This window comes from Homo sapiens, chromosome 12, assembly GCF_000001405.40.
Source record: "Homo sapiens chromosome 12, GRCh38.p14 Primary Assembly".
NCBI classification, from domain to species: Eukaryota; Metazoa; Chordata; class Mammalia; order Primates; family Hominidae; genus Homo; species Homo sapiens.
Window position 1 is genome coordinate 52,423,730 of NC_000012.12, and position 52,122 is coordinate 52,475,851.

General features: G+C 45.2%; 3 protein-coding genes across 3 annotated transcripts, besides 2 other annotated features; all 3 read right to left on the minus strand.

Moving 5' to 3' along the window:
• Nucleotides 341-10,642, minus strand: KRT75 (keratin 75). The gene is made up of 9 exons (NM_004693.3): nt 10,078-10,642; nt 9,309-9,523; nt 8,277-8,337; nt 7,814-7,909; nt 6,812-6,976; nt 4,889-5,014; nt 4,527-4,747; nt 3,088-3,122; nt 341-1,026 (listed from the first exon to the last, which is right to left on the minus strand). The coding sequence occupies exons 1-9, from the start codon at nt 10,573-10,575 to the stop codon at nt 788-790; spliced, it is 1,656 nt and encodes a 551-aa protein (NP_004684.2). The 5' UTR covers nt 10,576-10,642; the 3' UTR covers nt 341-787.
• Nucleotides 13,497-13,999: an enhancer, noted in NCBI's record as "H3K4me1 hESC enhancer chr12:52831010-52831512 (GRCh37/hg19 assembly coordinates)". NCBI's record gives its function as "activates a minimal SCP1, AML or CMV promoter by ChIP-STARR-seq in naive H9 embryonic stem cells {active_cell/tissue: H9 hESC(naive)}" and the evidence as "EXISTENCE:reporter gene assay evidence [ECO:0000049][PMID:30033119]".
• Nucleotides 18,383-19,582: an enhancer, noted in NCBI's record as "CDK7 strongly-dependent group 2 enhancer chr12:52835896-52837095 (GRCh37/hg19 assembly coordinates)". NCBI's record gives its function as "activates an origin of replication core promoter dependent on BRD2, BRD4, P300/CBP, MED14 and CDK7 cofactors, with strong dependence on CDK7, by STARR-seq in HCT116 cells {active_cell/tissue: HCT116}" and the evidence as "EXISTENCE:reporter gene assay evidence [ECO:0000049][PMID:35650434]".
• KRT6B (keratin 6B) lies at nt 22,922-28,417 on the minus strand. Its single transcript, NM_005555.4, has 9 exons — nt 27,810-28,417; nt 26,677-26,891; nt 26,283-26,343; nt 26,029-26,124; nt 25,740-25,904; nt 25,113-25,238; nt 24,049-24,269; nt 23,810-23,844; nt 22,922-23,696 (listed from the first exon to the last, which is right to left on the minus strand). The coding sequence occupies exons 1-9, from the start codon at nt 28,347-28,349 to the stop codon at nt 23,461-23,463; spliced, it is 1,695 nt and encodes a 564-aa protein (NP_005546.2). The 5' UTR covers nt 28,350-28,417; the 3' UTR covers nt 22,922-23,460.
• KRT6C (keratin 6C) lies at nt 44,787-50,076 on the minus strand. The gene is made up of 9 exons (NM_173086.5): nt 49,469-50,076; nt 48,337-48,551; nt 47,943-48,003; nt 47,692-47,787; nt 47,403-47,567; nt 46,776-46,901; nt 45,941-46,161; nt 45,682-45,716; nt 44,787-45,568 (listed from the first exon to the last, which is right to left on the minus strand). Exons 1-9 carry the CDS (start codon nt 50,006-50,008, stop codon nt 45,333-45,335), a joined length of 1,695 nt encoding a protein of 564 aa, NP_775109.2. The 5' UTR covers nt 50,009-50,076; the 3' UTR covers nt 44,787-45,332.

Below are 52,122 nucleotides of genomic sequence, written 5' to 3' on the forward strand. Positions count from 1 at the left end.
GGGCCGCCCACCCGGCGTCAGTATTCTGGAACACTGGTTTGGAATGGGGACGGCACTAACAGAGCAGGGAGGCCGGTCTGGGCTTCTCCCAACAGCTCCGGCTTCCCAAACAAGGCATGCCAAGGAGAGGGAAAAGGAAGTCTGGCCAGCCCTGCACTCCCTGCACCTCTGCAGCCCGCCCTCCCTTCCTCCCAGCCAGCTTTCTTAGCTCAGAGGGAAGGGGCAAGGGCTGATGCCTCTGAGCACTGGTTGTGTGATCCCCATGCTGGGAGCAGGCCTGGGAGAGGAGGAGAATTGCTTTGGGTCAGTCACCATTCCAAACAGAGGGCCAGACACCAAACAGGTGACACATGCATTTAATAGACACATTCCAGGGAGGGAACAGAGGGAGCACTCACTCCCAGCAGGCCACTTATAAACACTATGAGACAGGTGGGTGACAACCTGGCATTGAGAGACTCCCCAGCCTCTGCATCTGGAGGGAGGGAGGGAGGTGGAGCTGGAGGAGGACTTTCCAGCTGCCCGGGCCTCGCAAGATAGGCTGAATGAGAGCCTTAGGAGAGAGCAGGCTTTGGTTTCACATGTGTAACAGACGGGTGCTGCTGGCAGTCTGGGCACTGTCAGGAGGGAGAGGCTGGCTTAGGCCTGGGAATGGGTATAGCCAGTACTCCAGGCTCCCAGCAGCACAGGTGCACCTTACAAGGAGAGAGGAAGGAGGAGGACCCTGGTGTCCAGGTGTGACTGCAAACAGGCCTCAAGGCAGGGTAGAGGGAGCCATGGGGCTCTCTTAGTGCGTGTAGCTCTTCTGGCTGGAGGATGTGGTGGAGACAAACTTGACGCTAGAACCACTGCCCCCTAAGCCCCGGTTGCTGGTGGCACTGAATCCAGAACCTCCCAGGCCTGCACCCAGGCTATGCCCACCACTGGTGGTGAAGGAGTAGCCGCTGCCCCCACCGAGGCCCAGGTTTCCACCTCCAATGCTGCTGCCGCTTCCATAGCCACTGGAAAGAGTAGAGGTGACCACAGCTGCCGGGAAGAGAGGAGGTGTGGTCAGATCAAGTGCAAGCGAGAAGACAGCTGGGAGTGTGAGGGCCTGTGCCCTGGAGTCCTTGGGTGGGGAGGGGGTGGTCTCGTCAGCCAGCAGTTTGCCTCCTTCCAATGTCCCCTGCTTAGTGAGATCACTGCCTGTGTTCCTGAGCTGCAGCTCCAGGCAGCCTCTTAGGCTGGAATGGCTTCCTCCTCCCCTTCCAGAACCTACTGGAGCCCTCTCCTCCTGGAAGCAGCTCCAGTCCACCTGCTTTCCCTTTGATCCTCCTGCTGTGCCGTCTGGGTCTGTCTCCCTGTCTGAGCCTGACTCCAGAGTTTCTCTTCCTTCTGGATGCTTATGGGGGGAGGGGCACACTCCTCTTCCCTCAGCGTCTCCCAGCCCCACACTCAGAATCCCAGGGTGGAGGCTGGAATATTCTTGATGGATCAAGTGACAGATTAACCTGTTGGCCAGTGAACTCTGCCCCCGTTCTCCTCCCAACCTATTCTTCTCCTAATTTATAACTCATCCCCTTACACATTCTAGCACCCTACTTTGGGTCCTGCCGAAGGAAAATCAAATTTTAAAAAAATAGACTCCGTTATAGGATGAATTGTGTCCTTCAAAAACCTATGGTGAAGTGTTAACACCAGTATCCGTGAATGCAACCTTATTTGGAAATGGGATCGTTGCAGGTATAACCAAGTTAAGATAAAGTCTGTAGGGTGGGCCCTGATCTAACATGACTGGTGTCCATACAGAAAGAAGGAAGACATTCATCTGAAGCCACAGACACACAGGGACACGGTCATACAATCACAGAAACAGAGAGTGGAGGGATGCAGCCACAAGCCAAGGAACACCGAGGATGGATGGCCACCGCCAGAGCTAGGAGGAGGCTGGAGGGGGGCTGGGCTGCCCATGCTGCCTCCGTGTTCCAGAACACTATCTGGTTTGGAGAGGGGATAGTGCCACCCTGCATGATATACAGAGCAGGAGGCTGGTCCAGGCTCCAAGTTTCAGAGGGACCAGGGCCCTGCTAACCCTTAATTTCAGCCTCCGGAACTGTGAGACAAGACATTTCTGTTGCTTTAAACCACCTGACTGGTGGTACTTTTTGCAACAGCCCTGGAAAACTAATACAGACAATTAGGTGTTTTCAAGAGAAAAGGAGCTTCAAGGTTATGCTTGAAGGCCTGTCCCCAAAATTAGCTTTGAGGGTCTCTGGCACCACTAGACAAAGACATCAGGGAGGAAGGACACCTGGGTGGTTCAGAGGGCTCTGCCTTCTAGAATCATTGGCTAATATAATGAATTGCCCTTATGAATGCCCATCAAGAAAACCAAACTCAAACTCACTTGTAGAGGGTGAGTTGTAAGAGTCATTTCTGTTGCCCTTGTGATGCCAGCACTGAGCTCTGCGAATGACCACTTCTTCTCTCACCAGCACAGGGCCATGCCAGCTTGTTAATACCTCTCCTGTTTTAGAGCTACTGTAGCCAACTGCCATATTTTATGCTGCCCTTACTGCCTTGAAAACCCTTGGCATCCTTCTGCAGTTATACTCGGCAGAGTTGAGCCAAGCAGTGGAGCTTCTTCTCAAACTGTTTAGGAGAGAAGCTGCCTAGTTGGCAATGCTCTTGTCCACAGCATGAAGGCTCCCTTCAAAGGTCCAAGCCAGACCAGGAATTTTCATAAATCCCGTCTACATCAAGTGCTCACCTCTGTGCTAGGCTTGCAGCCCCAACAAAAAGGCAGGGAATTCTGGGAGGTAGGAGATGTGGCCAGGATCTTTTAAACCCACTCAGAACAATGACATCAAACCTCTCATCACCCCTTCTGTGACACCCTCACTCTCAAAGAGGAAAGAACTGTGACATTAAAGACTCCTAATATGGCTTGCTTTTTAAGGGACCCAAAACCTCAAACCTTCTCCAAATGAACGCTGTCTGTGAGATCCCGTCTAACCCGTCATATCTTCACCCTCTGGCAAGCCCACCACATCCCCATCCCCTCTACCACACACACTCCAAATGGCCCAAGAAGTATGTCATACTCACAAATGTTAACTGGAGAAACTCCCTCTCCACTCAACCTGATTGGGAAGAGCAGGGAGAAGGAAGGTTACCAATGTGGCCAGCAGCTTAAGGGCCTTTGCAATGACACTTTTGTAATTGTTGACAAAGCATTTAAACATACTTTATTATTTTTATTGCAGAAGTAATGCAGGTTGAAATTATTTGAGAACTAGTAGTATTAAAGATAATATTAATAATCTAATGAATAAAATAAGGTGGAGTTTGAGGTTCACAGGAGCAAAATCTATAATCTCAGAAATACAATTTTTGGTTTAAACTAGTTAGATGCCTTAAGGAAATTAAAAGTAATCATATACTGGCATCAACTGGAAAGAAGGGCCTGTCCTATAATAAGATTTGTCTCTCAACAAGGGACCATTGTCATGCACTGAGCCAGGGCTGAGCTTATTGTATATAGGTGTGGAGAGGCGTCTGAGTCATAAAAATAACAATAGTAATATCAGTTTATTATTATCTTAGCAACCAAGTAACTTTGCTTTAGCATCTTCAGGACAGAACTGGCATTCATTCATAAACACATACTGAGAAACTTAACAAGAGGTAACAGCTGTTGATTACCTGTTACTTATATCACACCACTTAGTTCTCTCAACAACCCCATGAGGTAGGTATTATTTGCTCACTTTTATAGAGGGAGAAATGGAAGCTCAGACAAGTTAACTAACTTGCCCATAGTCGCAAAGCTGGACTTGAAGACAGATTCATCTGACACCAAAGCCTATGTCTTTGGCCATGAAACTGAATGATAGCTAACATTTATCGAACACGCTGTGTACCATGCATTGTTCTAAGAGCTTTGTGTGTATTCCCTTATTTTAACCCTTTTAATAATGTGAGAGTTTAGAACTATTGTTATTCACATTTTATTGGATGAGAACACTGAGAGGTGGAGAGGTTAAGTATCTGCTCTTGGCTACACAGCTCCTAACTGGCAGAGCACAAAGCTCCCATGAAGCTTTGCGGATCATGTAATCTGACCTTTTCATTTTATCATTGAAGAAATTGAGGGCCAGAGAAGGGAGACTGACTTTCCCAAGGTTATGTAGCTACTTAGTGTTAGATCTGTAAGCCCAAATCCTAGGACTGTTTGTTCTCAGCCCATGGCCTTTTAGACCACATTTCGAGAGCTGCCATGTAACCAAATGTCTCCTTTGGTAGAATTCAGTTACTTAGACCTGATCAGGTTTTAGGTTTCTATGGGGATGCTAACTGTAGTTGCACCTCAAATGATTTACTAGCCTGGAAGGAAATTAAAATTATTTTTTTGCCATAGCCCAATTCTGAACTGCATTTTCTTCCAGGAGAAGAAGGGGCTGCAACAGCCCGAGCCCCTAGGAATGCCCAGGAAGCTGAGGTGAGCTCAACTTGCTTTGAGGATGAAGTTGGTGCATCTGCCTCACCTGCACTCCTCGCCTTCCAGCAGCTTGCGGTAGGTGGCGATCTCCACGTCCAGGGCCAGCTTGATGTTCATCAGCTCCTGGTACTCACGCAGGAGCCGAGCCATGTCCTGCTTGGCCTTCTGCAGGGCCTCCTCAAGGTCCACCAGCTTGGCCCGTGCATCCTTGAGAGCCAGTTCTCCCCGCTGCTCTGCATCAGCAATGGCCGTTTGCAAGCTGGAACACTGTAAGGACAGGAGGAAGCCATGAGTCCTGCTGACAGCCCATGGAGGTGTGGTGCTTCTTGGGGAGGAGTTCTTAAAGATGGCAGAAAGGCCCAGAAGAAATGAGCATTTGAGGAGCTCTTGGCCCTGCCAAATCTTTACCTGCTTCTTGACGCTGTCAATCTCAGCTCTCAGCCTCTGGATCATGCGGTTCATTTCAGAGATCTCTTGTTTGGTGTTTCGAAGGTCATCCCCATGTCTGCCTGCGGTGACCTGCAGCTCCTCGTACTGAGAGAACCAGAGCAAACCCAGTCACTGAGTCAAATGCCTGGCCCAGGCACTCGCTGTGCACACAGACCCACCCTGGGTGCCACAAGCAGGCTCATTCATTCCTGGTCATTCACTCATTCCCCCTGAAGCTTACAGTTTATTGGGGGACATAGACATTAACTGAATTAGCATATTATCAAATGTATAGTTCCACACTAAGATAAGTGCCCTTAGGAAATGAACAGGGTCCTGGGAGAGTGTAATGAAGGAATCTGACCTAGATTTGGAAGTGGGAAGTGGTGGTCAGAGAAGTCTCTCCAGAGATGGAGATGCTTGAACTGTGGTCTGAAGGATGAGAAGGAGGGACCTAAGTGACCAGTTGTGGGGGAGAACATTCCAGACAAAGGAAACAGCCTGCATGAAGACTCTGGGTCAGGGAAGGAACATGGTGAGTTCTAGGAGTGAGACGGTGATTTGATCAAGGTCCCTGGGTAGTTCCTGGTCACAGAGCGTGCATCCAGACCAACTGTGCCCATGAATTTTGGTAGCCCTCCAAACACCAGTGCTGGGGAAACAGGGAGGAGATATGGGGGAATGGTGTGGGATGGTGCAGAGGCTGTGGAAGGCACAATTTTGAAGACTTTGTAAAAGTATTCCCAATCTCAGGTAGTTCTCAATCTAATGGTGCATATCCAGGACATGTGAATTTAAGAGCAATAATTACACCCTGTCTCCTCCAGCAGACTGAAGTGAAACCTACACCTTTCCCTGACAAAAGGAGATCCCCTGCCAGAGTCAAGATCTGTGGGGTTCTTGAAAGTGCTGAATAGCTCAGGTTCCCGCTTCTAGGTATACATGATTAAATGGAGCAACAACCCAACAACATGAGGAATCGTTTGCTATCGATTTCAACCACTTCACCTTGGGGTTAAGTGCATCATGTTTCCTTTCACCGTCAAGGCGCTGCCTCTGCCCTGTGGAACCCTGGTCCCTGCTACCCACCTTCCTTTCCACCACACTCCTGACCAGAAGGGATGAGGCAACGTATGGAGCAGGGAAAGAGTTGGAACCTGCTCGTAGGTGAGAAGCTGCCCCAAGAGGGGTCTGGATTTGACAGGGAGCTGGTATCATGGGTCAATTGTACCCCGCAAAGCCAAACTTCTTTGCGGCTGTCTGAGCTCTGGGCAGTAGCTGTTTGTGTTTATCCCAGCCTTCCTCTTCCTGACATAAACTCCCTTGCTTGTTCTTGCCTGCCAGCTCCTTGTTCAGCCTTAAACCTCTCCCCACTCCTCAGCAATCTTTTGTCCCTCATGGCTTCCCAACTGTACAAAGCCCCCATGTCTTCCTGGAAGCTTTTTATTCATGCTATCTTTTCCCTTCCATGATTGTCCATTCACTTCATGGCCTCCCAGAGCTTGGGTTCTCTGTTTGCAGTTTATTTATTTGCAACCCTGTAACCCTGATTGGCATACAGCAGGAGCTCAGAAAATATATAGAGAATAAATAAGCCTTTTAGAAACTGCTTCATGACTGTGTCTCGGTTGTCCTGGTGTCTCACCCTGCTCCCACCCAGATCTTGAGGAATGTGGGGCCAGTGGATGTCCTGAGCTCCCAGCATTGGGCTGACCATGTATTAGTGTGTCTGGTTCGGTTTCCACATGCATTTCAAGCTAAGTTGTCATAGCATCAAAGACATGCCTGCTAAGTTGAAATAAACGAATGTGCTCACACGTTTCCTGAGGCTGAGTTAAGTGATAATGTGGAGCCTCAGAGAACACTAACCCTGGAACCTCTCATGGAGGTGTCCATGCTCACCTTGGTCTGGTACCAGGACTCAGCCTCGGCCCGGCTGCGGTTGGCAATGTCCTCGTATTGTGCTTTGACCTCGGCGATGATACTATCCAGGTCCAGGTTGCGGTTGTTGTCCATGGACAGCACCACGGATGTGTCACCGACCTGGGTCTGCAACTGGGACAGCTCCTGCAGGGCAGTAAACTCAGCATCACCAAGGCATAAGATGAAGAATCTTAAATCTTCGTGGTTAACTACCCATCTAGGTCAGGAATCCTTTCCTTGGTATTCCTGGCAGATTCTCCCAGCTATTCCCTAGGTATTCCCATTCATCCCAAAAGATCAGTGTGGTGAAAATCTTTCCCAGCCTTACTTCTCAAGGCTCCCATCTGTGTGCTTTCCCCAGGCATGAGGGTGGGTAAGCATCCTCTGAATTGGAATTACATAGATTTGAATGTGACACGTGTCTGTTCAGTATGCCAACATAAACGGCTTCTTTAAGAGCATTGGGGACATCTGGGACACTGCTTCCCCCTGCACAGTGTGACTCCATCACTTTCTACCTCTCTCTCCCTTTCCACAGACCCAGGTCTCTGCCTTTGGAGGGGTAGCGCCCAGAATGAGGCATCTTCAAAGGGTAGGAAGCCCCCTGACCAATGAGCTGAGGGACAGCTTGCCTTTTTTTTTTTTTAATACTTTTCAGGGAAGGGGAAGGGAGCAGGTATGTGTTGATTCCTTGGGAAATTACCCAGTGTCCTAGAATTTGGGAATCAGTACTCTCTCCTTGTTAGATGTTGTCCTGCCATGGGATAAGGGAGTTCGGGGGAGAAGCATCAGAGCTGGGGTAGTTTAGTATGACAAGGCTCCAAGTGGTTCTCCCTGGTCCCCCTACCACCCAAGCCCCAGCTTGAAGTATCCAAGCAAGATGCTGGGCAGAGGCACTGAATGAATGAATGGCACAATGCATCATCCTTTTCTTTCCAGGCTCCAGACCTAGGAGAGACAGAAATACTTGCAGACTCTTACTGCATCAAAGACTGAGTGGATGAAGTTGATCTCCTCGGGCAGAGATTTGACCTTGGCTTCCAGCTCCACCTTGTTCATATAGGCAGCATCTACGTCCTGGAATGACAGCGCAGGATGCTCCTTTGAGTCTGCAGCCCCAAGTATCTAGTCCAAAAGAAGCTGAGCAGATTTCTCCCCAGCCCATCTAGTTTGGATTTTAGAAAACTCTGGGTCTGGGTGATTTGGGGTTGGGGATGGGTAATTACGGAGAACTGGGGGCTTGAATTCCCTGAGCTCACAGAAACCCAAGTAGGGCTAATGGGGCCATCAACGTAGAGGGAACATGTTGGGAGGTTTGAACTCTGCAGATATTCTCAAGGTTGATGTGACATTTCTTGGGTGGCCCAAGGGTCAGAGGTCAGGTTACCCCACACTCCAGATTCCATTTTAAACCTTCTCCTTTGAGAGAAACATCCCCACTCACCTTTTTCAGGGCTACAAATTCATTCTCAGCAGCTGTGCGCTTGTTAATTTCATCTTCGTACCTATAAGGACAGAGCGGGGGGTGTGCTGTTGAGCAAGTCTGCATTGAACTCTTTCCAGGCTGGTGTAGCAAGAGTTAAGAGCCCTCAAATCATTTCCAGCTCTTCTGCTGACCTGGGCATGACTTTGGGTGATTCATTTAACCTCTATTTCTCCCTCCATAAAAGGGGGATAATTTCTTCTGCTAGTTTTTAATAAACTTTTCTAAGAGTAGAAGGTGAGCATGGAACTTAAAGGAATACAAAAATATACTTATGCAACTCCATCTTTTGATAGATATGCAATGCTAATCTAAAATGTTTTTCCACCTCAAGTGTCTACCGAAATCGTGGAGTAAACTTTATCTGTTCAGCAGGCTGTTTCGGGTAGATTTTGATATATTTTCACTGAACCTCAGGGTGGCCCCTGAGAAATATGCTTTTTGTAACTAGGGGTAGCTCAAGCTTAGAAATAAGGGCAAGCTGGCTAATGGGTTAGTCTGGACCAAATCCCTTTCCACTGGATACCTCACCTACTGCAGCCTGGATGATGTGCAGTCAAAAGTTTCCCCCCACAAGAAAAGTCAGATTGCCCTCCTTTAAACTCTTCCTTGTTACCTCTCTTCACTCTACAGTGAATGCCATCCTGGAAATGCAAACCATCTCAATAATTGAGCCCATGTCCAATGGAATTAAACAATATGCTGACTGTGAAATTACATTATGATTTCTAGAGTGAGTAGCAATATTTTGTCGGATGATGTTGATATCCCTTTGCAGTCATGTGAACAAATAGGAATAGGATCTTCATAGCAATACACAAGATGAAGGTCCTTGTGCTACCCCACACAGTGCTGTCTCCACCTTGCAGGATAAAGGCTGCAGTTCCAAAGCTCCCGGCTGATATCGGCATTTGCTCCTTTGCACCTCTCTGGTCCTCACACAAAGGAGCCTTCAGATGGCTGTGTGTGGCCAGAAGCCAGTCTCCCACTTACCTGACTTTGAAATCTTCCACAACATCCTGCATGTTCCTCAGTTCAGCTTCAAGCCTGCCCCTCTCGGTGGTGATGCTTTCCAGCTGCCGTCGGAGCTCACTGGTATAGGAATCAAAGAGGGGCTCTAGGTTCTGCCTCACAGTCCTGGAGCCCTGCTCCTGCAGGAGGGCCCACTTGGTCTCCAGGACCTTGTTCTGCTGCTCCAAGAACCTCACCTGGAGGGAAGAAGAGAGAATGAAACCTTGAGAAGTTGGAGAGGCAGAGTTAGACACTCCTATTAATAAGGGAGAGAAGAAAAAGATATTTTTTTCACTTGGCACCCATTGACAATAATGTAACTGACAACTCCAACCCAAAAGGAGGCAGTCCATGGAGCTACCGCAAAGTTCCCTAGGGCTTGCATAGGATTCGGGTGGTGGGGCCTAGAGGCTTCTGTTGGGGAGCTGCTCTTGGGTTAAGTTTCTCAACACCACCTACTCTGGGTTAGGGTAGTTTGCTGAGCAGCAACTCTCCTGTAGAGAATCAACAAAACTCTTCCCTTGGTGTTGACTGAACCAGCCCATGTGGCTCCGAAAGAGAGGAAATTTCTACCAGGTCCTGTGGGGCAAGCTGGCCTGACTTGGAAGGGTCTCAGCCCCTGGGAGCCCGTGCTGAACAGTGCTCATTCCCACAGTGGGGTCATTGCATTATTGCTCTCCCCCCATGGGATGGCCCTTCCAAGAGTTTATTTGATCCCAAACCCAAGGGGGTGGATGAAGCCCCTGCTTACCTTGTCGATGAAGGAGGCGAACTTATTGTTGAGGGTCTTGATCTGCTCGCGCTCCTCGGCCCGCACCCGCTGGATGGTGGGGTCGATTTGCAGGTGAAGAGGAGTCAGGAGACTCTGGTTGACAGTGACCTCTTGGATGCCTCCAGGGGGACACACGGGGAAGCTGGGGCCACTGAAGCCTCCTCCAACTCCACCCCCATAGCCAAATCCACTGTTGACTCCAAACCTGTTGCTGGCCCTGCCACCAAAGCCACTTCGGCAGCTGCTGCCACACCCATTGATGGAGACCCGCTTGGCACCCCCCAGGTTGTAGAGGCTGCGGCTTCCAAAGCTGGCCCCAGCACTGCTGATCCTTCCCAGGCCCCCACTCCCTGCTGCAGAGCGGGCCACAGAGACAGAGCTGAAGCGGGAGCGGCCAGCTGCCGGGGTGATGGCCGAGGTGGTGCTGAAGCCCCTGCGGCTGCCAGACTGGAAGGTGATGGAGGACTGCCGAGACATGGTGGGTGAGGAAGGCCGGCGAGAAGGCACCTGAGGTGGGCTGGTACAGGCAGTGGAGAAGACAGGTGGCTGGAGAGCCCTGGTCTCGTGGCTTTTATGAGCATCCTGTGGGGGCGGGGCACTGCTAGTGGAGAGGGCCTTCTGATGGCATTCCCTGGGCATCCGCCAACCCTGAGCTCACACTCGGCATCCCTCGGGAAATGGTGTAAGGGCCACTGGCTGGTTCCCTGGCACCCCCTCCCCACAACGTGCAAACTCCTTTCCAGTTGCAACTTGATCAGCATATGAGTAAGAAGCAAGTTAATTGCTTTCCGTCATGTGCTAATGATGCATCTTGTAAAGGACTCAGCAAACACTGCCTCATTTCTAAACCGCTTTCTTAGGCCTGGGACCAACTCCGTCCTGTCCAAACATCTTGTGTTAATACAAGCCACTACACTTCACTGTTTCCTTGGGGTGCTTCCTATTCCCTAAGCATTTTCTCAGCACCTACTGCCTGGTTCCCCAAGCCCCATCAAGCTGTCTTTCCAAACCTTGAAGGTCGCGCTCTGTAATCATCTTCCTTAGGAATCCACCCCATTTTGATTGCCCCTTTATTCTGCTCTTAAGCTTCCGTGTCTATTGTGTAGGTCACACATGGTTTTCTGGAGTGTATGTGTGCCTGTGCCCTGCCCACTGCAATATAATGTGACTCTCAAGGCCAGCCAGTGCTCTGTCTCCTGGGAAGAGAGGTTGTGAGAGGAGAAAGACTCGGGTTTGAATCTCAGACCTGCTCATAGTTGTGGGACCTTGAGCAAGCCATGAAACTTTTCTGTGCCTCAACTTTCATGTCTGTAAAATGGGGTTTGTAATGAATATTCACATGTGAAAACTTTCGCAATGCCCGGTATATGTAAGTGCTGAGTAAATGTCTATTGAGGCTCCCCTCTTTCTGATACAATCAAGTAATATTAAGGAAGTGCCAACCATGTCCATCCTGTGACTAGTCCTGTGGGAATTCAAAAGAAACACAATGCACATTATTTATCTTCAACAAGCTCATGGTCCTGTTGGGAAGATAAAACTGTACAAGATGGTGTACCATGAATCATCACCTCCAAGCTGCATTTGAGGCTGCCTATCCCAGAAGTCTCCCAGGCAGTTTCCTCCTCCTCCTGAGGACCAAGAATTCCTAGCTCTCCAGTCCTTCATCAAAAGAGCTCCAACAGCTGCACCTAGCAGAGGATTCGTTCCTTCCCTGTTTCTCCTGTTAACCTTGTAGACTGTGCCCTACATTCTATATTAGTCTACAAACCGCAAAGAAGACTTCAAGGCACCTCATCTCTCTGTTCTGCAACTCATTGCCCCATCTCTACCATGGGAAGAGTCAAACCAAAACATTGCTGAATCTTCTTTTTTTTTCTGCCTTGAGACAGGGTCTCACTCTGTCACCCAGGCTGGAGTGCAGCAGCTCAATCTCGGCTCACTGCAACCGCCACCTCCTGGGCTCAGGTGATCATCCCACCTCAGCTTCCTGAGTAGCTGGGACTACAGGCATGCTCCACCATGCCTCTCTAATTTTTTTACTATTTTGTAAAAACTGGGTGTCGACATTTTGCTCAGGCTAGTCTTGAACTCTTGAGCTCAAGTCATCCATCCTCTTTGGCCTCCCAAAGTACTGAGATTACGGGCTTAAGCCACCGCGCCTGGCCTGAATCTTCTTTTATCTTGCTGCCTGCTTTCTTCTTGCTGTGGTTTTGAAGCCTGGGAGAGTAAGAGAGGAATTAATCAGCATTCAGTCTCCATTTCGTGGATGAGGGCATTGAGCCCAGAATGGTTAACTAGTCAGACAGACCCACAAGAAGCAGAGCCAGATTCCATGGTCTTTCCACACAGGTGTCCTTTTAGGGGCACACTGGTAACCGACCATTTGGCAGATGTTCTCACCTGCCTGGAATGGCAGCTTGGCACTTGGAGCGGTAGTTCTTTGTTCTCTAAACTGTTTCCTCCTTGGGACTGAGGCCCGGGGGTAAGCCTCTCCCCCATCTAGAGATTATTTGGGAGTCTCAGTTTCCACAGGAAAGATATGAATCATAGCTTGTGTTGATACAGGCCAGGAAGAGCAGAGGAGTTCCTTCACCTGGTTCCGTTGCCAACCCCAGCCAGGGTGGTGCATGGTTCTCAAGTGGAAAGAATAATTATGTTTGTTTTCTGTACTCTTCATTGCATGATAATCTGGCCCCCAGAAGAAAGGACACTTGTTTCCTGAGCCATACTGAGCAAACGCTTGCAGAGCTTTCCACAAAACAAAGGTCTTGGAGGGTCCAGGCGTGGTGAGTGGCTGGGCCAGCATGCCCACGGGAAGGGAGGTCCCCAGCCTTCTCTCACCATGCTTCCCACGTGGGAAGCAGGCTCCAGGCTGCCTTCCCTCCCAGCCATTCCTTTCTTTCCCATGTCCCCTGCTGGAGCCCTCTTCCCAGGCACTTCATCTCATTCTGTTTCCATTCTGGTTTTTCTCAGCCATCACCTCTTGCCTGGGGCTGCTCATTTATTCTTTTCCTCCTTCCCCTCTAGTTTTTCCAGGACTGTTGTTTCTGAAGCTAGACGGTCTTACTCACAGGCTTTGCCGAGTTAGATTGAAATAGAAAGATCGTTCACCTCCCTTCCTCCTCCACTCCCTCTTCTGTGACCTTTGACCTGCACAGTGACCTTTATCCTGGTGGTCAATATCTAGAAGAGTGCCTGGGACACCTGGCTTCCCTGACAACTTGTGTCACCACCCTTTTAAAAATCTCAAAACTCAAGGATTGTTAACAACTTCTTCGCTTTCTGACATTTTTGTTTTGTTTTTAACCTCTTTGTAATTCTGCTTACAACTTATCCCTAAGAAGTCATCGAAGGTGAACTGGGCCCAGCACTACCCCTTAACGCTGTTTGCCTGGAATGCCTGTGTCTGGCATGCCCTTTGATGTCTTCGTTTTCTGGTGGTACGAGTGTTGGTCCACTTCTGAGGGTTGGGCGTTTTCCTCCCAGCTCTGACTAGCCTCCTAGCCACCCCAGATAGAATTGTGGCAGAAGTCTGTGTGATTCAGGCTGTCTAATTTAAAGAAGAACTACACATTCCTTTCTGTTCTCCAGTCTTTCTGCAGCCCTCTCCATCTCTGTGTTATTGGGTCTATCTGAGAGGAGTTTTCTTGAGTTTGGAGAAGTGCTGGATTCAGGGGCCATGGTTTGTGCTCTGGTGCGTGAGGCTGGGAGAGGAAAACTCTTCAATTTCCCTGTTCTCCGCCCATCCTGCTCAGGGTGATCTCTGTTATCCTGGGAGGAACACTAACGTCCTTCGCAGGTGGTGGATCCCAGGACATGGGGCCAGGTGGCGATCAGGGCTGTGGAGGAGGAGAGGAAGTGGGTGGGGGATGCCTCTTCCACAGATGAGGAGTGGGGAATGCCCCAGGGAGCTTTGGCTTCCAGCCAGGCCAGGGCCAGGGCGGGGCCACCAGGGCTAAAGACCATGGGGCAGCAGGGGTTACCTCCCTAGAGCAGGCTGGCCTGAATCATAGAACCAGGGGCCTGGGCGCAGCATCTGAGGACTTAGGCCACAGCCACCTGCCCCCGATTCCTCGACTGCTAGACTTCCCAGACTTCTCCTACTCTCTGTGGAGTCCTGGCTTTAGTGAGTAACTATTTATTAGCATCTATAATATGCCAGGCACTCGCTGTTCTAGCACAGGAGATACAGCAGTGAAGAAAGCAGCCACAACTCCCTTCCCTCCTGGAGTTTATATGGAAAGAGGAGGGGAGCAGAGGTGATTTGGAGGGGCAGACACAATCCGGGTCTCCCAGCTGACACTCCCAGGGGCCGAGTGTGGAGAAGGTAATTCTGTTGTGGACACTCCAGGGGCCGAGTGTGGAGAAGGTAATTCTGTTGTGGACACTCCAGGGGCCGAGTGTGGAGAAGGTAATTCTGTTGTGGACACTCCAGGGGCCGAGTGTGGAGAAGGTAATTCTGTTGTGATGGCACCTGAGACATGCTGGCCAGAAATGCTTTGCCGTCTTCACTATTTGTGCTGGGGTGGCCGCACTTCCTCAATGTTTGGTGTGTCTAATAGGCACTGCCCAGCCTGCCTCAGATCTTCCACCTTACAGCCCCCTTTGTGCCTGTAGTCAGAAGCAATAATTGCTCCCCAAAGGGCACTACAGGTGCCAGCTGATCTGAACAAACTGCCAAGGTGCAGGACTTTGGACATCTGCTTGCAAATGGCCACACTCACCTGATCCGCTCCTGCCCACTGCCAACTCAACAGCCACTTCACATGGGCCCAAATTTGATGGGCAGACGTAGAGCCTGTGCAGGTAGGCAGACAACCTCCCCTCTCAGTCCATTTCAGCAGGAAAGTGGTGTGCTGTTTTTATTCAAACTCAGGCTTAAGAAAGTGTGATGAAACTGTCCTGTCCCTCCGTAATCCAGCCCTTCAGACACACCCAACAGGTGTGCATGTACAAGGTAGACACACAGACACATATGTCTTCAGAACATTCACAAAACAGCAATCTGCAAGAGTGTGGTGCTGCCTGGGTGTGTCAGGATACAGAAGTGAAGGAGCAGAATTAGTCTTTAAAGCCTGGAGGAGCCCTAGAGATGAGGAAACTGGGGTCAGAGAGGAGAGAAGAACTGTCGAAGGCCACACAGCTGTTTGGTAGCTGGGCCAGAACTCCTGATCCCTTCTGCTGCCCCACATTAGCCCTGAGGCTTCTCCATGTTAGAGAGCACAGCAAGAAACCTCCCTGTTGCCTGAGAGGCACAGGTGGGGCCCTCCTCGAAGGAGGGTGTTGGTGAGATGCCAGCCTCTCAGGGGCCCTCCCAGGGCACCCTGACAGGAGACTGAAGAATTCCAGGTGTATCTTGGCCATTCATCTCCAACCTTTTTGTTTGTTTGTTTTTTGCTTTTTGTTCTTGTTTTTGAGACAGGGTCTGGAGTGCTGTGGCACAATTACGGCTCACTGCAGCCTCAACCTCCCGGGCTCAAGCTATCCTCCTACCTTGGCTTCCCAAAGTACTGGGACTACAAGTGTGAGCCACTGTGTTTGGCTTCTTCAGCCACTTTAATGGCCTCGTTTGTTCCCAGGGTTAGGATGCTTCCTCCACAAAGTCTCTCTGTGGCTTGTGCTGGGGAGAAGCTGCCACACAGGGAAACTGCAGGGAGGGAAAGTGGGAAGAAATGGGATGCTGCTCCAGCTCTTCCTCGGGGTAGGGACCCAGAGGCCCTCTCTGAACTGAGGAGCGCAGGACCTAGAAACCAGCCTGGTGAACACTGGCATGGAGTTCCAGCCTGTGGGTGCAGGCTCAGGGGCTGGTGATCCTGGCACGCCGCGGGATGCTGCTGAAACCTCCCCAGTGTCACAGGGTCTGGTGGTTGCTGTGGAGGCTTGGGGGTGTTTGTCACCTGATGGGAAGTCCGAGCTGAAAGCGGCAGCCTCACCCTCGTGCTGGGCTTGGCACTGCCTCAGTGTCTCTTGCACACTGAAAACTTGGACATTCTGAAAAGTCTTCCCTCTTTCTTGCTTGCCAGCCCCCTTTCCTCTCCCAGTTACATCTGAGAGACATAGCTGACCTGAGCCTTCAAACAAGCTGCCTTTGCTCAGCATTTATTCTTTCAAGAAGTATTGGCTGGGGACCTATGGCACGTGAAGCACTGGGATACAGCAGTGAGGGAGGCACAGTCCCAGCATGGTGACAAGGAAGTGAGTCATTAAGAGAGGTTGTCACTTTAGGGGTAGGTGCAGGGTGTGCACGGGGAGCTCATGATACCTGGGAGGCCATCACCCCATTGGTGGCCAGGCTGTGGCCATGCAGCCTGGTGGCCAGGCCTTTGCTGTTCACTGCAACTCCAAAAGAGCTCAGAAAGCACACATCATACAGATCCCATATTTCATGGATGAGGAGTGTGAGGCCCAGAGCCTGAGAGGAACCTTAGAGTAAAACTGCAATAGGACAGTTGTCTCCTGTCCCCCAGAACAGTGTTTGCCCCGTGCCACACTGATCTGTGTGCTGGAGCAGATGGTTAAGTGTTCTCCATGAGTTCCGCCCACTAGGGGCTTGGGCTGTGGGGAAGATAGAACCGACACATGTGAAGCAGACATCATGTAAAATGGTATATAACAGAATTTAAAAATATACGCCGGGCACAATGGCTCACGCTTGTAATTCTGGCACTTTGGGAGGCCGAGGTGGGCAGATCGATTGAGCCCGGGAGTTTGAGACCAACCTGGGCAACATGGCAAAACCCCATCTCTACAAAAAATACAAAAATTAGCTGGGCATGGTGGTGTGCGCCTGTAGTCCCAGCTACACAGGAGGCTGAAGTGGGAGGATGGCTTGAGCCCTGGGAGGTTGAAGCTGCAGTGAGTTGTGATTGTGCTACTGCACTCCGTCCTGGGTGATAGAGTGAAACCCTGTCTCAAAAATAAAAAAAAACAATGAAATTCAGACTGTGAGTGATGCAGTCTCTGGATGGGCCTTGAGGGCTTCAGAGGATCCTTGCTCTCCTGCTGGCTCCAGATGCCCCATCTCGGGCACACACAGTAGCATGGCGGGAAGCAGCGCTAAGCACAGGAGGTGAGGCTGAGGTAGCTGGTTGGGTCTAAACATTTCCCAGGGATAAATCAGAGTGGATCCACCCACAGACACTTCAGATGGGATCACTGAATGCATTCCTGCCTTGTCTCTGTAAAGCTGTGTCTGACATGAGGCATCCGGGTGATGCATTGTTTGCTTGTGTGTTTCCGTGAATGAGAACTTCTGTAGCCATGGAGCTGTGTTTTCCATGATCTTGAGAGGACAGGTCCCTTTGGCACCCAGTCTTGGCCTAGGAATTCTTGCCTCATTCTGAGGTGCATGGCTCCCAGCTGACCTGTAAGCACTAAATCAGCACACACTGATGATGAGGATGGTGACAATGACAATGAGGTCAGGAGAGCCATTATGCTAGGAGTGACTGACTCAGTGTAAATGGAGAACAGAAACCTCTTCCTGCTCTGCTTTAAGAGGTGTAGATATTTGAAAGCCCCGACGCAGGGGAATGAAAAATTAGGGCCCATGACTCATTCTTGACAAAGAATTAATCTCTTTGAAGGAAGACTCAGCAGAGGGCTCTTCTAATCAGCCAGCTCTCTTTGTGTGTGTTCAAAGTGCAATTGATTGGCATGTCTCTTGGAGGAGGGTTTCCAGAGTGTAAAACCAGATATATGACCGGCATGTCATGAGTAAGATAGTTTCCACTGAACAGACCAGGGCTGTGTCTGTGATGCAGGTTACATCCGAGCAGCCAGGACGCCACTTTCCTCCCTTCCCAGAAAAGGGTAAAATGGCTTAGAAGGCCCACAGGCAGACGCCAGGATGACCTCTGCATGATCCTACCTGTGGATATTCCGGCTGTTCTCCCATCTGGCCGTGAGGGAGAGGAATTCCCTTTAAAGGAAATGCCTGAAAGTGCTTTTCATTCACCCCTCAGCACTGGTTTATTAAGCAAGAGTTAGTCAACCTGGGGTGAGCCCAGAGACTAATGAAAATGACCAATGAATTGGGAAACAGAGGTGGGAACAAAGGGGGAAGGAGCTATGACGGGAGACCAATGTCTTCCTTTGTCGTTGCTGCTCTTACCATCAGGGAGTAAACTTAATTGGCAAGAAGGATTCCATTGAGGACTTCTATGTTCTAATGGTGAACAGAAAAATATGCTTCTAAGGGAAGTTGTAGAGATTTCTGTAGATTCTTCCTGGAATGATTTAGGGGGTGTGATTCTGCAATAAATGGAAGTTTAAAAAAAATCTTTAAGATAAGCACCTATACTCTCTACCCTGATAATGCTCTTTAGGCATCATGGTATTTTACAGATTTAGGATGGAAATAGGGTTTCCCTGCACCTTTCAAAATTTCCCCCGGAAGGGACATGCCCACAGAGCCCCTCTGAAGTTGGACCTGCCATTGTTCATGTTCCTTCATTCTTTGCATCCATTGCCCTTGCCTCTTGGTTTATGTGGAGTGTGCTTACGTGTTCATGGGTATATTTCTGGCTCTGCCAGGTGAGAGGGATTTTTCAAAGGTAAGCACATAATTCAGTTGAATTCAACATGCATCTAATAATGTACCTACCCTCTTTTAATTTGTTCTGAAGTATTCAGGACCCTGCTATGCCACAGGTAATCTTAAACTGTATTGCTGAGTGACTTTGCGGGGTTGCTGAGTGATATAGGGCACCTCTGAACAAATAATGAACTTTTGAAGACATTTTCCAAGGCATAGGTAACACAGGCTAAAGACAGTCACAGTTCACTCATCACTTTCTCATCACCGAGGAATGAACAAGAAGTCAAAGTAGGGGAAATAAAGCTTCAGAGACTAGCATAGGCTCCCAGGGTAAGGAAAGACAAAAGCAAAGATTGGAGGGAGTCCAGAGCTGGGGGAGGAGAGAACAGTCGGCTGAGCCACCTTGGGGGAAAAGCAGGCATTCCTCTTTTTCCCAATGTGGGCTGGAATTTCCAGGCTAAAGGGCGAGCATTGCACTGGCTGATGTCACCGTCCAGTAGATGCCTAGTTTAGGCGAGGAGCCAGCTCTGGTGTCTGCTGTTAGCACCCAGAGCAGTAGCTCCTTCACTAGAGGGCAAGCAAAGCAAGGAAAGACTGGAGTGGTGGGGAATGCGGTCAGTCTCATCTTGTTCATGCTGGCAGCACTCTCCCTCCCTCCTGGGGCCAGAGTGGGAGCTGATGGAGTCAGATTCCCTGAGTAAGACCACACCTCCCTAGCAATGCAGAAGAGCAGAGTTCCTAAGATGAGGCAGGTTGTTCCTTGGATCCTGGCTCTGCCTCTTACCCACCAAGTTAGTTAACTTTTCTGAGGCTTGGTTTCCTCATCTTTAAAATGAAGATAAAGTTTAGCAAGGCAGTTGGGTACAAGACCAAGGTACAGAAATCAATCATTTTCATGCATTACCTTTCAGTAATTAGAAAACGTGATGGAGAGAAAGGAGAAAGGAGTTCTAACTCATAACACAAAAACTCTGAGATGCCTAGGGATACCTAACAACAACAACAACAATAACAACACAACAAAATGCACAAGAATAACCAGAAAACATTGAAGACAAACAATGAGTAGGACTTGCTGTATAAGAAACCAACATGTAAATAACAGAGTGAATGTCACCAAGATGGCAGAATACAAGGTAACCTGTTCATATCCCCCCACAAGATATTCTGCACCCAACCACAGTCCAAAATCTCTCTGCAGGTTCAGACATCATTGCACATCCTTGAGCATCGAGGATGTTCATGGAAAAGACCTCACCAAATGGACAAAATAAGGCACCAGAGACTGACCCTAAAGTAATAGAGAAAGCAGCATGTAATATAAAGATCTAGTAATCACAGTGGTGTGATCAGACAAAGAGATCAATGACACAGAAGATAAAGTGTATGAATTCAGCATGTAATAAAAATGGCATTTCAATGGTGGAAAAAGTAGGATGTTGATCTTTATGTAGCAGAAAAGTATGAAAATGAAAATAGCAATTACCCAAATTCATACTCCTCAGAATTAATCACTATTAGTATTTTGTCCTGGCAAGATGGCGAACCAGCTGGGGCTGTTATCTTCCTCCCACAGGATGAATCCTGAGAAACTGTAGAAACACATGAAAGGCACGGATACTAGGACGTATGAATTTTTGTTGTTTATCTGTAGTTCAACTTTAACTGAGGTTTCAGTGCAGTGGTTCATGCCTATAATTCCAGCACTTTGGGAGGTTGAGGTGGAAGGATCACTTGAGCCCAGGAGTTTGAAACCAGCCTGGACAAATAGTGAGACCCTAACTCTACAAAAATTACAAAAAAGAAGAAATTATCTAGGCATGGTGGTGCATGCCTGTGGTCACAGGTACTCAAGAGGCTGAGGCAAGAGGATCACTTCAGCCTGCGAAGTCCAGTCAGCAGGGAGCCATGATTGCACTACTCTACTCTAGCTTGGGTGACAGAATGAGACTATGTCTAAAAAAAAAACACAACAAATTTAACTGGGCTTCCTCTATTTTGTCTGGACAACCCTATTCACAGGAGACTGGGATGCCTGCTCCAAGTCTCAAGCCAGCTGGCATCTAGCTGGCCTCTCAGAGAGGGTAAGCATCTGGATTTCACTTGAGGGTAGTGAGGGACCCTGCCAGTAGCCTGCTGTCCTCGAGCTTTTTACCTGAGGGGGGAGAATGACTTTGCCTGGCACACTGGGAAGTTGTCCTAACAGCTTTTGGGACTTGAACAACGTGGCAGTTCCTACGCTCTGCTTCCACCATGCCTTTGACTTCAAACTCTAGACTGCAATGATAGAAAGGGAGGGGGTCACTAATTCCCCAAAGTCTCCTCCCGCTCCAAAGCTTCTGCTAATGACCTACTCAGTGGCAAGACGTTTGCTCACCCACAGACAACCATGGGAAGAAGGCCAGACCTCAACTACAGTAGTGACGCATGGGAAAGAGTCTCTGCTGTGGCATCAAATGGGCAAAATATGACCATAACTGAAAGAGTTATTGTTGTTCTTCAGGAATTTTCTTTCACTTTGTATTCTTCTGCTCACGGATAAGACCTGATTAGCCAGTTTCTAGAATAAGCTTGTGTAAACATGGCCTAAAAGATAGAGAGTCTGTTTCCGTCTAAAAGTGAAAATTACAACCCTGATGTTGATATCTGGTCAATTTGAATGAACGTCCAACCATCAATTTTTGCTTGTCAAAATTATCATGAAAGTTTACAGTTAAAATGTGCATGGTTTTTTGTTTTGTTTTGTTTTGTTTTTGCATCCTATCATCAAATGAGGAACTCCCTTAACCTTCATCATCCAGGCTGGAGTGCAGTGTTGCAATCATAACTCACTGCCACTTCAGACACCTTGGCTCAAGTGATCCTCCTGCTTCGGCTTCCTAAGTAGCTAAAACTACAGGTGTGCACCACCATGCCCAACTAATTTTTTAGTTTTTTTGTACAGACAGGGTCTGGCTATGTTGCCCAGGCTGGTGTCACACTCCTAAGCTCAAGTGATTCCTGCCTTGGCCTCCCAAAGTGTTGGGATTACAGTCATGAGCCGCTGTGCTCAGTCCCCATGTTGATCTGAGTGTCGTCTGTCAGCGTGGACCATGTTGTCTCATGGACCATGTCATCTTTGCCAGCAGCACCTCAAAACAAACTCTCTAATTTTATAAAGAAATTTTATGAATTTATTTTATCTTTTTTTACAACTTCACTTTTTCTAAGGGTTGTTGAGGTATAATGTACAGACAGTCAAAGTCACTGTTTTTAGGTGTACAGTCATAAACATTCTAACCAGCCTTTCCCAAGATAAGTTCTTTTTTTCTTTTTTTTTTTAGATGGAGTTCTTGCTCTGTTGCCCAGGCTGGAGTGCAGTGGCATTATCTTGGCTCACTGCAACCTCCACCTCCCAGACTCAAGTGATTCTTGTGCCTCAGCCTCCTGAGTAGCTGGAATTACAGGTGCATAACACCATGCCCAGCTAATTTTTGTATTTTTAGTAAAGACGGGGTTTCTTCTTGTTGACCAGGCTGGTCTCAAACACCTGGCCTTAAGTGATCCACCTGCCTCGACCTCCCAAAGTGCTGGGATTAACAGGTGTGAGCCACCAAGTCCGGCCCCAGGATAAGTTCTTAAGTTCAGCCCATGTATCTTTGAGTTGTGTCAAAACCATTCCAAAACATATGGCACTGCATGGCTTTAAATCCATACACTGAGATTTGAGGATGCTCCTTTACTGTATCTATTAGTTTGAATGATGGATTTTAGAAGTTTATATCAGAGCAAGCATTGGTGGCAAAAGTCTTAATAATCATAGAGTCAGGGCAAGCACCTGCTTCTTACCAAGTGTTTCTGATCTGCAGGGTCAGTGCAATATTTCCCTGGTGGTGGGGAGCCGGGGAGAGAGGGAGTCTCAGAGATCAGTGTGGGGTCAAGCCACCAAATGATGGGGCTGAAAAATAAAAAATATAAATGAATCTTAGTTATCAGATTATGCTGATCCAGATTCCAGGAATTAGCTTCCCTTTTTGTTCTGATGCTTTATAAAAGACTCCATTTGTGGAAAAATTCCCAAGTGGTGAGGGCTGAGTAGTTGGTGATTGTCCACCGGAGTGTCCGACAGAATCACATAATGTTGACTGATGGAGTAGGCTGTGGAGGGGGAGCTCCCGACTCATCCTCCATGATGACTGGTCAGTGGGGAGAGCAGCAGTTCCCCAAAGATAAGAAACCATTTGTGGGGTGCGAATGTTTCTAAACCAGGAAGTGGTCAGCAATACAATCTAACACAACATGTTCACATTCTCAATATGCTTTATTCAACAGAACAAAAGAAGGCAAAGAGAGCAGAGAAAGCAGTGCAGGAATGCAGACTGCATCAGAAGGTACATCACTTGCCATTCAGGGACACTGCAAGAGAAGATCAGGACAACTGACTTGTCAGATGAGAACTCCTGAGTGTAGCTATAATGGGCAGGATGGTTAGCAATTAAAGAGAGGACTCCTCATCTGCAGCTGGACCTAGACTGAGTTTCAGTTCTTATGGGGATATAGGTCATTTTCTTCTCAGAATTATGGCAGACTCAGATACCTGTAATAATACGGGAACTAAAAAGGACATTCGCATGTCTGAGTGCTGATAACTGTTGACTTGATGGTAAGCAACAGGAGCTCAGTGGAACAGGTATTGATGAGAAGAAAAGTGAGGGCATCCCAGCTCTACCCGGGAGGGCAGGGGAGACTGGAGGCCAGGGGAGGACAAGCAACCTGAGGAGAGGGCTCTGCTGCCAGAGAGGGGCCTGAGAGCTGTGGGACTGAGAGCTGGCGGCAGCACTTCAGTGCTTGTAGCTCTTCCTGCTGGAGGAGGAGGTGGTGGTGTACTTGATGGTGGAACTGCCGCCTCCAACAGAGCTGAGGCCACCCCCAGTGGCTCTGCCGCTGCTGGAACTAAAGCCGCCTCCAACGCCAAGACCACTGCCATAGGAGTAGCTGCTTCCTCCACCCAGGCCTAAGCCACTGCCGACACCGCTGGCACCGCCATAGCCACTGGAGACGGTGGACTGCACTACAGCTGTGGTGGGGAGGGGACAAGGACACAAGAAGCCACAATGAGTTCATCCTGCCGGCCTGAGCCCAGTCAGGAGAGTGCAAGGGCAGGGGAGGAAGGCAAACAAAGGTACTTACAGATGTTGACTTGTCCAACGCCTTCGCCATTCAGCCTGTGGAGAGGAACACAGGGAGGGTGAGACCTTCCCTGGACGAGCATGGGAAGCCTCAGTGGGTGGGAAAGTCCATGGGAAAACTTTTAGTTTTCTCCCAAGAAGAGCAATTATGGCCTTGGGCAGTGCACCTTAAAGTTGTGCTCAGTGCCAGAACCTTGAAGATGGACTCAGCTGTTGGAGGAAGTCGCGTCAGTTACCCACCTGCACTCCTCGCCCTCCAGCAGCTTGCGGTAGGTGGCGATCTCCACATCCAGGGCCAGCTTGACGTTCATCAGCTCCTGGTACTCCTTCAGCAGCCGGGCCAGGTCCTGCTTGGCCTTCTGCAGGGCATCCTCCAGCCCTTCCAGCTTGTTCTTAGCATCCTTGAGGGCCATCTCCCCACGCTGCTCAGCATCAGCAATGGCGGCCTGTAGGTTGGCACACTAGGAGGGCAAAGGAAGAGAAAGAACTTGTCATCTGGTCTTCCAGAGAAGAATAAACCTGGCTGGTTCTTTTCCAGTGAAGAAGGCACCAGGAACCCAGAACTGATGGTAAATGAGCTCTGACTCTTCCTGTCTAGCCTTTTTACTGTCTTCAAAGTTTTTACGTCTGGAGTCACATGATAAAATCCTGTGCCCTTTCTGTTAACTCCACTGCCTAAAGATGTGGGTGATGACCAATGGAAGATGCCACAGTGGACACAAGACCAAGGACATTAAGTGTTGGCTCCAAAGCAAAAAAACCAAAACCATTTTTGATGACCTTACATGGATGCCACAATAATTTGCAAACGTTGTCAACTGAGGTGATGAGTTTTCACATGAGGCTGTTGTGACCTTGCCTTCCTCCTGCCTCACATCCTCTCACCTGCTTGGGCCACGTTTTCCTTCCTCATAGCCCTGGTTTCACTTGCTTTTTCACCGTGAACCTTGAGCAGATTTGCAGCAATGTTACTGATGCTTTCTGACCTGACATCTTGCCCAACTTGGTCCTTTGCAATTCCAAAGTCAATCAGTCTTCTTACATAAGCCCTTCCAATGCCTCTAGACTATACTTTTACAGCTTTGACCAGCTGAGAGTGCTTCTGCCCAGGTGATTGTTTCATATCCTTGGGTGTGATCCATGTCTCTGAGCCAGAGTGTTCTCACTGAGCCTAGGAACTGCATGTCTTTCCTTCTCTGCTTATCAATCAATTCCCAAAGAATTTTACTAAATGATGGGTGACTACTGCCTCATGACCTAATAAAAAAAATGATGCTTTTCTCCTCCATTGCCCCTCACCATACCTGCTTCTTGACGTGGTCGATCTCAGATCTCAGCCTCTGGATCATGCGGTTGATCTCAGCAATCTCCTGCTTGGTGTTGCGCAGGTCGTCCCCATGTCTGCCTGCTGTGATCTGCAGCTCCTCGTACTGCAGCCCAGAGGTGGAGAGAGAGACAGTGTCTACGGGTTCTTACCTGGGAGCGATGACTTTCACTTGTGTATCATGAATGTCATGAAGTGGACCTAATGGCTTCTCCCCAAGAAACTTGAGGAAAAGTTGATGTTATGTGGTGGGTGGATACTAAACACTGGAGTCACAGACCATCCTTATTATGGCACCACTGCCTGCCTAGTTTTCTTAGGGAGTAGAAATGTTCTGTACCAATTTCTAAAAGTCAGCAACCAAGGTGAAGCTAAAAGCACAGATGACTATGTCCTTGTCTATCGTAGCTTGCCTCCTGCATTGGGTTGTTTTTCCTCCTTGACTTGGGCATAAGTTCCGCAAATGTCTACTCTAATAGTGCAGAGTGCATGTCCTGTGAGAGGACCCCAGCTTCCTGTCAGGGGATGTCCCCAGTGAAGTCTGCAGTCCTCTGGTATTCAGGGATGGACACAAGGATTCCTCAGCGGCTGTCCACTCCGTGCTCACCTTTGTCTGGTACCAGGACTCAGCCTCAGCCCTGCTCCTCTGAGCAATCTCCTCATATTGGGCCTTGACCTCAGCGATGATGCTGTCCAGGTCCAGGTTGCGGTTGTTGTCCATGGATAGCACCACGGATGTGTCTGAGATGTGGGTCTGCATCTGGGACAGCTCCTGCAGAACAGAAGGTCATAAGATCAACTTCACTTCTGACATTTACAGAGATGCCCAGCCCTGTACATCTTCTCCCCTTTGCAGACCCCATCAGAGTAAACAGAAGGATGGTGGAGTTGCTTACTGCATCATACAAGGCTCTCAGGAAGTTGATCTCATCTGTAAGAGTGTCTGCCTTGGCTTGCAGTTCAACCTTGTTCATGTAGGCAGCATCCACATCCTGGGGAAAGAGCCAACAACCTGGAGTTGCCTGAGCTCACCTTTCCAATCTACCCATCTTCTAGTCCTCCTGCCAATTCTCCTCTCCCAGGGGAGCGAGGACACAGAGCCACTTCTCTCCTTCTAAATGAATTTGAACCCCTGGCTTCATCTGCTCACCTTCTTCAGAGTCACAAATTCATTCTCTGCTGCTGTGCGCTTGTTGATTTCATCCTCATATCTACAGGAAGAAAGGCATGGGACACATTTGAGCCAGTGGGTAGGATGAAACAGAAAAGCAGCTTGGGATTCAACATTTTCCTGAATGGAATATATTCTAATTGAGCTTTCCTGCCACAGAGAGCCAAAGAGATGAATTTTGCTACTACTAAATTTGCCATTTCTTTAATCTCCCCATCCTCCCATAACCATCTGTGGTTCTTGCAGGTTTGCTCCTAGGGACTAATTTGTGCTTTTCATTTCCATGGACATGGGTTGTTAGGAATCCTACACACATCTGGCCCTGGTCACCCAATAGTCTTGAAGTGTGTGCTGCAGGAAATGGAGTCCTCACTTGTTCTTGAGGTCCTCCACCAGGTCCTGCATGTTTCTCAGCTCCGAGTCCAGACGACCCCGTTCCCCCACGATGTTGTCCAGCTGCCTCCTGAGGTTGTTGATGTACTGCTCGAACAACGGCTCCAGGTTCTGCCTCACAGTCTTGGTGCCCTGCTCCTGCAGCAGGGTCCACTTGGTGTCCAGAACCTTGTTCTGCTGCTCTAGGAACCGCACCTGGAGGGGAAGCAAAATGGTCATTTTCCAGGAAAAGGAAGGCAGAGAAAGTGTCTGGTATCCAGTTTCCTGGAGGTCTGGGAGGTCCCCATGGTGCTGGGCTACTACAGTGCATGTAGAGAGGCTCAGGCTGAGCTCTGCTCCCCCAACTCCTTCTCCTTTGCACCCCACCAGTCTCACTAGAGAAATTGTCCCACGGACCACTGAGGTGTTCTCGCACTGTAAGCTATTGATCATCAGTGAGTTTCAACATTTCTTCTTTTCTTTTTCCAAGCACAATCACAAATCTAGTTTAAAAATACTAATTACCTGATATATTGTACACAGTTTTTTTTACCGAGAGGATCTTAGTTAGGAGGGATATTAGATGTTGACTCATGATTACATTTCAGTCTACTTTCCCATTTAGTGTCTCCTCTCAAATATTCTGATGTTATGGTCATTCTCTGTTTTTAAAATTAATTAGCATTTATCCATGTTTTACAGTTGTTTCTATGTCCCTTTTTTTCTTAATCCAGCCAGATTATCTTTTCCTTTTCTTTCTAAATCTTTTTCCTCTTACCCAGACCCCAGAGTGTAATTTACCAGCCCATATACTCCTGGCATTTGCTTTGTAATCTCTTAAACACTTCAGAGGGGAGAATTAACCTACTCCACTCTCTGATGGCCTCATCTGTGCTTCAGGGTTATGAAAAGTTATGGCTCTCCCTAGGCAGGAGTGAGGGCCACTCCAGATATCCCATGGGGGAGTGATGCCCATCTGTGCTGCCTCCTGTGCACCGAGAGCCACCTGCACTCTCTGCAGAGCTGGGCTGAGTCCCCTTCTCCCTCCCTCCTAGGGTCTCTCCGGCAGGAAGGTGTTGCTCTTCTGGTCTGGGGACCCTGAAGTGCCCGATGGAGGGCATGGCACTGGCTCACCTTGTCGATGAAGGAGGCAAACTTGTTGTTGAGGGTCTTGATCTGCTCACGCTCCTCGGCCCGCACCCGCTGGATGGCGGGGTCAATTTGCAGGTTGAGGGGAGTCAGGAGACTCTGGTTGACAGTGACCTCTTGGATGCCTCCAGGGGGGCACACAGGGAAGCCAGGGCCCCCAAAGCCACCAGCAAGGCCGGCTCCACCACCCAGACCAAAGCCAATGCCGGCTCCACCACCGAAACCAAATCCACTCCCGGCGCCACCAAAGCCATAGCTGCCTCCGGCTCTGCTGCCATAGCCGCCACTGATGGCACAGCTGCCCCCTCCAATGGAGATCCTCTTGGAGCCCCCCAGGCCATACAGACTGCGGCTGCCAAAGCCAGCTCCTCCACATGCGCCACCCAGGCCACCACTGCCCCTGGAGCGGGACACGGAGATGCTGCTGAAGCCAGAGCGGCTGACCCCAGGGAGCCTGGCTGAGTTGGCACTGAAACCCCGGCGGCTGCTGCTGTGGCTCCTGATGGTGGTGGATGTGCTGGCCATGGTTCCAGGAGATGAGAGGGCTTAGGAGAGTGTGAGAGGCTGGAGGCGAGAGGGAGGAGAAGCAGGACGAGGAATCGGACTCCAGTAGCAGCTTATATATGGAGAGCATGGGCTGGGCCCAGTCCTGGAAGGTGAGCTTGCAGGTTGGGAAGGGCTGGGCTTTACAAATAGTGAGATCACACCTGCATTATTACAAAAGTTATGAAATACCGAGATTGCATTTTTCGCTTCCTTTAGTCAGGCAAAATGTTCCTGCCTCCAGCTTTGACTTGAGATCTCAGCACAATAAGAGTATTCTCAATTCATGAAGTTGGAATTAGTCACTGTCTTCAGCAAAGGTTCTGCATGCTAGGCTGTTTATCGACATGCCCTGAGTGCCCTCCTCTTCCCAGTCTGACTTTCTTCCAGCCTTGCTGTTGGAGATCACAGGCACTGTATTGTGAATTCCTTAACAGAAATATTACAATTTCCCCATAATTGTTTCACCTTTTAGGTGCAATTTTAAACAGGTAGAGAAGCAGAACACTGCAATGGGCCTGTATATACCTGTCACCTGCTTCCATGATGATCATCTCATGGCCAGCCTGATTTCTTTCATACTTCAACCCTATTTCCTCTTCCATTCTAGATTGTTTGAAAGGAAATTCCAGAAGTCATATTATGTCTTCAATCAATAATTCAATATTAATATCTAAATAATAGGTCCTTTAAAAAATCAAAACACTATTTTTATATCTTAAAAATTTACATACTAATTAAAATGAACAAGTGTCTATTTAGTCTTCAAGCAGTCCTATTTTTGATATATATTTCTTATATTTTGGTGTCCCAATCAGAGTCAAAATAAGCTCTATAAACGTTGTATTTGAGTGATATATCCTTTAAATCATTGAAATTTAAAAATCTCCCTTCATTTCTTACTTTTATTTGTTAAATAAAACAGGTTAACTGTTCATTGTACTTTTTCATTCTTGGGATTTTTCTAATTGCATACCCCTATTGTTTCCTTTAATATGAGACTCTAACCTTCATATTTCATATTAAAATTAGAAGCTTATTAAGATTCTGTCTATATTTAAACATTCTAGAAGTAAATGTAGTAGATTGCCCATTTAAATTTTGAATAGTACTATTTGCACAATTATTTACATGTTTACAAATTGAATACATGATACATGTTTTAAAAAATTTTTTGTAAAACATGCTAAACAACAAAATAATATAGCTCAAGGCCATTCCCCAGTTACCCAATTCCTATCTATGGAGGAAGTAATGTTAGCAGTTCCTTGTGTATCCTTGTATCTTTACTTGGATATTTTCCTGTGCTTTTCCTGGGCCATGGGTGACATGTCTGTGCATATGTGTTTGTGTCAACGTGTGTTTGTATGGGTGAGGAAGAGGTGGAGGGAGTTGGCATATATAGAGAGGGAGCCTGCATTGTAGAAAGGTATATAAATAAATACATGAATGTTTTGTGTGTATGTGTTTGAGTGTGTTTTATGTATATAAAATATTTCATGTATTCATATGTACAAAACATAAAAATATTGTCTTTTTCAATTGTGATTGTGTTGTGTCTGCTTTGTCTCCCACATCTATGTTTTCTGATTCTCTTTTTAACAGTCTCTAGTCTCTTTTTCATAGCTGTTTGCTTTTCCCAGTTATTCGAGGACATTTCTCCCAAATGTCCATTACTGTCTGTTTACCAATGTCTTTCCTCCTTATGCCGCTTTCAATTTGGGCTTCATTTCTTTTTTCTTTTCTTTTTTTTTTTTACACAGAGTCTTGCTCTGTCACCCAGGCTGGAGTGCAATGGCATGATCTCGGCTCACTGCAACCTCCGCCTCCCAGGTTCAAGTGATTCTCATGCCTCAGCCTCCCAAGTAGCTGGGACTACAGGTACCTGCCACCATGCCCGGCTAATTTTTGTATTTTTAGGAGAGATGGGGTTTTAGCATGTTGGCCGGGCTGATCTTGAACTCCTGACCTCGTGATCCACCCGCGTTGGCCTCCCAAAGTGCTGGGATTACAGGCGTGAGCCACCGCACCTGGCCAATTTGACCTTCATTTCTAAGCAGGACTTTGTTGTTATCTCTACCCCTTTTCTGTGCTCCACAAATGAATATTTTATCTTTTACCTGTCTCACTATATTTTGTCTTCTTTTTCCCACTTTATAGTGTTTATTTTTTAGTATTTTATTGTGCCTTTTTCTGTTGAGAGTTTTTATGAGTCTTTTTTTTTTTTTTGCCTATTTTTTTCAATTTTGAATGCACAGACCTTTTCTGAGTCCTGGCATGGTTCCTTTCTGACTAGTGCTTATTTTTAATGAGATGAGCCCCCTCTGGACCTGCGGTTTGTAGAAAGTATTATGGGTGGATGAGCCAGGGCCATATCCAGGCTAACAGGAGTTCTGATTGTGACACAGGGCTGTGTGAATAGTTCTTTTATTCTTTCATTCAGCCAAACCAATAAAGATCACTGCAGAGTGGCTCACAATTTACAGCCTCTTTGTTTTCTTTGCCTCACAATAAAATGCTACTAGTTGACCTTGTCTCTCTTCTTATTCAAATTTGCCTTCATAGTTTCTTGAAACTTCATGACAAGCAGGGTCCTGGCTCGTGCTCACACACCCAGTTGTGATAGTTGCAAATAAGGGATTCTTGGATTTTCACAGGAGGACATGCCCTTTACATTGATTTAGTTGAGGAAAATGAGTCAACTGTGCCTGGCATGTAGTAAAACCTCACTGTTAGGCTGTGTTTGGTTTTCCTTTGTGGTTACTGTGTTGTTTGATTTTGATCTGTTTATTTGTGAGTGTTCTCCACTGGCTTTGTCTGAGATTGGCAGCCGTGGCATCTGCTCTCTGAGTTTTCCTAACAACCTTGTTTGTATTTCTCTATTTATGTGAGGACATTCTATTATTATTATTATTATCATCATCATCATCATCATCATCATCATCATTTGGTTTAGGGATTTTAAGATCTTTTACTTCTGGTTTTTGAGGGTAGAGTCTGCCTTTATGTTTTTTGTTCTCTTTGTTGTTTTTAGGCAATTTCTGAGAAGAGGAAAGGGCTTCCCTTTCTTCCACTAGATTAAGTTCAGAAGCCACTCATTTATATTTAAAATATCATATTATGTAAAATGTTAATCCAATAACCTAAGTTTGAAATATTATTTTTTTCCTCTCTTGCACTTTGTTAATATAGATGTTTCATTGTTCTGTAGGGCCTCTATCTTCCCTTGAGCTGTTTTTGAGTAACTTGAATGCTTTCCATAAAACATCATTTTTACTATCACTAGAAATTTAATCTCAAGCTATATTTGTGTTTTTCTCAGTGTAATAAGCCACTTCATTGCTAAAACAAACTTTGTATTATTGAAAATTTCCAACAGGTAAAGAGAACAGTATATAAACCTCCATGAATGAATTATGCAGATTAAACAGTTATCAACATTTTTCTCATTATTGTTCCATTTAACTCCCCTAGTCTTTTTATATCTAACTCCCCTACTTCTTTTCTTAAAGTATCTTAAAGGAAATCTAGACATCAAGACATTTCACTTGTCAATATTTGTATATATAGCTGAGTAGTAGTGAATTTATAATCTAGTTGTGTAACAGTATTAAATCTATCCAATACCTCCTTCATATTTTCATTTCTCTGATTATCTCAAAAATTTCTCTTTGTAGCTGGCTTATTCCAAGCAACAACCTAATTAGGTTCATATATTACATTCGGCTGCCATGTCTTTTAAGGTTATTTATTCTGTAATGAACCCTGTCTTTTTCTTTTATTTGCCATTGATTTGTGGAATTTTTGTTTGTTTGTTTCTATAGAATGTTCATATTCTGGATTTGACTCATTGCTTCCTGTTGGTATCACATAACGCCTTCTCTCACCTAGTTTTTCCTATGTGTTGGTAGTTGTAGTGAAGACTTGATTAGATTTGTTCCCATTGTGGCAGGCAAGATTATGCAATAGCTGGTGCTATGTACATCCTCTTGCACCATATCATAAGATATGTAATAGTAATTGCCTACTTTTTGTGCTGTTAAGACTGATTAGGGGATTTCAGTGGGTTCAACCCAATCCCTCCATTATAAACCACTGCACACAATACAATTTTCATCTGATATATTAATATTCATTGATTCCATCAATTTCCAGATTCACTGCTTCATTAGAGGTTGCAAAATGGCATCTTGCTGATTTTATCATGCCTTCTGTGTTTATTAGTTGGGATTCCTCTACAAAGAAGGACTCTTCATCATTTACCTTTTAGGTAACCTAACATTTAATTCATACAAGAAACTTAGAATAAGTGTTTGACTCTTTCCCTTTATTTATCAGTTTTCAGATAATAGATTGGTTCTCTAGCAATCTTCAAAGGTAACCAAGAAGGTATTTTTGTTGTGATATAATTATAAATTCACAGTTTAACAAAAAATATATTTGATATGTTTCAGTCCACTGCAGTCCATTCATTCTTTTGGCACTTAAATGGTCCTATTTGAAGCAATGGAAGTTCTTTAGATTGGCTTCTGTGTCCTTTGACAGGACCTCATTTGGTTTCGATAGGTTTCTTGTTTTCTAGGACCAGATGTCTCAGGCCTACTTTGTACTCATGCAATGGACATGAAATCACCTATTTCTCCTTGTAGATCTAGTTGCTTTTATTGGGAAATGATATACATCAACTAGAATTCGGCTGCTAGGAGCCCTTTTTATTACTGAGTTGCCTTTGCTGTGAAGTCTTTTCAATGGTCGGAGCTAGGAAAATGTACAAATATGTTTAAAAAGATAGCAAATCAGAAGCTTATACTGATATTTCAATTCAAATAGAAGATTATATTAGGTTGGTGCAAAAGTTATGGCAAAAACAGTAATTACTTTTGCCCCAACCTAATAGAATAATGCATACCTGTATTTAAATTTTCTCACACTGATAAGTTTGGCTCTAAATGACATTAACATATGGTTTATCTGCTTTATCCTACAACATACTTATACTAGTATCAAGATAATAATTTATATTCCTTAGGGTATATACCCAGTAATGAGAATGCTGGGTCAAATAGTATTTCTGTTTTTAGGCCTTTGAGGAATCCACATATCTTCCACAATGGTTGAACTAATTTACACTCCCACCAACAGTGCATAACCATTCCTTTTTCTCTGCAACTGTTATTTTTTGACTCTTTAATTCTGACTGGTGTGTGATGGTATCTCATTATGGTTTTGAGTTGCATTTCTCTAATTATCAGTAATGTTAAGCTGTTTTTCATATGACTGTTAGTCACATGTATGTCTTCTTTTGAAAAGTGTCTGTTCACGTGCTTTGTCATTCTTTAATGGGGTTGTTATTTTCTTATAAATTTGTTTAAGTTCCTTATAGATGCTGGATATTAGCCCTTTGTCGGATGCATAGTTTGCAAAACTTTTTCTCATTCTGTGGGTTATTTGTTCACTCTGTTGATAGTTTCCTTTGCTGTGCAGAAGCTCTTTAGTTTAATTAGACCCCACTTGTCAATTTTTGCTTTTGTTGCATTTGCTTTTGGTGTCTTTGTCATGATATCTTTGCCTGTTCCTGTGTCCATAATAGCATTGCCTAGGTTGTCTTCCAGGGTTTTTATAGTTTTGAGTTTTACATTTGTCTTTAATTCATCTTGAGTTGATTTTTGTATATGGGGTAAAGAAAGGGTCCAGTTTCGGCCTTCTGCATATGGCTAACCAGTTATCCCAGCACCACTTATAGAATAGGGAATCCTTTCCCCATTGCTTGTTTTTGTCAGGTTTGTCAAAGATCAGATGGTTGTAGGTGTGCAGACTTATTTCTGGATTCTCTATTCTGTTCCATGTGTCTGTTTTTGTACCAGTACCATGTTTTGGTTCCTGTAGCCTTGTAGTATAGTTTGAAATTGGGTAGTGTGATGCCTTCAGCTTTGCTCTTTTTGCTTAGGATTGCCTTGGCTATTCAGGCTCTTTTTTAGTTCCATATGATTTTTAAAATAATTTTTTTCTAGTTCTGTGAAGAATGTTGTTGGTAGTTTGATAGGAATCACACTGAATATAATCCAATGTGATTGAATCTGCTCAAATTGCTTTGGGCAGTATGGCCTTTTTAATGATATTGATTCCCCCTATCCATGAGCATGGAATGTTCTTTCCATTTGTTTGTGTCATCTCTTATTTCTTTGAGCAGTGTTTTGTCATTCTCATTGTAGAGATTTTTCACCTCCCTGGTTAGTTGTATTCCCAGGTATTTTATTCTTTTTGTGGCAATTGTGAATGGGATTGCTTTCCTGATTTGGCTCTCGGCTTGGCTGTTGTTGGTGTACAGGAATGCTAATGATTTTTGTATGTGGATTTTGTATCCTGAAACTTTTCTGAAGTTGTGTATCAACTGAGGGAGCTTTTGGGCCAAGACTATGGGGTTTTCTAGATATAGAATCATGTCATCTGCAAACAGGGATGGTTTGACTTCCTCTCTTCCTGTTTGGATGCCCTTTATTTCTTTCTCTTGCCTAATTGCCCTTGACAGGACTTCCAATACTATGTTGAATAGGAGTGATAAGAGAGGGAATCCTTGTCTTGTACAGGTTTTCAAAGAGAATGCTTTCAGCTTCTGCCCATTCAGTATGATGTTAGTTGTGGGTTTGCCACAGAAGGCTCTTTTTATTTTGAGGTATGTTCCTTCAATACCTAGTTTATTGAGAATTTTTAATATGAAGCGGTGTTGAATTTTATTGAAAGCCTTTTCTGCATCAATTGAGATAATCATGTGGTTTTTGTCTTTAGTTCCGTTATTGTGATGAATCACATTTATAGATTTGTGTATGTTGAACCAACTTTGAATCCCGGGGATAAAGCCTACTTTATCATGGTGGATAAGCTTTTTGATGTGCCGCTAGATTTGCCGGTATTTTGTTGAGGATCTTTGCTTCAATGTTCATCACAGATAATGTCCTGAACTTTTCTTTTTTTGTGGTGTCTCTGCCAAGTTTTGGTATCAAGATGATGCTGGCCTCCTAGAAAGAGTTAGGGAGGAGTTCTTCCACAATTTTTTGGAATAGTTTCAGTAGGAACGGTACCAGCTCTTCTTGTACATCTAGTAGAATTCAGCTGTGAATCTTCTCTCTTTTCTTTTTTATTACTCCAGCTAGTGGCATACCTATTTCATTAATTTTTAAAAAAACAGCTCCTGGATTTATTGATTTTTTTTTTTGAGACAGAGTCTCATTCTGTCACCCAGGCTGGAGTGCAGTGGCATGATCTTGGCTCACTGCAACCTCTGCCTCCCAGGTTCAAGTGATTCTCATGCCTCAACTTCTCCAGTAGCTGGGATTACAGGCATGCGCCACCTCACCCGGCTAATTTATTTATTGATTGATTTTTATTTTTTAAGTAGAGATGGGAGTTGCACCATGTTGGCTAGGCTGGTCTAGAACTCCCAACCTCAGGTGATCTGCCCACCTTGGCCTCCCAAAGTGCTGGGATTGTAGGTGTGAGCCACCACACCTGGCCCTAATCTTTTGAATGGTTTTTCGTGTCTCAATCTCCTTCAGTTCAGCTCTGATTTGGGTTATTTCTTGTCTTCTGCTAGCTTTGGGATTTGTATGCTCTCAGTTCTCTAGCACTTTTAGTTGTGATGTTAGGTTGTTAACTTGAGATCTTTCTAACTTTTTGATGTGGGCATTTAGTCCTATAACTTTCCTTCTTAATACTGCCTTTGCTGCATCCCAGAAATTCTGTATCTTTGTTCTGATTAGTTTCAAAGAACTTCTTGATTTTTGCATAATTTTATTATTTACCCAAAAGTCATTCAGGAGCAGGTTATTCAAATCCCATGTAATTGTCTGGTTTTGAGTTAATTTCTTAGTCTTGATTCATAATTTGTGCTGTGGTCCGTGAGACTGTTTGCAGCTGGCTTGATTTTCAGATCAACTGTCAGGGTATCACAGTACTTGTGTTCAGGAACCCCTATTTTACTTAAAATACTAATAATAACTTAATTATTGGTTATTGTTGGTTTCTCTCTGTGCCTAATTTATAAATTAAGCTTTATCGTAGGTATGTTTGTATAGGAGATAACCCAGTATATGTATGGTTTGATACTATCTGAGGTTTGGGGCATCCACTGGGGGTCTTAGAACTATCCCCATGGATAAGGGGGGACTACTGAACCTCCTTTTCATGCTCTACTCTTTGGAAAGAAGTCATTAATCACAGCCCACACTTAAGCGGGGAGCAGTTACACTCTACCTCATTCTGGGGGAGCACTTATATAAATTGTTTGGAATTCTTCCATGTGACAGTTGTCTATCCTCTCTCACTGATTTACTCAATCATTTATTTATAGCACTATAGGTTTATGGGTATTTATTTTGTGCTTTGTACTATATTCCAATACATACATTTAGTTATTTACTTCATTGCTCAACTTTTTCCAATCTGGCCATTGGCAGCACTTTTAATTGACACCTTGTGTTTTTTCATTTTTGTTTGCTTCTCTGTTATTTAAAAAACTTCCTTACTTTCTGACATGGCAAGATGCTCCAGGATCATCTTTTATGTCTCCTGCCCTAGTCCTAAAATCAACAATTTCTCCAAGAGCCACTTGCTCCTAGTCAGGGTTCTTCAGATAAACTGAACCAATAGGAGATAAATATATAAAGAGATTTATTTTAAGGAATTCACTCATATAACTACGGAAAATGGCAAATCCAAAATCTGCAAAGCTGATGTGTCAGTTTGACTTTGAAGGCTGGAAGCTGCTGTAGAACCAGAGGGAGCTAATGTCCCAGTTTGAAGGCCATAAGGCAGGAGAGTTCTCTCCTACCAGAGGGAGGGTCAGTCAGGCTTTTGTTCTATTCAGGCCTTCAGCTGATTGAATAAGACCTACCCACAATAGGGAGGGCAATCTGCTTTACTCAGTCTATGGATTCAAATCTTAATCTCATCCAAAACATCCTCACAGAAATACTTAGAATAGTGTTCACCAAATATATGGGCACCTGTAGCCCAGTTAAGTTGACACATAAAATTAACCATCATGGTAACAGTGGGTAAGAGTGGGTAATAGCATTAGCAACCAAGATCTAGGTACAAGATGTGCTCACTGCTGCTGGTGTGTCACTGCTTCTGGGCCCTGTTAGGTGACAATAAATACATTTATATGTATTATTATATGTAACAATTTGTATCTATCTATTCAAGTCTCCAACTTGAATTCATTACCACATGGATCATTCTAGCATCTTCTCTTGCTTATCTACAACCTCACATAACAACAGCAAAAACCCTGGCTGCGACTATCTGCTATCCATTTACTTAATTGTTTTGTTCCTCAGTATGTATTGTGATGGGACCATATAACATGAATGGAACACATAACATCCATGGAAGTTGCCACATAAAATTAATCATCAGAACATATGTTGTGGAATAGAATTAAAATTAGAGGGAAGATGGATTGGAGACAGGGCTGACTTGCAGCTCCCACTTTGAAGAACAGAACATCATATGGAGACTCACACTGTGAACTTTTGCTCCAGGAACCACTGCAGAAGCATACCATGAAAACAGAAAGAAATCACAGATTTTTTGAAAAGAGAAGAAGGCCATTGCAAATTCCACAAGACAGATGAAGAACTCCAGTCACAAAAGACATAAACCGTTGAGAGCTTTATGACCCCAGCCATCACCTGAGAAACCTGAATACTTATCCTGGCCAACTTAGGGCAAGCTTATATTCCCCTTCTACTATCGCAGCTGGTGCTCTCTCAAAAGTGCCACCTCCTGGCTGGAGGCCAACCAACTCAGGACAGTACAGCAACTCAGGACAGAACAACCCTGCTCCAAAGAAGGAGAAAAAAACGGCTCATTCCACTGCCTGCAACATTCTGGTCTGTCGATGTGACAACTTCACTGCTAGCATAACCAGAATTTGAGAAAACCAGCACACTAAACATATCAACAACGAAAGACTCTCACAGAGTCTACTTCACACCCCTGCCACCTCCACCAGTCATAAAAAGAAATCAAATAATGGCATTCATAGCAGCCTGGCTAAAGTTGGAGACCATTATCCTAAGTGAAGTAACTCAGGAATGGAAAACCAGACATTGCGTGTTCTCACTTGTAAGCGGGAGCTAAGCTATGAGGACTCAAAGGCATACAAATGATATAATGAAGTCTGGGGACTTGGGGAGAAGGGTAGAAGTGGGGTGAGGGATAAAAGACTACACACTGGGTACATTGTACACTGCTTGGGTGATGAGTGCACCAGAGTCTCAGAAATCACCACTAAAGAACATTTCCATGCAACCAAACACCACCTGTTCCCCCAAAACTATTGAATTTTTTAAAAACACATCTTGCAGAATAGAAAAAAAAATTTAAATTATGGTGGAATATTTTTGTGGGAGTTCCCAGATATCTGGTAAAACATTTTTCAGGGTGAGGGTGTGTCTGTGAGTATGTTTCTGGATGAGATTAATATTTGAGTATATATACTGAGTAAAGCAAATTGCCTTACTTATGTGAGTGGGCCTCATTAAATTAGTTAAAGGGAAGAATAGAACAAACAGGTTAGTAAGAGAGAATTCCTTTTGCCTAATAGCATTTGAGCTGGGTTTTTTCTGCCTTTAGACTCAAACTAGAACATTTGCTTTCTTGGGTCTCCTGCTGGTCCACTGCAGATCTTGGGACTTGTCAGCCACCTAAACCACATCAACCAATTCTTTATAATCTCTCTCTCTCTCTAAATACATAGGTAAGTAGATTGATAGATGCAGATAGATAGATAGGTACAGATATATATATATATTTGTGTGTGTGTGTATATATATATGAGTGTGTATATATGTGTGTGTGTGTATATATATGTGTGTGTGTATATATATATGTGTGTGTGTATATATATATATATATATACCCTATAGTTTCCATTACTCTGGAGAACACTGACTAAAGCACAGGCATAGTGGTTTCAGAATTGTTAGTCATGCCACCATGGGAAGCAGCCTTATCAACTCAAGTACAATACTGACATACAGTTCTCACAAGTTTCTTTGCCTTTAGTCTCATAGACTCCACTCACTTGCAGAGTTCCTGATGTCAGCCTTTTTTCTTCCCATCCACTTCAGGGAGGTGATTTCACACATTTGTAATATAGTTAGATCCTTTTGCCACATTGTACATTCCATTCTAAGATCTTTCAATCTCATAAATCATTTTCTTTAATTTCAAACATTAAGGTTTACTCCACAGTATAAAATTCTATGAGCTTTCCCTAATAAAAATTCCACAGTATAAAGTTCTATGAGTTTTCCACCATAAAAAAATCCCAGCAAAGTACTTTGTGGATATCAACAAACTGATTCTAAAGTTTTTATGGCGAGGCAAAAGACCCAGAATAGCTAACACAATATTGAAGGAGAACAAAGTCAGAGGACTGCAAGCATCCTACTTTAAGACTTACTATGAAACTACAGTAACAAAGACACGGTGGTATTGGTGAAAGAATAGACAAATAGATCAAGGAACAAAACAGAGAGCCCAGAATTTGATCTACATAAATATAATCAACTGATCTTTGTCAAGGAAGCAAAGGCAATACAAAGTCAGCGTTTTCAACAATTGGTGCTGGAATAACTAGGTATCTACATGTAGAAAAACAAATTTAGATACGGGTCTTATATTCACCACAAAAATTAACTTAGAATGGATCATAACTCTAAATGTAAAATGCAAAACTGTAAAGCTCCTAGAAGATAACATAGGAGAAAGCCTTGATAACCTTAGGTATGACAATGACATTTTAGATACAATGCCAAAGTCAGGAACCATGAAAGATATAATTGATAACATGGACTTCATTAAAATTATTAATAAAACTTCTGCTCTGCAAAACACACTACCAAGAGAGTGAGAATTCAAGCCACAGACTGGAAGAAAATATTGGTAAAAGACATATTCAATAAGGACTATTATCCAAACTGCACAAAGAACTCTTAAAATTAACAGTAAGTAATAACTTGATTATAAAATGGGCCAAAGTCTTTAACAGACACATCACCAGTGCAGATATAAAAAATAGATGAGCATAGATCAGAGCAATGCAAATTAGCACAATAAGATATCACTACATGCCTATTAGAATGGCTAAATCCAGAACACTGACCATACCAAATGCTGGCAAGGATGTGGAGCAACAGGAACTCTCATTCTTTGTAATGCAAAATGGTATGGCTACTTTGGAATAGTGTCTGGCAGTTTCTTACAAAACTAAACATACTCTTACCATACAATTCAGCAACTGCATGCCTTGGTGTTTACCCAAATGAGTTAAAAACTTATGTCCATCCAAAATCCTGCACACAGATATTTATAGCAGCTTTATTCCTGATTTCCCAAACTAGGAAGCAACCAACAAATCTTTCCGTAGTTGAATGGTAAGTCAACTGTGGCCCATCAAGGCAATGAAATATTATTCAACACTAAAATGAAATGAGCTATCAAGCCATGAAAATACATGGAGGAAACTTAAATGCATATTACTAGGTGAAAGAAGCCAACCTGAAAAGGCTACATACTGTAGCCAACTATATGACATGCTGGAAAAGGGAAAAAACTATGAAGACAGTAAAAAGATCATTGGCTGCCAAGGCTTAGTTGGGAAAGATAAATAGGTGGAGCACAGAAGATTTTTAGGGCAGTGAAATGAATCTGTATGATACTATAGTGGTAGATACATGTTATCCATTTTTCATAACCATAGAATGTACAACTGCAAGAGTTACCCTTACTGTAAGCTTGGACTTTGGGTAATAATGACACATCAATGTAGATTTGATTGTAACAAATGTACCACTCTGGTGGGGGCTGTTGATAGTGAGTGAGGCTATGAATTTGTGTGGGCAGTGGGTATATGGTAAGTTTTTGTACCTCTGGACAATTTTACTGTGAACCTAAAACAGCTCTAAAAAATAAAGACGATATAGATAAACTTGGCAGACATTATGCTAAGTGAAATAAGCCAGACACAGGAAGACAAATACTGCACAGTCTCACTTATTCGTGTTATGTAGAAGAGAGGAACTTATGGAAGTTTAGAGTAGAATGATGGTTATCAGAGACTGGGAGAGGGGGTGGAGATGGGACAGAATGGGAAATGCTGGTCAAAGAGCACAATTTCAGTTAGATGAGAGGAATAAGTTTTGAGATCTACTGTGCAGCAGGGTGACAATCATCAATAATAATATATTGCATATTTCAAAATAGCTAAGAAAGTAAATTTCAAATGTCTCACCACAGAAAATGATAAAGCAGGGTGATAGATATATTAAGTAGCTTGATTTAATCATTTCATATTTTGTACATATATAAAAACATCATATTGTACCTCATAAATTTATGCAGTTTTGTTTTTGTCAATTTAAAATATTAATTTTTAAAATCCCCCCAAAATTCTATGGATTTTGACAAATGCATAATGTGACCTCACCACTGCAATTGTTTCACTTATCACCTTGCAAAGATCCTTTGCCTTTTCATATCAACTTTATCCAGTTTATTGATATTTAAACAATATCTTGCTGGGATTTTAATTGCAATTGTGTTGAATCTATGTATCAATTTAGAGAAAATTGACAGCTTAATAATTTTGAGTCTGCCAATCTACAAATCTGGAATATCTCTTCATTTATTTACATCTTTGATTTATTTCATCATTATTTAGTAGTTTTCCACCTATGGAGTCTCTTTATATTTTGTTAGATTTATGCCTAAGCATTTAATCCTTTTGGTGTTATTGTGAATGGTATTGATTTTTAATTTCAAATTTCAGTTCCTCATTGCTGGTATATAAGAAAGTACTTACTTTTGTCTAGTAACCTCGTGCCGGCAACTTTGCTCTCTCTGCTTGTTGCTGCCAGGAAAGTTTTGGTAGAGTCTTTGAAATTTTCTACATTGACTAAATGTCATATGAGGATAAAGAGAGTTTTTTTATTTCTAATATATATTACTTTTATTGCTTATTCTCATCTTACTGCTGCAGTTAAACTTCTAGTACAATGCGAGTAACAGTGGAGAGAGGGGACATATCTGCCTTGCTCTCGAACTATGTGAAAACGGCCTAGTCTCTCACTGTTAAGTATGATGTTAACTATGGGATTTTTTATTTTTCAGATGTTCTTTACCAAGTTGAGGAAGTTGCCGTCCATTTCTTGTTTGCTGACAAGCTTGTTTTCTTTGAAACATGAATTGGTGTTGGGTTATATAATAAACTTTTTCTGCATCAACTGATATAATTATATGATTTTTCTTTTTTAGTCTTCTGATATGGTAGATTTTATTGATGGCTTTTGAATGTTACACTAGCCTTGCATATATAGGATAAATCCTGCTTAGTTATGGTGTATAACTTTGAAGTACTTGGTAGGATTAAATTTGGTAATATTTGGTTGAGCGATTTTGCATCTATGTTTATAAGAGGTATTGGTCTATAGTTTTCTTTTCTCAAAATGTCTTTGTCTGGTTTCGGTGTTAGAGTAATATCGACCTCCATAGAATGAGTTATAAGCGTTCTCTCTGCATCTGTTTCCCAGAAGACATTGTAGACAATTGGTATCATTTCATTTCTAAATGTTAATAGAATTAACCAATAAAAATATCTGGGCTTGGTGCTTTCTTTTAGAGAGGCTATAAATTATTGATTCAATTTATTTAATAGGTGTGTTACTATTCCAATTATCTGTTTCTCCCTGTGTGTATTTTTTGGTAACCTGTGTCTTTCAAGGATTTGGTGCATTTCATTGAAGTTTCAAGTTTGTTCATTTGTAGTTTTCCTTTATTATACTTTGAATGTCCATATACTATAAGATTTTTATTTTTTATATAGATACACATACATGCACATTGTTTTTAACCTCCTTTTGGTATGTTTCTACATCCTAGATAATTTACCTTGTCAGTTATTTTCCTTTTCATTATGCCTCATGAGTATATAACTGTATGCATGGTCAGTGGGCTTAGGTCTGTTATCACATGCGTGCTGTTGGGGAGGTCTGGAGTGCAGTGAGGAGATGTCAATGTCAGAAGCTGCCCGTGTTGCTGAGGAAAAGCCTAGGGGTGAACACAGTGGGAATCTGACACAGCAGGATCGTGAAACACCCTCTGTGAATTTGCCAGCCAAATAATAAAATGTCTCTAGTGATGTGGGAGCCAGAATGTTAGGGGGATAATTGTCACTCCTGAGGAAAACAGGAACTGAGGTGGCCCAAAGGCAACACTATTTCACTGACCATCCACTTATATCCTGAGACTTTCCTTAGCCATTCAGAGATGCCAGCCCAGTTCACAGACAGGCCAGTTCACTCCTGAGGGAGGAATATAACTGTCTCTTCCGGTAAACAGACTCGGTTTTGTGGGATCTCTGAGAGGCTTAGAGTGTGAAAGGGAGGGAATTTCCATGCTTGTTTTGCTTTTGCATTTCAAGGAATAAGCATGAGAGTTTTGTGCCTGGCTGTTTGGATTTTTATTTTTTATTTTTCGAGATGGAGTCTTGCTCTGTTGCCCAGGCTGGAGTGCAGTAGTGTGATCTCAGCTCACTGCAACCTCCCTCCTGCTCCTGGGTTCAAGTGATTCTCCTGCCTCAGCCTTCCGAGTAGCCGGGATTGGCGCCCACCGCATGTTCAACTAATTTTTATATTTTTAGTAGAGATGGGGTTTCGCCATGTTGGCCAGGCTGGTCTCGAACTCCTGACCTCAGGTGATCTACCCACCTCAGCCTCCCAAAGTGCCGGGATTACAGATGTGAGCCACCACCCCCAGCTGTTTGGATATTTAATTGTATCAGCTTTAATGTCCCATTTCCCCGTTGTGAAGATTACTGTGGTGCATATCCATGTGTGTACAGCTTTCTGCATTTGCACGGTCTCCTCAGGATACATTTCCAGAGGTGTAAGTCCAATTCTAAGTAGGCACATATTGATTGCTGTTGATACACCTTGTCAAATAATTTTCTTAGTCATGAGGCAATTCTAAGTATAAATAAAGTATCTTATTTTCTTCCCAAATGACTTTTACTCTATTTGGCCAAAAATGTTTCTCCACTGGGCATTTAGGCCAAGCACCGGTGTATAAGGAGGAGTAGTCTTAGAGACCAAGTCTGAGGGACTGGGCTGCCAGTTCCTGCATACAGTAAAACCAGAGTGGACAATCATGGTGGACCAGGTGCCTCCCGCTCCACTTGCCAAACATTTAGGAGGAATCTAATCTGAGAAGAGACCTGAATATCAGGATGCCATAGTGCTGTTAATCGAACCTCTCTAAAGGAGAAGGTTTAAGCACATGGGGATATGGATTATCAGTTAAAAATAAAAAGGCGTTTGTCAACTGAAAAAGCTGAAGAAATATTGGTACCATGCATTATTCTAAAACCTGCTTTATTTAGAAATTACAAAGAGCAAAGAGCAGAGAAATCATCACAGGGAGAAAGACTGTGTACATCATACGACTAGTCACTTGTGCTTCCATGCATACTGCGGGGCGGGGGTTCACAATACTTTTAACTTAGGGAGTTTGGGGGCCAATGGAAAATAAGTGGAAGTTGTTCTGAAATAAGCCCCAGGCGATTTTCAGTAATGAAAAGGAACAGAGATCATTTTCTTATAATGCTCAGCCTCAGAGAGAACAATTTTGGAGGCAAGAAATTAATAATTTAGTAACAAAGTGAAGCTCCATTGGTGAATACATTATGATGTAAAATCAAAGGTTGATCTGATGGTGAGCAATGGGTGCTCAGATGGGGCAGGTATAGACAGAGAGAAGTGAGGGCACTAAGCATCCATACCCAGCTCTACCTCGGAGAGCAGGGAAGACTAGAGGCCAGGAGAGGATAGGCAACCTGAGGAGACGGCTCTGCAGCCAGAGAAGGGCCTGAGGACTGTGGGACCGAGAGCTGGAGGCAGCACTTTAGTGCTTGTAGCTCTTCCTGCTGGAGGAGGAGGTGGTGGTGTACTTGATGGTGGAACTGCCGCCTCCAACAGAGCTGAGGCCACCCCCAATGGCTCTGCCACTGCTGGAACTGAAGCCACCTCCAATGCCAAGACCACTGCCATAGGAGTAGCTGCTTCCTCCACCCAGGCCTAAGCCACTGCCGACACCGCTGGCACCGCCATAGCCACTGGAGATGGTGGACTGTACTACAGCTGTGGTGGGGAGGGGACAAGGACACAAGAAGCCACGGTGAGCTCATCCTGCCGGCCTGAGCCCAGTCAGAAGAGTGCGAGGGCAGGGGAGGAAGGCAAGCAAAGGTACTTACAGACGTTGACTTGTCCAACGCCTTCGCCATTCAGCCTGTGGAGAGGAACACAGGGAGGGTGAGACCTCAGAGAGCTCTTCCTTCCCTGGACCAGTGTGGGCAGCCTCGGTGGGTGGAAGAGTCCATGGGAAACTGCTCTTTTAGTTTTCTCTCAAGAAGAGCAATTACGGCCATGAGCAGTGCACCCTAGAATTGTGCTCAGTGCCAGGAACCTTGAAGATGGACTCAGCTGTTGGAGGAAGTCGCGTCAGTTACCTACCTGCACTCCTCGCCCTCCAGCAGCTTGCGGTAGGTGGCGATCTCCACATCCAGGGCCAGCTTGACATTCATCAGCTCCTGGTACTCCTTCAGCAGCCGGGCCAGGTCCTGCTTGGCCTTCTGCAGGGCATCCTCCAGCCCTTCCAGCTTGTTCTTAGCATCCTTGAGTGCCATCTCCCCACGCTGCTCAGCATCAGCAATGGCAGCCTGCAGGCTGGCACACTAGGAGGGGAAAGGAAGAGAAGGAACTTCTTGTCTGCTCCTCCGGAGGAGGCTGGCCCTTGTTTAGTGAACCAGGGTCCTGTAACCCAAAATTGACAGAGAATGAGCTTTGACTCTTCCTGTCCAGTATTTCTCCATTTGGCAATATTTGTCTAGTCTGGGAGTCAAGTGACAAAGTCCTATGCCCCTTGTATTAAGCACCCGCATGAGAATGTGCGTTGCATCTTATGGGAGACACTACAATGGACCCAAAAACAAGCCATATGGAAGATGAATGCTCGGTTTGTACTGAGTGCTGTTTTCAAAACTACAAGAATGATTTTGAGGAATACATCTGGATGCCACATTAAAATATACAAAATTATGACCATCTGTAGGGGAGGTGGTAACTTTTTACCTGACTGTTGAGACCTGGCCTTGCTTGTGCCTCAGAGGCTCATCCTCTTGGGTGGGATTCACTTCTCTATTGAGTTCTCACTGAGGGCAAGAACTACACATGTTCCTCACCCTAGTGTTGGTTTACGTTTCAGGAATTATATCAAATAATGGCTAATGACTGCCTGATGGGTCTAGCAAAAAATGATGCTTCTTTCCTCCACTGCACCTCACTGTACCTGCTTCTTGACATGGTCGATCTCAGATCTCAGCCTCTGGATCATGCGGTTGATCTCAGCAATCTCCTGCTTGGTGTTGCGCAGGTCGTCCCCATGTCTGCCTGCTGTGACCTGCAGCTCCTCGTACTGCAGCCCAGAGGTGGAGAGAGAGACAGTGTCTACGGGTTCTTACCTGGGAGCGATGACTTTCACTTGTGTATCATGCATGTCATGAAGTGGACCTAATGGCTTCTCCTCAAGAAACTTGAGGAAAAGTTGATGTTATGTGGTGGGTGGATACTAAACTCTGGAGTCACAGACGATCCTCATTATGGCACCACTGCCTGCCTAGTTTCTTTAGGGAGTAGAAATATTCTGTACCAATTTCTAAAAGTCAGCAATCAGGGTGAAGATAAATGCAGAGATGACTATGTCCTTGTCTATGGCAGCTTTCCTCCTGCATTGGGTTCTTTTTCCTCCTTGACTTGCACATAAGTTCCCCAAATGTCTACTCTAATAGTGCAGAGTGCATGTCCTGTGAGAGGACCCCAGCTTCCTGTCAGGGGATGTCCCCAGTGAAGTCTGCAGTCCTCTGGTATTCCAGGATGGACACAAGGATTCCTCAGCAGCTGCCCACTCCCTGCTCACCTTGGTCTGGTACCAGGACTCAGCCTCAGCCCGGCTCCTCTGAGCAATCTCCTCGTATTGGGCCTTGACCTCAGCGATGATGCTGTCCAGGTCCAGGTTGCGGTTGTTGTCCATGGATAGCACCACGGATGTGTCTGAGATGTGGGTCTGCATCTGGGACAGCTCCTGCAGAACAGAAGGTCATAAGATCAACTTCACATCTGACATTTACAGAGATACCCAACCCTATACATCTTCTCCCCTTTGCAGACCCCATCAGAGTAAACAGAAGGATGGTGGAGATGCTTACTGCATCATACAAGGCTCTCAGGAAGTTGATCTCATCTGTGAGAGTGTCTGCCTTGGCTTGCAGTTCAACCTTGTTCATGTAGGCAGCATCCACATCCTGGGGAAAGAGCCAACAACCTGGAGTTACCTGAGCTCACCTTTCCAATCTACCCATCTTCTAGTCCTCCTGCCAATTCTCTCCCAGGGGAGCGAGGACACAGAGCCACTTCTCTCCTTCTAAATGAATTTGAACCCCCGGCTTCATCTGCTCACCTTCTTCAGAGTCACAAATTCATTCTCTGCTGCTGTGCGCTTGTTGATTTCATCCTCATATCTACAGGAAGAAAGGCATAGGACACATATGAGCCAGTGGGTAGGATGAAACAGAAAAGCAGCTTGGGATTCAACAATTTCCTGAATGGAATATATTCTAATTGAGCTTTCCTGCCACAGAGAGCCAAAGAGATGAGTTTTGCTACTACTAAATTTGCCACTTCTTTAATCCCCCCATCCTCCCATAACCATCTGTGGTTCTTGCAGGTTTGCTCCTAGGGACTAATTTGTGCTTTTCATTTCCATGGACATGGGTTGTTAGGAATCCTACACACATCTGGCCCTGGTCACCCAATAGTCTTGAAGTGTGTGCTGCAGGAAATGGAGTCCTCACTTGTTCTTGAGGTCCTCCACCAGGTCCTGCATGTTTCTCAGCTCCGAGTCCAGGCGGCCCCGTTCCCCGACGATGCTGTCCAGCTGCCTCCTGAGGTTGTTGATGTACTGCTCGAACAACGGCTCCAGGTTCTGCCTCACAGTCTTGGTGCCCTGCTCCTGCAGCAGGGTCCACTTGGTGTCCAGAACCTTGTTCTGCTGCTCTAGGAACCGCACCTGGAAGGGAAGCAAGATGGTCATTTTCCAGGCAAAGGAAGGAAGAAAAAGTGTCTGGTATCCAGTTTCCTGGCAGGTCTTGGAGGTCCCCATGGTGCTGGGCTACTACAGTGCATGTGGAGAGGCTCAGGCTGAGCTCTGCTCCCCCAACCCCTTCTCCTTTGCACCCCACCAGTCTCACTAGAGAAATTGTCCCATGGACCATTGAGGTGTTCTCACGCTGTAAGCTATTGATCATCAGTGAGTTTCAACATTTCTTCTCTTCTTTTTCCAGGCACAATCACAAATCTAGTTTAAAAATACTAATTACCTGATATATTGTACACAGTTTTTTTACTGATAGGATCTTAGTTAGGAGAGATATTATATGTTGACTCATGATTACATTTCAGTCTACTTTCCCATTTAGTGTCTCCTCTCAAATATTCTGATGTTATGGTCATTCTCTGTTTTTAAAATTAATTAGCATTTATCCATGTTTTACAGTTGTTTCTATGTCCCTTTTTTTCTTAATCCAGCCAGATTATCTTTTCCTTTTCTTTCTAAATCTTTTTCCTCTTACCCAGACCCCAGAGTGTAATTTACCAGCCCATATACTCCTGGCATTTGCTTTGTAATCTCTTAAACACTTCAGAGGGGAGAATTAACCTACTCCACTCTCTGATGGCCTCATCTGTGCTTCAGGGTTATGAAAAGTTACGGCTCTCCCTAGGCAGGAGTGAGGGCCACTCCAGAGATCCCATGGGGGAGTGATGCCCATCTGTGCTGCCTCCTGTGCACCGAGAGCCACCTGCACTCTCTGCAGAGCTGGGCTGAATCCCCTTCTCCCTCCCTCCTAGGTCTCCCTAGCAGGAAGGTGTTGCTCTTCTGGTCTGGGGACCCTGAAGTGCCCGATGGAGGGCATGGCACTGGCTCACCTTGTCGATGAAGGAGGCAAACTTGTTGTTGAGGGTCTTGATCTGCTCACGCTCCTCGGCCCGCACCCGCTGGATGGCGGGGTCAATTTGCAGGTTGAGGGGAGTCAGGAGACTCTGGTTGACGGTGACCTCTTGGATGCCTCCAGGGGGGCACACAGGGAAGCCAGGGCCCCCAAAGCCACCAGCAAGGCCGGCTCCACCACCCAGACCAAAGCCAATGCCGGCTCCACCACCGAAACCAAATCCACTCCCGGCGCCACCAAAGCCATAGCTGCCTCCGGCTCTGCTGCCATAGCCGCCACTGATGGCACAGCTGCCCCCTCCAATGGAGATCCTCTTGGAGCCCCCCAGGCCATACAGACTGCGGCTGCCAAAGCCAGCTCCTCCACATGCACCACCCAGGCCACCACTGCCCCTGGAGCGGGACACGGAGATGCTGCTGAAGCCAGAGCGGCTGACCCCAGGGAGCCTGGCTGAGTTGGCACTGAAACCCCGGCGGCTGCTGCTGTGGCTCCTGATGGTGGTGGATGTGCTGGCCATGGTTCCAGGAGATGAGAGGGCTGTGGCGAGCGTTGGAGGCTGGAGGCGAGAGGCAGGAGAAGCAGGACAAGGAATCGGGCTCCAGCAGTAGCTTATATATTATGAGAGAGCATGGGCTGGGCCCAGTCCTGGAAGGTGAGCTTGCAGGTTGGGAAGGGCTGGGCTTTACAAATAGTGAGATCACACCTGGATCAGAAAAGTTATGAAATGCTGAGATGGCATTTTTCACTTCCTTTAGTCAGGGAAAATGTTCCTGCCTCCAGCTTTGACTCGAGATTTCAGCACAGTAAGAGCATTCTCAGTTCATGAAGTTGAAGTTAGTCACTGTCTTCAGCAAAGGTTCTGCATGCTAGGCTGTTTATCAACATGCTGTGAGTGCTTTCCTCTTTCCAGCCTGACTTTCTTCCAGCAGAGATGTTGGAGATCACAAGCACTGTATTGCAAATGCCTTAACAGAAATATTAACATTTTTCCTGTAATTATTTTTCCTTCTGTGTGCAATTTCAAACATGTAGAGGAGCAGAACACAATGGGCCTGTATATACCTATTACCTGTTTCCATGATGATTACCTTATGGCCAGTCTTATTTCTTGTATATTTCCACCCGGTTCCCTTATCAATGTTAAATTTTTTTAAATCCCAAAAATATTTGGGATTTAATTCAATATTAATTCAATATTAATCTTTAAATGATAGACCTTTTAGAAATATAACTGAAATATTATTTTGTATTTTAAAAATGTATGTATTTATTAAGTCTTCGCCCTCAAGGAGTTGACTCTAATAAAGATGACAACACAAAAGGAGATAGAAGACATCACATCCAGTGGCATCACTGAGCTAGAAAGAAAGTAATGCTTTACTAGGAAGAAAAGAGCATAGAGAGGGGGTGTAGAGGGGACAGTGGGGAAGGGTAATTTTTTTTCTTTTTTTTTTGAGATAGAGTCTCTCTCTGTCACCCAGGCTGGAGTCCAGTGGTGCGATCTAGGTTCACTGCAACCTCCGCCTCCCAGGTTCAAGAGATTCTCTCACCTCAGCCTCCTGAGTAGTTTGAGATTACAGGTGGCCACCATCAAGCACGGCTAATTTTTTGTATTTTTAGTAGAGATGGTGTTTCGCCATGTTGGCCAGGCTGGTCTCGAACTCCTGACCTCAGGTGATCCACCTGGCTCAGCCTCCAAAAGTGCTGGGATTACAGGCATGAGCCACTGCTCCCAGCCAATTTGTGTATTTATTAACATCAATGTGTCTATTCAATTCTCCAATGTCCTTTTTCATTTATTTCCTTATTGTTTACAATTCTTTTGTTGATAAGACCAGGTTAATTGTCCTGAGTAGTGTTTCAGTCTTTGGGATTTCCTCATTGCTTACTCACAGTGTTTCATTTAAGATGCTACTGTGTCCTCTATATTTCCTGCAAACTGATCATTAAAACTTGAAGCTTAATAAGACTCTCATATACTTAGACTTTCCAGATGTGGATGTAGTAGAATGCCTATTTAAATACTGAAAATTGGCCGGGCGCAGTGGCTCACGCCTGTAATCCCAGCACTTTTTGGAGGCCGAGGGGGGCGAATCACCTGAAGTCAGGAGTTTTAGACCAGCCTGGCCAACATGGTGAAACCCCATCTCCACTAAAAATACAAAAATTAGCTGGTGTTGTAGTGCTTGTCTGTAATCCCAGCTCCTACTCCAGAGGCTGAGGTGGGAGGATCCCTTGAACCCGGGAGGCAGAGGTTGCAGTGAGCCGAGATTGCACCACTGCACTCCAGCCTGGGTGACAGAGTGACATTCTGTCTCAAAAAAATAAATTAATTAAAATAAAAAAATTGAAAATTGTTATTTACACATTCATTTATATGTTTATAAATTGAATATGTAATAAATGTTTAAGGAGAAAATACTTACTAAAGCCATTCCCCAGCCATGCAAACTTTTTATGTGGAAGTAGGCACTGTTACCAGGTCCTTGTGTATCCTTCTAGTAACTTTACTTGGATATGTTTCTGAGCTTTTTCTGGGGAATATGTGAGATTTGTGTATTTGTGTGTGTGTGTGCATATGTATGTGTATGAGAGAGAAGACAGAGGGTGAGAGAGGAGGGGGAGTTTTAT

Bases quoted from the DNA above. Each gene is read 5' to 3' on its own strand.
- KRT75 (NM_004693.3), bottom strand. From the start codon at position 10,575: ATGTCTCGGCAGTCCTCCATCACCTTCCAGTCTGGCAGCCGCAGGGGC. The intron at 8,338-9,308 runs GTAAGTGGGAGA...CTGTCCTTATAG, and splicing joins GTGGAAGATTTCAAAGTCAG to GTACGAAGATGAAATTAACA. The intron at 6,977-7,813 runs GTAAGAGTCTGC...ACTGCCCTGCAG, and splicing joins TCCACTCAGTCTTTGATGCA to GAGCTGTCCCAGTTGCAGAC.
- KRT6B (NM_005555.4), bottom strand. From the start codon at position 28,349: ATGGCCAGCACATCCACCACCATCAGGAGCCACAGCAGCAGCCGCCGG. The intron at 26,892-27,809 runs GTGAGCCAGTGC...CTTCCCCTCCAG, and splicing joins TTGCCTCCTTCATCGACAAG to GTGCGGTTCCTAGAGCAGCA. The intron at 23,845-24,048 runs GTGGGTAACTGA...TCCTCTCCACAG, and splicing joins CTGGAGGGCGAGGAGTGCAG to GCTGAATGGCGAAGGCGTTG.
- KRT6C (NM_173086.5), bottom strand. From the start codon at position 50,008: ATGGCCAGCACATCCACCACCATCAGGAGCCACAGCAGCAGCCGCCGG. The intron at 48,004-48,336 runs GTGAGGACTCCA...TTCTTCCTGTAG, and splicing joins GTGGAGGACCTCAAGAACAA to ATATGAGGATGAAATCAACA. The intron at 45,717-45,940 runs GTAGGTAACTGA...TCCTCTCCACAG, and splicing joins CTGGAGGGCGAGGAGTGCAG to GCTGAATGGCGAAGGCGTTG.